The sequence below is a fragment of the Oreochromis niloticus genome, linkage group LG3 (assembly GCF_001858045.2).
Source record: "Oreochromis niloticus isolate F11D_XX linkage group LG3, O_niloticus_UMD_NMBU, whole genome shotgun sequence".
NCBI lineage: Eukaryota > Metazoa > Chordata > Actinopteri > Cichliformes > Cichlidae > Oreochromis > Oreochromis niloticus.
Genome location: NC_031967.2, coordinates 73,749,613 through 73,820,542, shown reverse-complemented (window position 1 = coordinate 73,820,542; position 70,930 = coordinate 73,749,613). Strand labels below are relative to the sequence as shown.

At 40.0% G+C, this 70,930-nt stretch overlaps 5 protein-coding genes and 2 long non-coding RNA genes across 12 annotated transcripts in view; 5 read left to right on the top strand and 2 right to left on the bottom strand.

Annotated features, from left to right (window-relative positions):
• Positions 1–2,992, top strand: part of LOC102080969 (P2Y purinoceptor 14-like) — a 4,821-nt gene extending 1,829 nt beyond the window's left edge. The window contains exons 2-4 of one of the 2 annotated variants that reach the window (XM_005464501.4): positions 978–1,086; positions 1,190–1,449; positions 1,603–2,991. In XM_005464501.4, coding sequence (XP_005464558.1) covers positions 1,000–1,086; positions 1,190–1,449; positions 1,603–2,263 — 1,008 coding nt within the window. In that variant the 5' untranslated portion in view covers positions 978–999 and the 3' untranslated portion in view covers positions 2,264–2,991. Of the gene's footprint in view, positions 1–974; positions 1,087–1,189; positions 1,450–1,602 lie in introns of those variants that run through there. The other variant, XM_019356681.2, reaches the window with a different exon arrangement.
• A 6,253-nt stretch (positions 2,993–9,245) lies between these two features.
• Positions 9,246–12,305, top strand: LOC109201136 (uncharacterized). Its single transcript, XR_002061142.2, has 3 exons — positions 9,246–10,207; positions 11,316–11,471; positions 11,902–12,305. It is a non-coding gene; the product is annotated as an uncharacterized LOC109201136 (long non-coding RNA).
• A 3,759-nt stretch (positions 12,306–16,064) lies between these two features.
• Positions 16,065–17,681, bottom strand: LOC109196852 (nuclear factor 7, ovary-like). The gene has a single exon (XM_019351334.2). The coding sequence runs from the start codon at positions 17,679–17,681 to the stop codon at positions 16,290–16,292; it is 1,392 nt and encodes a 463-aa protein (XP_019206879.2). The 3' UTR covers positions 16,065–16,289.
• Positions 17,682–22,348: 4,667 nt separating this feature from the next.
• Positions 22,349–23,565, bottom strand: LOC109201134 (uncharacterized). Its single transcript, XR_002061140.1, has 6 exons — positions 23,328–23,565; positions 23,001–23,062; positions 22,863–22,925; positions 22,719–22,778; positions 22,504–22,636; positions 22,349–22,421 (listed from the first exon to the last, which is right to left on the bottom strand). It is a non-coding gene; the product is annotated as an uncharacterized LOC109201134 (long non-coding RNA).
• A 13,324-nt stretch (positions 23,566–36,889) lies between these two features.
• Positions 36,890–38,200, top strand: LOC100697383 (P2Y purinoceptor 14-like). Its single transcript, XM_013266795.1, has 3 exons — positions 36,890–36,994; positions 37,089–37,348; positions 37,546–38,200. Exons 1-3 carry the CDS (start codon positions 36,890–36,892, stop codon positions 38,198–38,200), a joined length of 1,020 nt encoding a protein of 339 aa, XP_013122249.1.
• A 1,124-nt stretch (positions 38,201–39,324) lies between these two features.
• Positions 39,325–45,927, top strand: LOC102079777 (zinc finger protein 525). Of its 4 annotated transcripts, XR_002061126.2 has the most exons (4): positions 39,325–39,519; positions 43,321–44,191; positions 44,462–44,484; positions 44,578–45,927. XR_002061126.2 is itself a non-coding variant. In XM_005464490.4 (2 exons), the coding sequence occupies exons 1-2, from the start codon at positions 39,451–39,453 to the stop codon at positions 44,068–44,070; spliced, it is 819 nt and encodes a 272-aa protein (XP_005464547.1). In that variant the 5' UTR covers positions 39,325–39,450; the 3' UTR covers positions 44,071–44,554. The 4 variants fall into 4 exon arrangements, 1 of the variants encoding a protein (XP_005464547.1); XR_002061127.2 differs by lacking the exon at positions 44,462–44,484; XR_001223454.3 differs by having other exon boundaries at positions 43,321–44,484.
• Positions 45,928–47,058: 1,131 nt separating this feature from the next.
• On the top strand, positions 47,059–50,841 carry LOC102081136 (P2Y purinoceptor 14). 2 transcript variants are annotated; one of them, XM_019356676.2, is made up of 4 exons: positions 47,059–47,598; positions 48,366–48,480; positions 48,581–48,840; positions 49,035–50,841. In XM_019356676.2, the coding sequence occupies exons 2-4, from the start codon at positions 48,376–48,378 to the stop codon at positions 49,684–49,686; spliced, it is 1,017 nt and encodes a 338-aa protein (XP_019212221.1). In that variant the 5' UTR covers positions 47,059–47,598; positions 48,366–48,375; the 3' UTR covers positions 49,687–50,841. The 2 variants fall into 2 exon arrangements, with proteins under 2 accessions (XP_019212221.1, XP_019212222.1); XM_019356677.2 differs by lacking the exon at positions 48,366–48,480 and having other exon boundaries at positions 47,062–47,598.
• Positions 50,842–70,930: the final 20,089 nt, after the last annotated feature.

Here is a 70,930-nt window from a genome sequence, read left to right as displayed (position 1 = left end):
CACCACTGTTCTAATAGTTAATGATACCTTTCGCTGAAATGCTGGGAATGCCAAACATGATGCTGTACATTAGGGCCAAATATCTGCACTTCTGGCTGCTCTGTACAGAAGTGTGTTTAGAAGTAACTTTCCAAACCTAAGCCATGTTTCCATATTCTTTGTGAGGAGAAGAGGCTTTCTCCTGGCAGCACTTTCAAACAAACCATAGTTGTTCAGTCTTCTTTAGATTGTTTGTCACAAACATTTATCATGTTCACAGTGGCCTGTGGAGTCTGAGATATACCTCTTGGGATTTTTTCATAGTTTTTCTGAGCATTGCACCATCTGACCTTAGGGTGAACTTACTTAGCTTGACCATCATCACAAAAGTTCCGCATTTATAGCGATGGTCAAACTTGCTGATCAAATCTACTCATGTACCTTGATAAGCACTGCCTAATTGCTGCATACCTACTGATTTCCACTGAAATCATTGAGGGTGTACTTTTTTCCCTCACAAATGCACAGAGTCCGGTAAAATCTGTATTTCATATGACAGTGTTTCCACTTTTTACGCGCAGGATTGTTACACTTAATAAAAAATTATTAAGGAGAGAGTTGATTCAGCTTGAGTGATGTATATTATATTCTTTTCATCACCAGTAATTTCTGTACTTCCATTTAAAGGTCTCAATTTTGATTTCAAGTTTGTAAGACTGTGGAATTGAAAGCAAATTCCATATTTGGAGAAGCCTTAAAAGCCGTTTTTGTGAAATGAATTGAATTTACTCTCAGTAACCTCCACCAGAAAAGGACATATTCAAAAATATGTTTCATAAAGAAATATGTAGTAGATCTCAACGCAAAATTGGTTTCACTTTGAGTTAACACATCAAATGAAGACACCATGAAGATAATTTCAAACATTAAAATAGCAATTATACATAATTTGTTGCAAAGTGATGTATATGTGAGGTGGATTTTTGTTTCCGCTCCAGAAACATCACTGACCAAAATACCATGACTTCACCTTCTAATGAGACCTGTGAGGTTAAGGATATTTCAGCCAAACCTTTCTTTATACTGGTCCACAGTTTGGTCTTTCTGGTAAGTTTCAAATCATCAAATTGTGCTCTGTCAGAAATTGGTTTGAGGTTCCCAATGCATGTACCAAAGTCCTGTTCTCTCCATCCTTTCTGTGTTTCTTTAGGTAGGTTTACCTCTCAATGGCTTCATCATGAAGTTCTACTGTTGTCGAGGTCGAAAGCAGGCGTCCAGCAGCCTGAAAGTCTTCCTGAAGAACCTGACAGCTGCTGACTTCCTATTCTGCCTCTGTCTGCCACTCCGCATCACTTACTATGCCAGAAGCTCTGGAATAATCCCGAGTCTCTACTGCAGCTTTGGAGCTTCTGCCTTTTTCCTCAACATGTATGCCAGCATCATATTTATGGGGTACATCGCTGCCAACAGGTAAAAAAAAAACAAAACCTTTACAGTGTTGTTAAGTACAAATCCTGCACTCCTAATTAAAGCATGAATGCATTTTTTTTAACTTAATGATTTTGGCAGCACTGTGGCTGATCAGTGAATTTGTCTACTGCCTGCTTTTTCTTCTCTCTTCAGGTATCTGAAGATCGTCCATCCTTCAGGAATTCGTGTCCTGCAGACAGTACGAACTGCCCACATCATTTCCGCGGTCACCTGGGTTTTTCTCCTGGCTACAGCAATTTCTTACAGCAGTCTGTATTTGATGACTCAGGAATCTCTGACCTCTAACTCCAGCCGCTGTGATCCCCTCTTTAGTGAATCAGTCAAGTCGTTCTTTACAATCATCCAGGTTCTGTCTGCCATCATCTTCCTGGTGGTCTTCATATCCCTGGTCTTCTTCTACTACAGCACCTCCCGCAGGGTGCTGCAGGCACAGCAGAGTCAGCTGGCCTCCTCTGAGAAGCTCTTGAAGTCTCGTAGAAACATGTTGCTGCTGGTCAGCATCTTCTGTGTTTGCTTTGTCCCCTATCACCTGGCTCGACTTCCCTTTACTTTTCTGTGGAGAAACTGCACAGTAGGTCCAGTGTTGTACTACCTGAAGGAAGTGTCCACCATGGTGTCAGTTTTCAACATCTGCCTGGACCCTGTTGTTTACTTTTACCTCTGTAAGGCTTTTCGGGCCAAGGTGAGAAAGTTGTCCAGGAGAGCCAACATTCAACAAGCAAGTGAGGAGAGTGAGAGCAGCAAGGAGCAGTTTGGCATCGTTACATCAACGTCTCAAACCAATGAACTGTAAGGAAAACTTCCATATTTTATTTACAGCCTTGTTTTGTGTGTGTGTGTGTGTGTGTGTGTGTGTGTGTGTGTGTGTGTGTTTGTGTATGTGTGTGTGTGTGTGTGTGTGTGTTTTTCTTTCTCTTTTTATTGTCACATGAGTTCTGTGAAACCATGCTTATCCACCCCAAATCTTTACAAATAAAATAGTTTCTGCTGAGCTTATTTAAACATATCAAGAAGAAATTTTTACCTTTCTGCAGTATTTTTTTTTAATTATTTTATCCATAACAAAAATTAAAGCATAGATAAGTTTTGCTTAAAAAAAAATCTCAGATTTTTTTTCTACTTTGCTGTTTTCCAGAAATGTCTCATTTCATTTTGATGTGTATTGTAGGAAATACACTGAATAAAGCGAAAATGTTTTGAGGTTGGTGTGTGCACATCATCATGATTTATATTCGTGAGCACATTCAGTCACATCATGATTCAAATATACTTGATTAAAAACAGCATTGTTGTACTGACTTCTTTTTTAACTCATGAATCAGTTGTTCCACACCGTTTTAGTCAAAAGGATCTATATGCATCTATAGGGTCATATAGCTGTAATTCATAACAGAAGTTATCTCAAGGCATTTTAACTAGTAATGCTTTGGATTTGGCAATCTCACAGTCTAAGAAGGCTAACCTGCCAGTTTCCATATCCTCCCTGGTGAATTTGATGTGTCGGTCCACCGAGTTAATGTGATCCGTGAATTGTGGTACGTCCTGAGATTTGATTTTCACCCAGGTGTCATCCACATACCTGAAACAATGACTTGGTGGTGTTCCAGGGTAGGATAGCAAAGCCCTCTTTACCACTTCTTCCATGTACAAATTGGCCACGATGGGTGAAACTGGGGAACTCAATGCACACCCATGTTCCTGCCTGTAGACCCTTGTATGTGAAGTAGGTGGAATTAAGACACAGTTCCAAAAGCAAACACACTTCTGAGAGTGGTCCTGTTCTAACTGTTCTGGTCCTGTACTAAGTAATGTGAGTGCCTTCCTCTCCTCCATGGTGATGGTGGATGCTGGGGGCTTTGCATTCCTGAGACAGGCAGAAACTTCGTCCGTAGTTGCTCTGCTTCCACTTCTGCAATATTGTTGTTTCAAACTCCTGTTTCTGTGGCTGTGATCAGTTCCACTAGCGGGATTTGTCTCTGCGTTACAGCAAAACTCAATCCTTTTTTTCCTGTTCTGCAGCTCAAGAATGTTTTTGGACCCTAACATGCGAGACTTTGATAAGGTCAGAGATATTTAAGTTGTAAACTTTGTGTTTTCTTTAGTTTTCACGGTGTTTGAAGAAAATAAGAGAGAGAAATAAACTTCAGAAGACATCAGTATGTGTGGCCATTGTTTGTTGGACCCTGTAGTTACAATACTGGTTAACTTCAACATATTTACTTTATTTTATTTACATTCAACATGTCAGTATTGAGCATAACTAACTGTCAGTAAAATCACAAATAAGTTATGGTAACTGGTATATATTCATGTTTAACATGGGTTATATTTTGATCGGTGATTATCCGACTACACCACTACTTCTTTTGGGGTTTATTTTTGATTACGAATAAATTATTTGTAGGAAATAGAGAAAAGTTCTGTTTTAGCACTCTTATCGTTTTTACTCACATGAGGCGAGATATGTCCTTTAACCACTTAGCTGTAGATGTAGACAATAGTTCAAGTTTATGTAATAATTTAAGTGATTCACTAACAATGACATAAGTGTTCCAGTAGGAGGCAGTAATACACTAAACTGCACCTGTTGTGTTGAAAAGAAGGTGAAAGAGACTCAGAATCTTGTCAGAAGTATTGTGAGGGAGTTGAGAGAAGAGGGTTATATTTCCAAGTCTCAGGAAAAATATTTGTCTGCTCCGATTTTTCCTCATCCTCGCCGATTTTATCTTTCACCTAAGATTCATAAATCTCCAGAAACCTTGTCTGTTCCATTTTACATCTCTATTGTTAGTGATTGTGACTCTGAATAATTCAGGATTACAGCATATATAGAGTCTTTTCAAAATTCCTTGTCTCATCCCTTTAATGCACGCTAGTTATGTGAAAGATACATATGACTTTATTGACAAATTGAAAGATGCATGTGAATGATACATGTTGGGCTTATTGGCAGCAGTGTTGGTCAAGTTACTTGAAAAAAGTAATCCCGTTACTTTACTGATTACTTATTTTCAAAAGTAATTAATTACTTAGTTACTTTTTTAAAACACGATTTACAACCTGAATAGGTGATAAAGCGATAGATCTTTCAGCCCAATTCTACTTTTTCTGCATAATCCATCATACAAAAATGTAATCAAATGGAAACGTCTCTTTTTAAAACTTTAAACTTTAAATCTTTTAACTTTATGCATCAAGCAAAAACTTAATTATATGCAACATTCTCTGACTGGAAGAAATTTGTTTAACATTTAAACCTATTTTCTGCACATTCCAGCGTATAGAATAAAATATTTTTTTGTGTTTACACTCACTCTTTCAAATAGATGCAAGTAAAACACAGCAGAAAATAAATAAAATCAAAGACTCAGCGGTGCTGTTGCTCTATTTTCACCTGTAAAGCAGGACTGGGGTAGGCGGAGGTTTACCTTGGTGCAGGTGTGCCGCAGCGGTCAGTGGAAGAATCCACGAGTTTCTCTGTGAATTTCACATTACGTCGTAGCGCACTCGGTGCTTGCTTGGAAGTTTAGGGGTTTTTTTTATGGAGGACCACAAGAGCCACGCGCATCGAAATAAAAAATTCTGTGCTTAATTAATGAATTGTAGAATAAAATCTGCATTTGTAAATTCATTTTTGAATTCCAATTTAATAAACTTATTTTTAAAATGCTTTTTAAGTCTTCATTTCAAAAAACATTTTCGAATTCCACTTTAATAAACTGCATTTAAAAAACCTTTTTCGAATTGCACTTTAATAAACTTCATTTCAAAAAACCTTTTTCGAATTGCACTTTAATAAACTGCATTTCAAAATCCATTTCCCTTTCCTGTTCGCTCAGGGATTAACATGTGGATTAGCAGTTGGATTAACAACTTCATTTTAAAAATCCTGCAGCTATTCAGATTAGCCACACCTTGGGATGTAAGGAGCTCTCTGATTGGTTGGACAGACACAGGCTGTCTGCCAGCCTGGATTTTTCTAGCTCATAGCTTCGCCCTGCTAAGAAGCGTGTGTGCTTGTACAAAGGCCGTTCAGCGTCGGGATTTACACTCGGCTCGACACGGATATGTGAAGAATGAAGGGACCCTGCAGCGAAACGGAGAGCCAACCTCTGACTGAGTGCCCGTTTACTCAGTCTGACCACCTGTTGAAGGTAACGTGCTAACGTGGCTAACGCTAGCATCACGTAGCCCCGTTATTTTAAGGTCATCTTAGCCTATGAAAATTTTACGTCGTAGCTGTACGAGCTAGCTACGTGTTTTGTAAGCTGCTGTGCTCTTCACAAATAAAGCTGGAAGCAGCTCAGACTGTTAGAACCAGCACTGAGCCCTGTTACATTTATATGGTGTTAGAGCAATGGCTGCAACCTACAGCCTTTAAACTAGCGATTAAAATGCTGACAGTAAACTCGTCAGTCCAGATGTTACCACATTACTTTGTGATACTTACAGTTAAAATAACAGCTGTCAGTTCTCTCATTCCTTATATCAAGACTGGAGATCACACTACTGATTTCAGTTCATTTAATATGTGAGTGCACAGATTCATTCTCGACTGGACATAAATGATGATCAAAGGTTGTATATATGATGAATTCATCAAATCCCAGCCTCTAACACAGTGCGCTGAATCTTAGCTTTGAATGTCCAGTATATTCTAATCAGTGCAATGTAAGCATTCACTGAACCTACTGTAGCTACACCTGTGTGGCAAATGTGTGGTAAAGACACAGATAATGAAATTTAATTATTAATACAATATACATCATGAGAAACAAAAGCTGAAATTGATTCAGTTTAGTACTTTTCTCTGTATGCTCTGTGATTATAAATGCCTTAAATTCTGTGATATATACTGTAAATGATTTTCACAGAGGTCTTAAAGTACTTAAATCACTGCTGATAGTCTGGTTGTTTATATTTTCACGTTTTTGTGTCTGTAAGGCTGTTTGATGACGATTTGGACTCCTCTGGGAGATGAGGACACACCTACATCTGTTCCATACTGCAGCCATTGATGGTGTTACGGCTCTGAGGCAGCTTTGGGCCATCAGATGCACACACTGGAAAACCAGCACCTGGACTTCATGCAGGAAAGACGGCCTAACTAATTACCGTTTTTGCAATAGTAATCCCTTACCTTACTCGTTACTTGACAAAAGTAATCGCGTTACTGCCCATCTCTGATTGGCAGTGGATAAAATATTTAAATAAAATATGAATTTTAAACGTTCTGATGATAAAATTTTAAAATTATTAAAATGAACTTTGACTAGAAATGATTTTCAATTTGAGGATTCCTTTTTTCTCCAAATCTCAGGTTGTGCGCTACGCGGATATTTATACGGCCCACTGGGAAACAACAATTTTAGAAAATTGCAATAAATTACCACTAATTTATTTTACGGTATTTGGACAATGTTTTTGGTATTTGGACACATGGATTAAAATATTTCAAAATCTTTTTGCATACATTGAGCAATCACCACCCCTTAATAAAGTTAAAATTTCAACTAGATCAATTCATAGTTAATTTTTTAGACACAGTCGTTTTCTTTAGAAAACAATAATAATCAAAGTAAACAACTATGTAATAAGGTTTATTACGCACACACAAAGAGATGATGTTCATTTGGTATAACTGAGCTGCTCTCACACCTTTGATTTTAATAAACACACTGAATAACTGAACATTGTGGAGTCAATAGTAATGATACTCTTCACACATAATATGTCAAATGAAATGGGCCAAAGGTCAAAATAATGATGATGATGATACTTTCCACACAAAAAAACTGAAGTAGGCCAAAGGTCAAAGTGGATGTAGTCATAAAACAGTCAGCAGTGTGTTAGATATAACTGGAGGACTTTGGCTGAGATTCTGTGGCTAGGATTTCATTGGGGATCGGGGTTTCTATCAAATCACTTTGAGCATCTGTGTGGTGATAGCGTGTTCACAGCTGAAAATGACACAGTAGGGTCTAAATCTTCTGGCAGTGGTTGGACAGCATGAAGGAAAATGGTGGAGCAACTTTATTTGTAAAGAGTTGCTTTGTTGGTGCTGTGAACAGACATTTTATTTCCTGCTTTGAACTGTTTGTTTTGATGACACTTTAAAATAGATGGATTTGTTCTTCATTCAATTATTGGCAGGAGGAATATTTGGAAGTGGCAGAATCTTTTTGTTTTTAGCAAATATTTATGTCCTCGTTCACAAATGAAAGACATAAAGACGTCAATCTTTTTGTGTGTTTATCTGAGTGTTGAGAATGAGACTGTCAGCAGGGTGAAAAGAAGTGAAAATGAGACTGATTTTCTCCTCAGACATTGAATTAAAGCACACAGGAAGTGATTGTGAATGCAGGTTCATGTTGTATCATCATGTGAAGTTTACAGGATTCAGACTGGAAATGTGATTTCTCTTTAAGGCTCTGTCAGGAGATTTATTCTAAAACACTTCTTCAGTTGAGAATCAGAGAGGAGAAACACACACTGCAGTTAGTTACTTGCAAGCAAGGGCAGCCACAGAACTCGCACAGAAGTGCGGGCTCTGAGACTCGCCCCGTGCCACTGCCCTGTTCTTTATTTATACATCAGTGGGTGTTTGTTCTTTACATTGGAATGTGGATGTTTAGGTGTGTGTATGTGTGTGTATGTGAACCCATAAAATGACTTCCTAAACCTGCTGGCCTGGAAGTCCAGCAGTTCATCTAAACAAAATGCACTTAGAGTAAAACAGATATAGATACGTTTATCCTATCATAAAACAATAAAAGAAGGTACGACCTCTCCCATGCTCCTAGGATGTGGGTGTGAAAACCAGAACACTCTGGAACCACACAAGCTTCCTAGGATGAGACATTCTTTCAGGATACTATCAACTACATACTTCTAAACACAAATGATTACATGCAGCATTCTATTATAAGTAAACCTATATAATTAAAAGATAATACTGACATTATATTTGACATTCTATTAACAGGCTCTAAAGACTGCGCTTTGCCCCTTTAAATACCTTCCCCTCCTTTATTTGTCCTGACAGCAAGCGCTCTAAATCCACACACACACTTTCGGTTCTTCTGCTGTAAATGAAGGAAAAACGAGCTGACGAAACAAGCTCCATCATTACAAACTTCCTGCTGATGTTTCCATGTGAAGCAGTTGGAGTCGTTCCTCCGGCTGGACGACACGCTCCACTTTGATACAAAATAAAGCTCAGATATTTTTCTCTACACTAGTTTGTCTCATGACTTTGAATCCCCCTGAAGATACTGACAGTGAAGCACGTACATAATACTGCAGCCTTTCAACTCTTATTTAGTTCTATTAATACACTGAAATCTCATTTGTGTCATGAAGAAAGTCTTTAATCAAACAGAATTCAAATATCAGAAACATTTCATACACTGAAAAAAATGCAATAGGGTGGTTGTTGAATTTGCATAAAATTACTTCATATATCCAGCATGACTAATTTAAATTTCACGTCTAAACATATTTTTGTCTTTTAATTTTCACATATTCTTTAAGAATATTCATTCTTTTAGAACAAATCATGTTGAAAAGAAACAAGTTAGTCGTGTTTTATCCTCAAGCTCCGCCCCCTGGAAAGGAAAAATCGGCTGAACCATTACGGCAAGGCTGGGATGGTCCATTTGGTAAAGTAAATCCGTTGGGCATCTTTCTTCGCCTTTAGACAATAATTCTGATGGCAAAAGAACCAAACGGGACAAGTTAAAAAAAAAAAAAAAAAAAAAAAAAAAAAAAAAGGAAAAATCGGCTGCACTGTCCGCCATTTTTGTCTCTCGCTTTGGAAAATCTACTACCATCTGGAGTTTTACACTTGAAGGTAAATAAGATTTTAAAGCTAACACACCAGTGAGAAAGAGTGTAGACCCTTTATATATGTGGACTTTTACTGGGGTGTTGTTATTTTACAGGTATGTGGGCTGTTTATCGAAAACCATGAAAGGCCAATGTTAGGCTCCAGTTAGCTAATGGTAACCGAAATTATGCGATAAGCAAATTAGTAATTAACATATATAATGTGAGTTAATATTGTTTGTATATTCTTTCAGTCTAAATTAACAGACTATTACAAACTTGCATCGGTGTCTGTAGTAAGTGGAGGTACCTGCAGTGTCTTAACCATTAAACAAGCTAATGTAGGGCCGGGATATGACTAGTTTGTTGAAACATGTCTGCTGCCAATGTGACTGCGCACACATTGTAACATTACCAGCACATAGCCACAGCCGCTATAAACATGCTAAAAGATCAGTCTAGCTTCTGTAGTCAGCAGCTGGAAGACTCAACACAGACACAAGATTCAGTGTAATGGTTATCTAAATGTTGTGTGTCCTGTTTGTAAGCCCAGAAAAAGAAATTAAATAAAATGACGACCTTGAGCTTCAAGCTAATGTAAGCGTAATGCTATAGCATAAAGCTAATGCAATGATGAGGTTGTTAAATTAGTAAAAATACAGTAAATATATCCAACATGAATCATTTATATTTTTGGTCTAAACATAATTAAGTCTCACGCCTTTCACTTGTTTTAGAAGGATGTTCAGTCTTTTAAAACCAGTCATGTCAAAATAACAGAAAATAGTTATGTTTTCTGTTGAAACTCCACCCCCCAGGGTGTGTTCTGCGAGGGAAAATTCAGTGTGGCGGTCCGCCATTTTTTGTCTTCGCTTCGTTTACCTTTGGTGCTGAGCTTTACTTTGTCGAGGTAAACTGAAAACTACATGTTTGAGAGGAAACGAAGAGAACATCCATTAGATGGGGAAGTTTTTCTCATGAATTGCCATTGAGCAACATAATGGAAAAAACAAGTCATTCCTTAAGTTAACTAACAATAATGCTAGCTTAAGCTGCGGGACAATATTATGTGCATTAGCTTTTTTTCAGTGTGTGCCCAGTCACATTCGCTTGTTTTTTCTCAGTGAATACAGACTAACAAACTTGTGTCCATTTAGTTAACTGGTTGTACCTAAAATGTTTTAGTTAAACAGTTAAACAAGCTAGTTTGCCATGGGGTGGGCTCTGTGTGTGTGTGTGTGTGTGTGTGTGTGTGTGTGTGTGTGTGTGTGTGTGTGTGTGTGTGTGTGTGTTCCGGGGGGTAGGGTCTTCACTAAAGTCGGTTTATTTAGGGCATGACACCTATGCAGTACTCATTAGGAGAGGAAGTGCATGACGTGGGGCTTTATTTCATGTTCTGGGGCAGTGAATGTAATGTACTGATAACATGTTATAGACACACAAAAACCCAACAAATTATTTTAACTGATTTATAGAGAGACTGAGAGGAGGGCTTAAAGTGATAAGAAAAAAATGACAATATAAATATGTTAAATTTATTTTTTTCTGTGTCGATATATGGTGCTTATCCCTGCTGAAGGGCAGATTGGTGTTGCTTCAGAACAATTCTCTAGCGCTGTTACATAGAGGTGTTACAGTTAAGGTTTTAATAACATTATTTTATTTACTAGTGAAGATTTGCATATGTTATCTCACATTCTGTAAGGTAAATTTTCTGGAAAGGTCAAATTAACTAATTTAACTATGTATTAATGAAAGACCTTAATGTGTATATGACAATGATAGATGTAGTTTCTGGGTCATTTTCAGAGCTGCAAAATGGCCAGAAGGAGGCAACTGCTGTGGTTGCAAACAGGCTTTGGGTGGTATGGAAGTAAGGGCAACTATGGAACTGCTCAGCAACATGGGACCCATAGGTAATAAATAGTAATATGACAAAAATAACAACTTTGTGTGGATGTAACCTTGTGAGATCTGAGATTTTGACTGCATTTTTATGTGACAACTTCTCTTTTTAGATAAATGCAGAGTTTAAGTGCATTACCACCATGCCACTGCAGTCCAGATTACTCTCGCAGATAGATGTGCTATCTGAAAAACTAATAAAGGTCTTCAAAAGGTGAGGAGGACAAATAGGAAGAAGACTTCAGAACATTCTGGAGCCCACGGCCCAGGTAAGAAAAAAAATAATTTGTGTATACACTTTAGGGAAAATAATAATTTTAACAAAATGCTGCTTGTCACTCTATGCCAGGAGTATGTTGAAAATCACCTGGGATTTTCACAATTTACCATGGGTGCGTTTTTGTTTTGTTTTTTTCCTTTTACCTGCATTAGAACTATGTGTGGAGTTCATAGTTGAACACCTCTCTATGCTCTGACAGTATTCTGCTTCTTTGCATGGAGATTTCACTTCAGAAATGCATTACCTTTTTAAGCATTCTGAGGACTCAAATCACATGCTGTAATGAATCCATTTTTGTTCACCTAATGTGTTAATGTTAACATTTTTTGGAATAGTGACACAGATTAAAATAAGATTTGGTATAATGTTCTTTGACCAGTGTTCTGTTTAATTAAATTGTGGAATTCTGCATTTTCTAGGCCACAGATGAAGCCATTATCCAACGATCTAATAAGGAAACAACCATGGGAATTTACATCATAAAGACAAGAGATGCCAATGGCAGCCCTGAGGACATCGGGATAGTCCTTGAAGGCCAGAGAGTCTGGCAGGATTTGGATAACTATACCCTAGCAGCTGCAATGCTGTTTGGACTAATGTACACTTTGAACCTCACCTACCCACTGGAAAAGTATACCTTCGAGGTATTATAGAAACTGGTTATGGAGCTCAAAAGGAACAGCCTTTCAAAGAAGGCCCAGGTTTTCAGGACCAGACTGTACGATTGAACAGTTTTCCAGTTATGATGTGGGAACAACATGTTTACCTCTTCGAATATGTACCATCCTTTCTTTTAAGCCAGCACTGGTAAAGTTGCAGTACATAGTGAAACTTATTTTTCTGGCACTTTTCAACTGGGGCCTTTACAGGGAGTGCAGAATTATTAGGCAAGTTGTGTTTTTGAGGAATAATTTTATTATTGAACAACAACCATGTTCTCAATGAACCCAAAAAACTCATTAATATCAAAGCTGAATGTTTTTGGAAGTAGTTTTTAAGTTTGTTTTAAGTTTTAGCTATTTTAGGGGGATATCTGTGTGTGCAGGTGACTATTACTGTGCATAATTATTAGGCAACTTAACAAAAAACAAATATATACCCATTTCAATTATTTATTTTTACCAGTGAAACCAATATAACATCTCCACATTCACAAATATACATTTCTGACATTCAAAAACAAAACAAAAACAAATCAGCGACCAATATAGCCACCTTTCTTTGCAAGGACACTCAAAAGCCTGCCATCCATGGATTCTGTCAGTGTTTTGATCTGTTCACCATCAATATTGCGTGCAGCAGCAACCACAGCCTCCCAGACACTGTTCAGAGAGGTGTACTGTTTTCCCTCCTTGTAAATCTCACATTTGATGATGGACCACAGGTTCTCAATGGGGTTCAGATCAGGTGAACAAGGAGGCCATGTCATTAGTTTTTCTTCTTTTATACCCTTTCTTGCCAGCCACGCTGTGGAGTACTTGGACGCGTGTGATGGAGCATTGTCCTGCATGAAAATCATGTTTTTCTTGAAGGATGCAGACTTCTTCCTGTACCACTGCTTGAAGAAGGTGTCTTCCAGAAACTGGCAGTAGGACTGGGAGTTGAGCTTGACTCCATCCTCAACCCGAAAAGGCCCCACAAGCTCATCTTTGATGATACCAGCCCAAACCAGTACTCCACCTCCACCTTGCTGGCGTCTGAGTCGGACTGGAGCTCTCTGCCCTTTACCAATCCAGCCACGGGCCCATCCATCTGGCCCATCAAGACTCACTCTCATTTCATCAGTCCATAAAACCTTAGAAAAATCAGTCTTGAGATATTTCTTGGCCCAGTCTTGACGTTTCAGCTTGTGTGTCTTGTTCAGTGGTGGTCGTCTTTCAGCCTTTCTTACCTTGGCCATGTCTCTTGAGTATTGCACACCTTGTGCTTTTGGGCACTCCAGTGATGTTGCAGCTCTGAAATATGGCCAAACTGGTGGCAAGTGGCATCTTGGCAGCTGCACGCTTGACTTTTCTCAGTTCATGGGCAGTTATTTTGCGCCTTGGTTTTTCCACACGCTTCTTGCGACCCTGTTGACTATTTTGAATGAAACGCTTGATTGTTCGATGATCACGCTTCAGAAGCTTTGCAATTTTAAGACTGCTGCATCCCTCTGCAAGATATCTCACTATTTTTGACTTTTCTGAGCCTGTCAAGTCCTTCTTTTGACCCATTTTGCCAAAGGAAAGGAAGTTGCCTAATAATTATGCACACCTGATATAGGGTGTTGATGTCATTAGACCACACCCCTTCTCATTACAGAGATGCACATCACCTAATATGCTTAATTGGTAGTGGGCTTTCGAGCCTATACAGCTTGGAGTAAGACAACATGCATGAAGAGGATGATGTGGACAAAATACTCATTTGCCTAATAATTCTGCACTCCCTGTATTACTGCAGTGTTCAGTGCTCACTTTTCAAGCCATGGCTCTTTTGAAAAAAAATTCAAACTTTGAATGTCCATTTTTCTCAATGGAAATGGTGCCTTGCATCAATTTCACCAGTTTGCAATTTCTTTCCCAAGGTGCACCACTACAAACAGATTGCATGGTCTAGTATTAGTGATTGTGATGTTTAGTGATAGAAGCAAGCCAATACTAATCAGTTTAGGTCTCTTGGTTTTGTGCCTGTGGGTTATAATGTTATTTTAAGTCTCTTCTTTGTGTCATTTTAATAATTACACCCCTGTTGCCATATTACCTTAAGGTTCTTACATTTAAAAAACTATTTTTTACATAAGCGTGATGTCATAAGGCCCCACAATGTTGAATCCAGGTTACAGCAGATAACGTTGAGGAATGTTGTGGAATGTTTTTCAAGAGATGCATTGTACAAATATGACTCATGTATATTTTGGAAGCCTGAATTGAAAGTCCATTGTTACAACTGTGTAGTATTTTCAAAAATACAGGTCATTGTTCAAAAATGTTTTGCTTTTTTCTTTGATTGAAAAGTGTACAGTACATACAGTAAGATCAGCCTTAATTTAGTTTTATTTATTGAACACTCAATTATATATTAGATTATATTAGAAATTTGTTATAAAATAAAATAAGCTTACCATAAAATAATCTTGTCAATATAACACATAGTAGTCCAATACAATTAACACAAAAAGTTCATGTCTGATAAACAAGTGGTTTCTGTAAATATTTGACCGGAATGAAAAACATAACAACAACATAAAAAAGTCATGTTCATGTTACCAGAAAAATGTGTGCAGGTATAACATAAAAAAACTAAGGCTAACCAAACATAACTTAATTTCGTGCAACCGATTACAATAATTTTTTTATGTTTATCCCACTGATTATTTTTTTCAGTGTATATGGAGTTAAACATGAATCATTATTTCAACAAAATATTTATTGTTGTCATAAACAGACAAGAAGACAACAACAAACTGCTCCTCCCATTCAACACATGTCAGTCCATATCCCAGCAAACTAAATCATCTCCATTTACACACATCAAATAGAAACATGAATCACTTGTAATTAGAGCTGGGCGATATAAGATTTTTTCATATCACGATATGTTTTTTTCATTTCAGGCGATAACGATATATATCACGATATAAGCCAAACAACTATATTTGTAAGATTTAAATGTGCCATTGCTCACAAGTAAAATGTGAAATAATTAGCAGCTTGTTTTAATTAAAATATTCATTTCCCATAATAAGTTCAACAGGGTAGATGTACTTAAGGAACATGAGACTTCAGTTTCAGATAAATAAAGGCAAATATTGCAAACTACACAAAAGGCAGCCGCTAAAGCGTTTAAGTTTCAAAATAGAACAAACAAAACAGACTACTAAATTGTCAATTCCACTTAGAAACAAAATATTAATTCTAAAAATAAATCTTAGTTTGTTTTACAGAAGAACAGACAAAAAGACTAACTTTTGTCAATATCAAATAAACTGAGAAACTAAAAGGAAATTCTCAATCTCTCCTTGTTGTATAGCTTAGCTTTTCAAACAGTTTTAACAGTTACTTTAGTCTGACAAAAGCCGAATGACGAATTAGCGCTTTCAGTCAGAGATTGAGCATGCACCGGTTTATTGTATTTCCAGACTTGCTTTCGGCACAATTTAAAGTGTGCGCTACTCTGTTTTTGGTCAGACTTGAAATAGCCGAAATACCTTCACACTACGGAACTTCTGTGGCCCTTCCGTTCGACAAGCTCTCCGGCATTGGAACCATCATCTGTTTTTTCTTCGGTAACCTTCGCTCACGCTCTCGGTTGATTTTTCTCTAGTCGGCAAACTCCTTTCCTTCATTACCTGGGCTGCACGGCTGCAAAAACAAATACACATGTGCGCCTTGGTGCTTGTGCTGTACGTAACAAGTCATGTGACGTGACGCTGCGGCTGTGATTGGTTCGGCTCTGCGCTACTTAATTTGGATTGGCTGTTCTTTTTTTTTTTAAAGAGGACAAGAGAGATGAGGCCTATCGCAATAGTTTAATTTTTCTATCGAGAAAAAGTTATTTTGCAATACATATCATTATCGTTCTATCGCCCAGCTCTACTTGTAATGATTAGAAAGTTGATAGAATTTCAAATCTAGTTTGGGGAGTCATTCAGTGAGAAACAGTGAAATGATTTTCCATGTGAAAAGGTGGACAGCAGAAACAGAAAGAAACAGTGAGAACTAAAAGAGAAACAAAGAGCTTTGGAACAACGAGGCAGCAGGAGGACAGCTGCAGTTTAACAGCTTCAATTCACTGACAGGAAACAACATTAGAAACATCATCATCCTCAACACATCTGCTGCACTGACAATGACACCTTCAATGGCAACACCTTCACTTTAACAGCAGTGCTAATATATGGAAACATCCTGTGAGTGAAAGTGTGTGTGAAGGTGTGTATGTGTGTGTTAGTATCAGGATCAGAGAACGACAGCTTTCCTCTGTTCCAGTCCAGATTCACTCTGATCCTCTGGAGCTTCTTCCGTACTGAGAGAGCAGTGGATCCAGTTAATGGTGAACATGATGAGTATTTACCTTTATAAAACCCTATTCTCCATAATCCAGACTGTATGTTTCCTTTCTTCTGCACAGACTCTGCCAACACACCCACTAACCACACTATACTGTCTCCAACTTCGACATCCCAGCTGTGAGTCCCTGAGTTAAAGCCCTCAGAGCCCAGGACAGAGATGTAATTATCAAACCTCTCTGGATTATCAGGAAGCTGCTGCCTCTCTCCTGCTCCTCTCACACTGGTCAGATCTTCAGACAGGATGAGGTTTGGATGAGCAGTGTTTGGGTCCAGAATGAGAGGAGTGTAGGAGACCATGTCCTTCATGTTGTTCCAGATGTTGAAGGCCAGGTTGCCCAGGTGTTTGGTCTGGTCGATCAGAGCTCCTGAGGGCAGCTGTGGATCATCCAGCAGGGGGCAGCGCTGGACTCTTTCCACTGCAGCCTTGTAGTTGTGCAGGAATGAGACGTCTTCAGCTCTCAGCTCCTCCTCTGTGGCTCTGACTGTGTCTGAAAGAGCTGCTATCTCTCTGCTCAGAGCCTCCATCTTCTCCTTCATCATCCCACTCTTCTGCTCCTCTTCCTCCCTCAGTGCAGCCAGCCTGGCCTCCTCTTCCTCTGCTAGAAACTGGTGAAGCTTCTTAAACTGCTCCTTAATCTGCCTCTCTGTGTGTCGGGCCTGGACCTTAATGTGTTCTGCTGTTTGACCAAACTTCACTTGAACTTCTTCACAAACCTTTAACTTCTTCTTTAAGGGCTCCAGAGTTTCCTGAAGTTCCTTCTTGTGTTGTTGTGCAGCTTGATCGATGGGTCTGAATCTGTGATTGGTGTGTTTTTCTGAGCCTCTGCAGACGACACACACTGGCTGCTGATGGTCCAGACAGAAGAGTTTGAGTTTCTCAGAGTGCAGACTGCAGAGAGCCTCTGAAGCTCTCTGATCTCTCTCCTGTAAGAACGACTCACACAGGTTCTTTAAAGCTCGGTTTAAAGGTGGTTCTTCCCTTGAAGATCTTCTCTTACAAAGTGGACACTGGTGTGTTGGTCTCTCTCTCCACCAACTCTTCAGACAGTCTTTACAGAAGCTGTGGCTACATGACAGAAGAACAGGATCTCTGAAGACCTCCTGACAGACCGGACAGCAGAGATCCTCCTCTGATCTGGAAGCCATTGAGTCTGTGAGTGAAGCTGAAAACAGCAGACAGGAAGTACAGTCAGTCCTGGCTCCCCTCCCTCCTCTACTACCTTCACTGAAACTTCCTTTGAGTCGTGTTTTTGCTCAAACTCACATTCAGTGTGTGGAGCGTCAGCAGCTTGAAGCAGCAGTGTTGGAGTTTCCACTTTTCTCTCCTGTAGCTGGACTCACTCAGAGGAAGCTGCTGGTTTGGTCTGAACTCGGTCTGATCGTCTGTGCATCTCTCTTCACTGAGGAAGAAGAACAGCCCGTTTCCCGGTTTGTCTCAGGTAAGTGATGTGAGGGGCGGAATTTCATTCACCTTCACTTTACAAAGGCTGTTGCTTCACCCATAAACGAGGGTGTGTTTCATTCCAGAGTTAAGTCATTTAGGTGCCACCAACTGTAAAACAGGTCACAGCATGAAGCTCAGAAAATAAAGTGTGACTCAGCATTGCAGCTGTCTGTCAGCTTTTATTAAAGACTTTGTTTTGGTTAATTGTCAGGTTCCCAGCAGTGGGAGTGTAATGCAGTCACACAAACACAGGTGGTGTTAAGGTGGATTCAGTTTGTTACAGACCTATAAAAGTGAAATGAATATTAAATGTGTGTTTTTGGCTCCTCTCACTGAACAACCAGCAGTTACCAGCAGCTATTTTTCCTTCAGGTCAACACCAACATCAAATTCTGTCAGACACAAACAACAGCTCTAGATGCAATTTAACCTTTGACTTTAAGTCCTCCTCTTTATTCTCTGAAGCACAGTTTAATCAGTTTGAGTTTGTAAGAAATGTTGTTTAAAACCTTCAGCTGGAGTTTTTTCAGGCAGATGTTCGATGGTCAGGTGGGAGGTGTTTGATAAATTTATGTGGAATGACCTGTACTTAGAAAAATGTCAAGTGATGTGAGCGGCTCGTAGAGACAGAAACATGACTGCAAATGGATGCAGTAGATCGAATAGCTGATATTTCCAGTCCTGGATCAGGAGACCTTGTTTGAAATAAGATCTGATTTATTGAAATGTTAAGAAAACATTACAGTTACAAATACACAGATATTTACAATCAATCTGATTCTGTCAACTCAGATGATGATAATGCCACAAACCCAGGCATGTCTCCTCATTTGCACCCCAAGCTAACAGGTAAGTTATTACCAGAGGTGAGTCGAGTATCCAAAAATTCACACATTATTATTTAAAAAAACAAGTTTCATCAACTTACATCTTTATGAAGTGCAAACATTGCAGATTGCTTTCTCTCCTTGCTCTTTATGAATGCACACAACAGGGAGTTCCAATGTGTCTGGTTGGGTCGAAGAAACTGCAACTTCCACTCACGTTCCACTGTTTCATAAGCCATGATTGACCCGCTGGTTTTATTCCACAGAGCATGACATTTTGCAAAAGCAGACCAAGACAGCCTCTTGTATTGATCATTGGTAGTTTCTGCAGCAGTGGCATCAACTATCGATATAAGCAGAAGCTTCTCAAATGTTGCTTGCATTACCCGCCTAGAGCCAGTGAAAGAATCTGTAAGTTTTGCATTCTTCATAGGTGGCTCGGTAGAAGAGGACAGCTTTCGTTTTCTGTGGCTTTCCATTAATTCTGTACAGGGAGTCCAGAATTATTAGGCAAATGAGTATTTTGTCCACATCATCCTCTTCATGCATGTTGTCTTACTCCAAGCTGTATAGGCTCGAAAGCCTACTACCAATTAAGCATATTCGGTGATGTGCATCTCTGTAATGAGAAGGGGTGTGGTCTAATGACATCAACACCCTATATCAGGTGTGCATAATTATTAGGCAACTTCCTTTCCTTTGGCAAAATGGGTCAAAAGAAGGACTTGACAGGCTCAGAAAAGTCAAAAATAGTGAGATATCTTGCAGAGGGATGCAGCAGTCTTAAAATTGCAAAGCTTCTGAAGCGTGATCATCGAACAATCAAGCGTTTCATTCAAAATAGTCAACAGGGTCGCAAGAAGCGTGTGGAAAAACCAAGGCGCAAAATAACTGCCCATGAACTGAGAAAAGTCAAGCGTGCAGCTGCCAAGATGCCACTTGCCACCAGTTTGGCCATATTTCAGAGCTGCAACATCACTGGAGTGCCCAAAAGCACAAGGTGTGCAATACTCAAGAGACATGGCCAAGGTAAGAAAGGGTGAAAGACGACCACCACTGAACAAGACACACAAGCTGAAACGTCAAGACTGGGCCAAGAAATATCTCAGGACTGATTTTTCTAAGGTTTTATGGACTGATGAAATGAGAGTGAGTCTTGATGGGCCAGATGGATGGGCCCGTGGCTGGATTGGTAAAGGGCAGAGAGCTCCAGTCCCACTCAGATGCCAGCAAGGTGGGGGTGGAGTGCTGGTTTGGGCTGGTATCATCAAAGATGAGCTTGTGGGGCCTTTTCGGGTTGAGGATGGAGTCAAGCTCAACTCCCAGTCCTACTGCCAGTTTCTGGAAGACACCTTCTTCAAGCAGTGGTACAGGAAGAAGTCTGCATCCTTCAAGAAAAACATGATTTTCATGCAGGACAATGCTCCATCACACGCGTCCAAGTACTCCACAGCGTGGCTGGCAAGAAAGGGTATAAAAGAAGAAAAACTAATGACATGGCCTCCTTGTTCACCTGATCTGAACCCCATTGAGAACCTGTGGTCCATCATCAAATGTGAGATTTACAAGGAGGGAAAACAGTACACCTCTCTGAACAGTGTCTGGGAGGCTGTGGTTGCTGCTGCACGCAATGTTGATGGTGAACAGATCAAAACACTGACAGAATCCATGGATGGCAGGCTTTTGAGTGTCCTTGCAAAGAAAGGTGGCTATATTGGTCGCTGATTTGTTTTTGTTTTGTTTTTGAATGTCAGAAATGTATATTTGTGAATGTGGAGATGTTATATTGGTTTCACTGGTAAAAATAAATAATTGAAATGGGTATATATTTGTTTTTTGTTAAGTTGCCTAATAATTATGCACAGTAATAGTCACCTGCACACACAGATATCCCCCTAAAATAGCTAAAACTAAAAACAAACTACAAACTACTTCTAAAAACATTCAGCTTTGATATTAATGAGTTTTTTGGGTTCATTGAGAACATGGTTGTTGTTCAATAATAAAATTATTCCTCAAAAATACAATTTGCCTAATAATTCTGCACTCCCTGTATACATCTTCATTTTGTTGGTATGTGATGGACTGAGTTGAAAACAGGAGGAGTCACAGGAATTATTTGAAAAACAGGGTTGCCATTTAACCCAAAAATTATATTTACAAAAGTAATAAATACTGAGCTAATAAAAGAGGTCAATGAAACAAAACTAAACTCAGGCAACGACTGCAAACTTAACAAACCAAGCAACTGCCCAAACAAACATAACTGACCTAAACATGAAATGACACACAGAGGTATATATAATGGCTGATCAGGGCCCTGTTTCAGAAAGCCGGTTTAGTGCAAACTCTGAGTAAGTATACCCTGAGTTAACGAAAACTCTGGTTTTTCGGTTTCACAAAGCGAGTTTAGATTAATTCTGAGTGAGTTACTATGACGACACACTCCATGAAGCTAACCTGCCCCCTAGCAGGTTTACTTCAACTAACCCTGACTTTCTCCGCCTCTTTGTCAGAAACCTGACTGTAGGAAGTGTCAGACATGGCGTGCCCCTTCCTTGAAGAGCCAGTAGATGTTGAAGCCCAAATTCTCCGCAGAGCTCTCCGCCGGGAGAGAGTGATTAGAGCGCGTTTGGACATTTTATCATTTCCTGATGATTTTCTGTGTGAACGTTACTGTTTTTCAGCACAATCGATAATTTATTTGAATAACATCCTCGGGCCTTATATTGCTCATGTGACACATCGCGGACATTCTCTCAGTTCTGTACATATTATTTGTATTGCACTTTGTTTTTTTTTGCAAACGGGAGCTTTCTGTATAATATTGGTGACGCTGAGCACGTTTCCAAGGCTACCGTCTGTCGGGCAGTCAGGAATGTTACAGTTGCACTGAAACGTCTCCTGTACTCGTTTGTGGTGTTCCCCGGTCATAGACCCACAAGATATATCAAAGAGGGATTCGACAAAATTGCAGGTATCAGGATGAACAAAACTTAATTCATGATGTGGTGATACTTGAACTACTACTTAAATTTTACATTTATTTTCAGGGTTCCCAGGCGTGATTGGCTGTATAGATGGCACTCACATTCCAATCATTGCTCCTTCAGTAAATGAAGGAGACTATGTGAACAGGAAGTCTTTCCACAGCATTAATGTACAGGTACATAGTTCCCTGTAGCATTTCAAACTAACACATTATTTCATTATGGTAATGGATGCTAATTTGTGTTCTCTGCACTGTGAAGATCATATGTGATGCTGCCAACATTATCACAAATGTGGAAACCAAGTGGCCAGGCTCTGTTCATGACCCACGAATTTTTCGTGAATGTACACTGAGCACAAAATTTGGACATGGTGAGTTGAAAATACTTTAAAATATATAAAGACCAATTGCTACAGGGACATTTGAACTGAAGTGTATCCTTCTGTCTTAGGAGAGTTCACTGGCTACTTGCTTGGTGATAGGGGGTATCCATGTTTACCCTATTTGCTTACCCCTTACCCTGACCCTGAACCAGGCCCACAGCATTGACCATCACCTCAACATGTTGAAAGAAGAATAAACAGATTTTTTGTTCAACTGGCTTTATTGGTCGCCTGTATTTCCTGTACACAAAGTATTAATAAATATATTATTATGTTGTTCAAACACTGAAATAATTCGTCCATCTCTGACCACTTCACCCACCCTTAACTGATGTTCCAGCAGTAAAATCTCAATCTTGGTCTTTTGGATCTGCTGCTTGAAGTGTTCCATTTCCAAGTCACATTTTTTTTATTTTCTTGATCAAATAGGTCTTGTACAGCTGCTTTACAGGGAGCTATGGAAACACAGGAAATAGCATTGACATTCATAGTACATGCCTACTTAGGTTGGTTGTAAATCAGTGCTGAACATCTTACTGAGGAAAGGTTTGTTGGAGAAGTGGCTGGACCCTCTTCCTCTGCATTTCCATCATCACTCTGTTAGAGACATAGAAAGTCCATGGTTTTATTATAGTACCACATTTTATTCAATTGTTATATTTTCCATTGTAAGATGTAAACCTCATAAAGTGTCTCTGTTGCTTCCTCCTCTGTAACAGCTGTCAATGTTTCTTCATTATTTTCCTGTAGTAAAGACATTAACAACATTGCTGTTCTACTGTAAACTCATATAATCTGTGGAGTATTAAGAGTACTCACAACTGCATGTTGGTCTGGCTCAACAGGAGGCTGCACCAGATGCAGTACACCATCACCATCAACTGATAGAATATGAGGTTTATACAGGTCACTTATAACTTACAAGGGACCAAATGGCAATTAAGAAACATATACCAATCACCTTACACTTCATTGTCATTATGCTCTCAAAGACAACCAAGACTGAGGGAAGGCAAAATCAGTAGGAAAATAACTTCACTACAAAATAATTCATTATGGTAAAGAGTTTATCAAATGAATGAGTAACACTGCAAAGGTGACTGTGAAGAAAGGATGTATGCACATCATGTATTATTTTGAATTTACCTCTTATGTAGGCACTTGTGTCTTGCGGGGTTATTGACTCAGAGGATGTCCCGCAGAGATGCCTTCAGCCACAGGGCGCCCACTGTTTTGGCTGAGGGCCAACTGCTCAGCCTCTGTGAGTGGTGGTGTTGGAGGACCCCCACCTGTTTTTCGGGCCTCCGCTTTTTTTCTGTTGGCTATAACGGGTCACATTTGAGCATACAGAGTAAGCAAATATGTACTTGTAGTGTGCTCAGATAATTTCAATAAGTGCTTACAGAAAGAAAATTAATGTACATAATACAATTACACCTTACCTGTTTGGACTATATTTTTATATTTCATTTTTACTTGCTGCCAGGAACGTTTGGGGCCTGTTGGGTTGCACCTGCGCTCACATCACATCACAAAATAAAATGTATAAACTAAAAAATAAAATGAAATATAATAAAATAACGTGTTAAATGGGTGGAAATCCCTAGATCAATGTTTAAATTAACACTCACGCATTGACTCTGTCGGCTATGTTTTGCCATGCATGCTCCCTTTCTTTTGCAGCTGAGGCTGTGTTACTTTTTTTCCGCAAAATTTGCATGTTATCGGCATATGCTGCCATCAGAATTTCGGCCTCAAGCCTGTAAAATACATTGACGGCGCCTTCTTTCCCTCCGTCTCCATGGTGACTCGCTTAATCTGTGCTCCACTAATCAGGGCTTTATGTATCCTCGTGCGCGCGCTTAACTTGGGGTTAAAGTGTCATGGTCCTGAGTCTGAGGACTCTGTGTTTTGTGTTTCTTTATATTATTCTATGTTCTTGTTTATTCTGTTTTGTCTTTTGTTTAGGTTTGCTATGTGTTAGTGTTTTTGTTTGATGCCTGCCTGTGTTCCCTCTGTCTGTCCATGGTGTTACTGTGTCTGCTCATGAGTCTGCCTGTCAAGTTCAGTGTCCTGTCTGGTTCTGTGTGTCTGTTAGTTTCCTGTTTTATTCTGAAGGTTCATGTCTCATGTTAGTGTGTTTAGTTTCACCGCTCCCCTGTCTCGTTAGTCTAATTTCTCCCAGCTGTGTCTCCCTCCTGTTGCCCATTCCCTGATTACTCCCCTGTGTATTTAAGCCCTGTGTGTTCTCCTGCCTGTTGCTGGTTCGTCTGTGTTACTCCGTGTCAGTCTGTGTTGCTCTGTGTTTCACGGTGTCCTGTTTGTCGTCTGCGTCTCTCTGCCTCTCATCCCTTTTTGCGTCATCCCAGGTTTGTTGTTTAGTTTTCCCAGTTTAGGTTTCTTTAGCTTATTGTTCCCCCTCGTTGCCTGTTTTGCCACTTCCCCTCTTTGTAAATAAAACTTCACTAGCATTTCATCCACTGCTTGCATCTTGGGTCCTCCTTCCTCCAACACCACACGGCTCGCCTCGGCAGCCGTGACATAAAGCAACTCCGCGTTGATTGAACAAATTGTTATCAGCCTTTCTGAAACCGAATATTCCGAGTTGGACAATTCGGGGTTACTCAACCCTGAGTATCATTTTTAACTCTGAGTTTTCTATACCGGCTTTCTGAAACAGGGCCCAGACCACTATGACACAAGAGGGGTAACTAAACAAAACAAAATTGTAAACAACAAACAATGCAGTACAATCTGGTTTGATAATAAACTCAACACCAAAGAAGAAAATCAAAACTAATAAACCCCAAACTCAATATTTAATTAAATACAAATACTTTGTTTTTAATTAAAGAAAACACACATTCTCCCCTTCAGCAGGAAGTGGTGGTGCGGTCCAATTATCCCTCTTTGCGTTTAATGGTTTCAAACCCTAGCCACCACTTTTTGTCTGGCAACTCCCTGGATCATGGCAGGTAAGAAGTAAAAGAAACAAAGGTTAGCCAAAATCAAAGTAATGAACTGATATGAATACATAAGTAAAGAACAAATGTATCCAAACCAATCAATAAACTTATTGGAAACTAAAGTGTGTTATTGTGTTCAAAAAAGGAATGAAAATACAAGAGTTACCAACTTTAAAGTGTGGCCATGGGTTTGGCAATCTCATGGTACTATCCTGGTACATTGTCATGGTAACTAGTGATGTGTTGGTCGCGAACGAAATGGCTCTAAGGCTACGTTCACACTGCAGGTCTTAATGCTCGATTCCGATTTTTTCATCAGATCCGATTTTTTTTGTCTGGTTGTTCACACTACAAATAAAATGTGACAGCAAATGCGCTCCAGTGTGAACGTTCACGGCTCTAAAAGCGGCCTGCATGCGCAAAATGTTGCATGTTTGCACTGAGCTGAAGGGGGAGGGGCGGTGGTTACATTCACAGTACAGGAACACAGCAAACCTGAACCTGAACCAATGACTTGGTGGTGTTCCAGGGTAGGATAACAAAGCCCTCTTTTCCACTTCTTCCATGTACAATGTACATGTACTGGGTTCCCCAGTTTCACTCATTGTGGTTACCAACAATGGGTGAAACTGGGGGACCCATTTCCCACTCATGTTTCTGCCTGTAGTACTTACCCTGAAATATGAGGAATGAAGACACAGTTTCAAGAACAAACACACCTGGTCAGTGCTGAGAGTGGTCCTGTTGCTGAGGTTGGGGTCATCCTGTAATCTCTTACAAACTACAACCAATGCTTCAGTGACTGGCACACAAGTGAAGAGAGATGTAACATCATACGAGACCATTGTTTCATCTGCCTCCATAATGACATCTCTCACCTTCTCAAAATATTGTCACTTAGTAGCAGCAATTCCCATGTTAAGTCGTTCTGGTTTAGGAAAACCGTGCACCTACCTACCTGAAGAAGTCAATTGGATGAGTGACAAAATATTTCTCAGACTGAAAACAGTAGGCCTATCTCCCCCCACCACTCCCCTGCCAGTGGCAGACGCCCTCAGACATCGGTGCATTGGTGGTTCTTTGTGTCCGGGGATGGGCGTCCAGGTACACACCGGCTCACTCCTTGGTGGCTGCTTGTCAGGGCCTGGAGCCTGGGGCTCGCTCAGGCCACTTCGGGGGTGGGGTGCCCTCGGCCTCTCGATCTGGGGCTCGGTCACTCTGGCACAGCTGGCTGCCGGCGGAGCTCACGGACACATCACTGCAACCCCCCCCCCCCCCCCCCCCGGCTTCTGCTCCGCGGCTGCTGAGTGACCCCTCATCTGGGACTCTCCTCAGCTCTTTCTGGGATAGTGGCGCGGCTGCCCCGCTGTTGGTCTTCCTTGGTCTCTTGTGTTCTGAGGGCCTCTGGATGTCTGGAGTTTTGATCTCCTCCATACCTGCGTCATGCCCTGGAGGACGGGGCAGTGGCCCCCCCACACCCTCTAGCAGATCATTACATGAAGGAACCTTTTAAAAACACACTCATGCTCACAGGTGTACACACGGGTGATCACACACACAAACTACACCCTTTTTGGCTCCTACCTCAAAGTACACTGTGCGCCGTCGATCCTACGTGCTGCACAATAATGTTTAATATTTAGTATTTACTGTTATATTCCCATAGATCATCATGATGTTATTTATTATATTGCTCTTTTTTTTCTTCTGCTTGTTTTCTTTTTTCTTTCTCAACAGGTGATCCAGGTGATTGATATATGTATTTTTTGTCTGCTTATTTTGTTGGTTTTTGTTTTTTGCCCTTTATCCCCGTCTGTCTTCTCCGCTGTTTTTCTTTCCCTCTTTCTTTTCCTCAGTCAGGTCTGTCCCGTATTTAACAAGTGAAAATAAAATAAAATAAACAATAAAAGGTGAATCAAATAGACCATTACGGCAAGGCTGGGATGGTCCATTTGGTAAAGTAAATCCGTTGGGCATCTTTCTTTGCCTTTAGACAATAATTCTGATGGCAAAAGAGCCAAACGGGACAGGCAAAACAAACAAACAAACAAACAAACAAAAGGAAAACAGTACGTCCAGATGAACAGAATCAACTTTTTAAGATTTCCTTACCTAGATGATTCAACATAGACACTCACACTTGTACATTATATATTCATTTTGACAGAAATGACAGTTGTTGGCTGTTTAGTTGGTGCATTAAATTCTGAAAACAACCCTTTGAGTTGCAACAGGAAAAAAATAGGAAATAACATGCCTTGTTGCTTATGTTACAACACTCAGTGGGTGTGGGTGTGACTCTGAAGAGACTCTAGAGATTAGATATAAAAAAATTACTGCTGTCATCATTAAAATTTTTACTGTTACCTGACAGTAACTTACCAATGAGCATTAGGGCCACATCAAGAAAAAAAAATATTGTTTATCATTTTGAAAATAAAGTCAAAATTCTGTTTTCAGAACAAAGTCTAAATGGGCGGATAACAGTTTCATGGCAAACTGCCATGGCTGCTATAGCCTCTACAAATTACCTTCTGTGCTTGAGTTAATGAAACAATTTGGTCAGCTGCCTTGTGATACAACATACACCCTCTTTAATGCACGAGGATGTAACCATTGATAACCTTGCATCTGTCCACCGCCAGACATTTCCTTTCGTACAAATCCAGCCAACTCTTCCGCACTTGTGAGCAGAAATGCAGCTTTCTACGCCATCTTTTCATCACGCCGTGTTTATGTGCTAAACAGAAGTCATTTCCTTGTTACTAAAACAGACTCTGAAGTATGATTTCACTAACTCAGAGGCTAAAGCAACTGTAGCAGTTTGTCTTGAAACAACTTTAATCTCCACATTTACTTTTTTCTTGAAATACAATTTTGGCTTTTTGTCCAAAATATATTTTTGACTTTAAGGTTGAAATTTCAACATTATTGTCAAAACAATCAATATTTTCTCTCCTTAATGTGGCCCTAACACTCTGTTTCAGTAACCAGTGATGGAGACTGTATTTGAACTTGAAATTTGTATTATTAAGGAATTTTGCCTAATAGCGCAAAAGTGAATATGGTTAATATGCAGTCATCCTTCCAATAAAAAGGAAACATTATTTCAAAAGACAAGAAACCAAGTGAGGAAGAAACTTTTTTTTTCCTAAGGTGCACTCTGCTCAATACAACTGTTTTCTGACTGATTACAGTTACCATTATAAAGACACACCTTTATTTAAAAAAACAAACAGTCACACCAGCCGTTAAAAGTTTTACACAACTACAGTCCATCCAAATCACTGCAACTCAACGCCCAGGAAAGAAAAAGGGCATGGTGTTTTGAGATGGCAGTCTTTATTCAGTGGCCTACAAGCTGCAAGACATCTCAGCTGTGCTTATGAGGCAGAGCAGAAACACAGAAGGAGGAGAAAGAGCTCTCTCACACGGGGAGATCCTAGAGGTCAGCAACCATAACAGTAGCAAAGTGGTCACTGTGTGTTTCCTTATCTACAGTGAAGCGTTTTTTCCTGATAACGGAAAACTGCAGAAACATTTAAGTCCTGCTGATTTTTCATCTGCAAATATCGTATACTTCTATTGATTAGATGCTTAAGTTAAAAGATGCATTTTAGCAGCTTTTGATATGAGGAACAGAACTATTCAATATTTCTATTTAGGACCTCAGACTTCTGCCAGTATTCAAGTTGCATATCTAATTATATAATTATGAATTGACCTCGCCCAGGGTGTCTCGGTGCACTAATAATCAATTGTTCGCTTTTTTTTTTCCTTTTTCTTTTCTGTGTTTACCTGTGATCACTTTGAAGGAAACACTTTCAGCTGTAGTTTCTTTGGTCAGACTTTCTGTTGCTTTCTTGTCTTAGAGCTGCAGGCTTCTCTTGTGACATCATCATCACTTTCTCTTTCTCTTCACCTGGATGTAAAAATCTTTCCCTATTTAGAGAAATGAGGGCATACCAGTATTGTTTGATTGGCTTCAACCTTCTCAAATAGCCCTGAGTTGTTTTTTGTTTTTTTAAATTTTACCTTACCTAAGTTTGTTATCAGTTCCTGTTTCCCTGGTTTTCAGAAAATTCCTTCCAGTTTCACACTAACTATACCTTCATCTGGAAATAGTAAACATTACAATGCAACAAGATCAAGTTGAGCTATAATTCCTTACTGAGTTATGCATTAGAAGCAAAGAATAAAATCAGTAAATCAAACAGTCACTTGCAATATAAAAATTCAGTAAACTACAATCCCAAAGTAACTTGTGATTTGATTCAACACTTTACCTTAAAGGGCCCCACTCACACACACTCACACACACTCACACACCAACCCCAAATCACCAAGTTCCATTGTTGTTGACATGGATCACTGCTTGTGGTTGTGGGAATCAACGACCCTGTAAAAAACAAAACAAAATGGGGCCTCTCCTCTGCAAAGGCACATGGTCAAGTTCAAGATAGACCCACTGCCCCATCATACTGTCTGGTGCGCAGTAGGAAGAACTGCAAGCCTACTCCAAAGGAGCTGCAAATCTGGATCTCCAGCCTCGCCGGTCTGAAAACTTAAGTCCCGTGCAGTCCTTGCTGTAACTTGCAGAGTCTGCCGTTGGAGCTAACTCTGATAGCATAGTCAGCTAGCTGCTAAGTGGTTTTCTGGGCACAGATACAAAGGCTAGTTGGAGCTGCACTAACCCACCTCTTTCTTGCTGAGTTCCCTTGTTGTGTGTGTGATTTCCACCAGTCAGTTTTTTCAGTTATTTCCTACACTGCCTAGTCATTCTTTGCTTTTTAAGGAGTAGTGATGGCCAAATGAAGCCTTCTGAAGCTAGTATTGAAAAAGGTTTCATTACTCGAACCCTTTCAACACAGTGCTCTTTGGTGACATCTTGTGGCCCAAAGTATGAAGAGCAGCTTGAATCTACAACTTGAAATAAACTGCTTTATTGTGATTCCCCACTCTACAGAGCTGAGTTGACATTTCTGTGTGATATTTGGCTAACACTCTGGTGTTTTGAAGATTAATTTCTTTGGGGGGATGAAAAACAACAATGTTATGTCTGTTTGATGAATAAATAATTTTGATAAATAAAATTAAAAATGTGCCATTGTGTTTTCTTCCTTTGTTGACTTCTTGACATTTGAAAACATAATAGAAAAAACATTTTACACAGCATCCCTCATTCCCCCATTCATACACAGATCCAATATTCTATCAACAATGATGACACTACATGTAGTCTTTAAATCTGCAGTTTATCAAATACCAGTGAGCAGTCCTTACCTTTAAATATAACATCTCTTCTTCCTCTCCGCTCCTGTCTGTCTTACATCTTTGTCTAAGTCTGAGAGATAAAGCAGCTGTACATTTAACTAGCAAAACACTGTGAGACAAACTGCACACAAACATTTACAAAATGTTATTCCCTCGATGCTGTGTGTGCAGAAGTACCAAAGATTCCTCATCGTGTCAGAATAATTTTCAGTAACCTCCACCAGAATAGGTTGTATGTCAAAATTACTTAAATTAATTAAAAGACAGGTGTAGTGGACCTTATAACAATATTGAAATTTGCTTAATATGTTGAGAATAACAAAGAAAATGTAATGAAGTGATTTTAACATTTAAAAGTTTAAACTTTGTGTTAAGTCATGTAAGTCAGAGAGAGAGAGAGTTATGCTTTGAGTGGACTTCATATGTCAACAACTTCAAGGAATGTGAAGTGTGTGTGTGTGTGGGGGGGGGGGGGATTGGATCTAAGAGGTTCACAGTTAAAAGTTCCAGCAGAGATGCTAAAGGAGCAAGAACAGAATTCCAGCCTGTGAATTGTTTTGTATTTTTTAGCTTATCATTGGCTAAGTTTTACTGTGTTTAATGGCTAATTCAAAAGGATTTGGATCCATAACATACTTCCACTAGATGCCCAGCTGCTTTCAGAGAGCCAAACTTCCTGCACCAGAGTTTCTGTGGGCCTAAAGGTCGACAGCTTAATCTAAATTACATGTGACCAAAGAGTTGTACTACATTTATTTGTATTCCAGAGCACTAAGCTGTCACATCATGACTCAAACATAGTTTCTGGTAGATGTTGCACTGGTGTATTGTTGTATTGTTTTTAACTCGTGAACTAGCAGCAACTGACTGATTGGAAAATGACACGTCTATGTCAATCTACAGTTATGTCGTTAAACTAAGAGCGTAAATGTTAGGTTAGCAGGATGTAACCTTGCATATATGTTAGGTTATATCCTGCTAACCTAACAAAAATTCAGAAACATGCTTAACTTACGTTCTACACTAGAAAGCAGCTGAGCAATTCTAAGGTTAATTTTAAGTATTAGACTCTAGAATCAGCCATTAGAATTATTATCTACATTTATTTAAATGGTATAAAAACTTGTATTTTAAACTTCACTAAATGTTCTAAATGCAGTTCCAGGGTTGCAAATAACCAAACTGTTTTATAATCTGTATAAAGCTCTGGTCCCACCAACATACATGCACTGGGAGGTGCAACTCGCTCGCCTTGAACAATATGGCCACTGCAGTGACCAATGTGACCTCTACATGTACGCACTTATCACCTTTTAAGGGCTTTTTAGAACTCATAGATACTGAGTGTGGTTAGTTTATTCACTAAATCCTTATAAAGTCTTCAGCAACTCATGCATTAAATGAGTCACCACTGGATGGTCAGTGTCTGTATACAAGAAGAAAACAGAGCACCTCAACTGCTCTTAATCAGCCACACAGATTTTTGAATCAAACTCAGAGTTGATTTTAATGACATGGGTTTTTTTGTTTTTCTGTGTGCCAGCTCGTCCTTTAAAAACAGTTTTATGTCTTGCATGTTTTTGTTTCTATGTTGTATGTTGCATACGTTGCACCACGTCAGCTACTTCCTCCTGCTGTTTCCACTGAACTGATGTGTGAAGCTACAGTGAGATTTCTCAACACAGCTGGTTAAAACGTGCGCATACTGTGACAAATCAAAGCTGCTGAAACCTGCTGACAGCTTCTAGGAAATCTTTTCATAATGCTACTCCAGAAGACATCAGTCATGGACAAATGACTGTCCCAGCAGAAATAAATGACACATTATCAAACAGTATAATTTACAAGACATTTTCATTAACAATCAACCCTCTAAAATAAAAAAAAAATGAAAATAATGCACTTACTGCACATCTGTCTGCTTCCCAAGTGTTTGGTGAGTAATCCAAGATTTAGATCACTTCCACTTTGCCACTCTGTCAAGCTCATTGCAACATCACCAGTATTGGTGACTTCTTTGCCTCCTGTTTTTACTTCTACTCCTGTACCAGGGCTCATGCTTAGGTGGCAACACTTATCGTACTGAAGATGACTTTAGATTTTGAGGATTGCAGCTGAAGAGGTGTTCGGTAGGTGTAGTGTTAAGAAGAGGAATGTGGAAGGACATTTTTGGATTTTGCCTAAAGAAGAGGAGGGACATAGGGTGATTGTCTGAAAGAGACAGGAGACTGTAAAGTGGTGTCAGGGGAGCTTTTAGCTTGTCAGTAAGAGCAATAAGAGCCCTGCTCAGAACTATTCATTTAAATACCACTCCAATGTAATTTCTGACCATTACCACCTGCTCCCGCATTATGTCTATCCAATTCCGCCAAACTCATTGATATTCATAGTTTTCATGTAATGTCAGAGCTACTGAGACGTGCCCACCTGGAGGGCAAAACAATATCGTGGTCCTTTTCAGTCCATCTGTTGCCTGTTAAACAAAACAAGAAAACCCAAAATGACAAGATACTAACATATGCCAGTAAATAGCATTATCCATAATGCTAAAACATCTGCATATTTTTTTCTCAAGTATATGATGACATCAAATTTAATGTTAACAAGAATTAATGTTCAGCATCATCAATTGACCGATCTGTAAGCTGAGGAAATATTTGAGTTATTCACAAAGTCTTGGGATTCATGACACTGGTTTCACATGCAATTTGAATTGGCTGCAAGTGCTGTCTCATGTTAGCTGTAGTGATGAAGTGGTGAAGGACATTAGTAAAAAATCAATCAGTGGTAAAAAAGTGAGTCAGAGCTCAAATCAGTGTAGCAACAGCTGATGAGAGAATGACTCGTCTGTAGTAGAAATATGTTGTGAAAGTTTAACAGTGAAGACAAAGAGGAAACATGTCAGTGTGCAGTGCTATATATTTCCTGATCTACAGTCATACCATCACACTGAGAACGGCCGAAGCAGCTTTACCTCCTTACAGAAAGCTGCAGAACCAGAGGTGAGTCCTGATAGTTTCTTATTCTCACATCTTTAATACTTTTACTGTTAGGAAAAAAAGAGATGTTTTTAACCCATCCTCACTTAAGGAACAAAAATAATCAGCTGGCTTCTGCCAGTGTTCAGGAAACTAATGTGAATATATGATTACAAGTCTTATTTTGACTAAGGCTGAGGATGTCCTGGTGCCGAGTGCACTGATGAACTACCTTATACTTAAATATGTTGATAATGTTTGAAGACAGTCATTATGATCCATGGCACTAATTTTATTGGTTTCATCCGTCAAGAGAACAAAAAACCTAAATGGTCCATATGTACTGGCTCAAGCTCAAGTGATAAGGAAACCAGAAAAAAAAACTAAACTAGAGAAAATCAGTCAGGAGGGAATTATAGAGAGAACGGGTCTGTGACCACCTGCTAAACTATTCCTATTCCTGTTGTGGCCTCTGGTTAATTCTTCCTACTTGGAGGGAATGATATCCCTGACATTTAACTGACTTTGCGTTGCACTGTGATACACAGTAGTGATAATCCACGTACATACAGCACTGTGTTTTTAAATCATCATTTAAAAACTGTGTTTTGTATTTACTCAGGATATCTTTGTCTAATATTACAATGGGGTTGAGGATCTGAAATCTTTAAGTTTGACAAATATGTAAAAGCAGAAAGACATTGGGAAGAAGGCACATAATGATTTAGAGCACATTTGAGTTGATGGATCAAAGACATCCCGAGGGAAATTGGGTTAAGGCTGCCAGCCGTGCCCTGAAGTAGATAAAAAGTGATTTTGTCAAGAGTGAACTTAATTTTATGTTCACCAACAGCTCGGGAAGTTCTCGATCCAAACTGACCTTATGGTTTATAAATGTCAAATCAGGAAGCTCCTGTCATGACCTCCTCTCTGCGAGCATGCACACACACACACACAATATGAACAGTAATATAAAATTCATTCCAAATTTTCGCCTTAGCTTCAGTTAAGATGTGTCTTTAAATCTACGATACCTTTCTTGTTCAAATAGTTTATTCACATAGCAAAGAAGTAGCTAGTGAACTCGGTAAGTATGAGCAACAATACACATCCAGGCATCAGCTGGTCTTTCCTCCTGCTGGCTGGACCCTCAGCTTCCGTGCTGGGATCTGCCCCACATACTCACACTGGCCGAAGGAGCAGAGCAAAACTTGTTAGCCCTACACTCTAAGAAATAAAATGTTGCATTTACTCCACCCAGTTATGTCAACCGGTTCCACACAACTGGGTTAGTGAAATGTAAAATGTATGACACATTTAATTTGAGCAACAAATTTGAAGTACATCTGATAAATCGACTAACCCTAAAAAAGCTCTACTGAAACTATAGGATTAAATCACTTTAACAGAATTGCAACTTACTATATTTAAAGTAAATTAAATAAATCAAACACAATTTTGTTCAGTTAACCTAACTTTAATAACACTTTGTGTAAAACGTGCTGAAGCAAACTTTGAGCTGTTCAAAATTCTAGATCAATGCCTTTTTCCTAAACAAAAATATCTTCACATATATGCATTTTAAGTGCAGGAAGACATAATACAGAATGTCAGAAACTGTCAAAAACTGACAGGAATATTATTAGAGATTAAATAAACTTTAACTTTAAATATTTTGCTCGTCATAAAAATATATCCTGTCAAAATTATGCAAGTTAGAAATATGAACATGCTGCCAAAAACCCCAGAAAAAATAAATGAAAGCAAACACAAGGTTGGAGCCGCATGTAGACGGAGCTGGGGCATTGCTTCAGGAGTGGAACTAATAAACTGTGCGGGCCATTCAGTGTCGTACTTTGCCTTGAGTGTATCATTACACTGCAGCTCCATCTGAATCTGCACAGGTGCAGTTCAGCAAAGTCCGCTGACTTGGTTCAACATTACTGCAACAGGGAAAGTGAGGCAGGTTGCACTGGTGCATTTGAGACAGCTTCACTTGAAATGCCTTCACCGCATCATACATGTCCATGAACTGACAGGTTTCCTTGCTGAGCTCAAAAACTCTATTGAGAATTTTTATCCCAACTCAGCCAACGGACCTCTGTATGATGAGGAATGTCGGCAAACTCTGAATCTATTTCCCACATAAAAGACTGAAATTGACGGTGATTTAAACTTTTAGCTCAGACAAAATTTACGGTTTGCATTACGGTGATCATTACATGCTCCATTTTTAGGACTTTACCACACAGCCTTTCCCGGTGTATGATGCAGTGATATGCTGTTAACTCACCGGTACAGTTCTCCTCCTGCATCTTTACTCGCATCCTGCTGACTAGTCGGCTTTTTTCATCTTTTTTCAAGCTTCCTCAGAAGAGAATCACCAATTACCAGAGTTTGACCCCCAGTGGATGTGTCGCCGAGTGGGGGAAAATGGTTAGACACATGAACAGGTTGGTTCATGTGTCTAAACTTCTTAAAGGTGCCAAAAATGCATTTGTGAGTTGCGCCCATGAACAGCTTACCAAATGTTCTCTGCCAAACAGCTTATTCTGCTGTTGACTCTAGTTTTGAGCTTCCAGTACCCCTGGTGCTGAAAATCAGCTGACTGTTTAGCAGCACCTGTGAGCACCGAAGTTGTTTTCTGCTCTAAGCATGCCATGTTAGAGCTGATGTTCCACAAAACCAAGTTGTAGCATTATTTGGAGTGAGCCCTAGTACCATCTCCAAATTGAAGGCCAAGTTTCATGTAATGAGGGATGTCAGTGACAGGCTGCAAAGTGGACGTCAACAACAAAAGGAGATGGCTTCCTCACCCTGTCAGCTCTGATGACTGTGGGCAGTCTTCTACAAACTTGCAGTCAAGGTTTGCTGGACGATATGACCGATGGATCGCTACCCAGGCAATCCAGAATACACTCCTTACAGCCAATTTCCCAGCTCATAGGGGGCCCGGGAAGCCCGCCATGACTGCCCTTCACCGCCAGGTCTGGTGTCAGTACCATGTGCACTGGAACGTGAACACATAGAGGAACGTTATGTTCAGCGATGAGTCCAGGTTCTGCCTACAGTTCACCGCTTCAGCTTGTGCTTAATGGATTGTTATAGATTCATGAGGGGGTTGACTCATCTTCACTCATGTATGCTTCCTTCCACAACTACAGACTGTACACAAAAGATGGTGTCAGCGATTTCTGTATTTGCATTTAAGTGTCTCAATTTTACTTTCAACACTACAAGAACATGTAGGTGCATCACATAGAAACTACATTTAATTAACTGTCTAAACCTTCACCAGAAGAGGTCATATTTCAAAACCGCTGTCTCAAAGAGAGATGTAGCATAATATTTAAAGTTTGTCTGACACTGATTTAACACAGATAACTAAAATGCTATGAATAAATATTGTTTCAAAGAGAAACCTAGCATTTATATACAGTTTAAAAGAGTGTTTTATTGAGTGTTTTTTTTTTTTTTCATGTCCAGAAACATGGTTTACTCAAAAAATGAGACATCGGCTTTGAACCAGACCTGTGATGTTGACAACACATCAGTCAACACTTTTTTTGTGCTGGTCTACAGTCTGGTGTTTCTGGTAAGTTTCAAATTTTCAGATTGTGTTTTGTTAGAAATTGGTTCAAGGTTCTCTGTGCATCTACCAAAGTCCTGTCCTCTCTGTGTCGCTTCAGGTGGGTTTACCCCTCAATGGCTTCATCATGAAGTTTTACTGTTGCCAAGCTCAGCAGCAGGCATCAAGCAGCTTGATGGTCTACCTGAAGAACCTGACAGCTGCTGACTTTCTGTTCTGCCTCTCTCTGCCACTGCACATCACCCACTATATCAGCAGCTCTCCCATGGTTCAGCTGCTCCACTGCACAGTTGGGGCTCCTGCTTTTTTCCTTAACATGTACACCAGCATCATATTTATGGCATACATCGCTGCCAACAGGTAAGAAACCTTTACTGATTTCAGACTGTTGTTCATGACAGCGTAAAAACGAGATTAAATGGTTAAGTACACACCCTGTGCTCCTAACAAAAGCATAAATGTACCTTTTTCTGGCTCAATATTGACCTTTGCAGATTTGGCACATTTGTGACTGATTAGTGAAGTTGTATTCTGCCTCCTTCCTCTTCTGTCTTCAGGTATCAGAAAATCGTACATCCTTCAGGAACTCACATCCCGCAAACAGTACGAACTGCGAGAATCATCTCTGTCATCACCTGGGTTATTCTCCTGGCTCCAACAATCGCTTTTATCAGCTTTTTTATCAGCTCCAAGCAACCTTTGATCTCTAATCCTAGCCATTGTGTAGATTTCTTTAGTTCATCAGTCAGCCTGCTGTACACCATCCTCCACACCTTCTCTGTCATCATTGTCCTATTAGTCTTCATATCCCTGGTCTTCTTCTACTACAGCATCTCCCGCAGGGTGTTGCAGGCACAGCAGAGTCAGCTGGCCTCTGGCTCTGAGAAGCTCTTGAAGTCTCGCAGGAACATGTTTCTGCTTGTCAGCATCTTCTGTGTTTGCTTTGTCCCCTATCACCTGGTTCGACTTCCCTTTACTTTTCTGTGGACCAGCTGCTCTGTGGGTCCAGCGTTGTACTACCTGGAGGAGGTGACCGCCATGGTGTCAGTTTTCAACGTCTGTCTGGACCCTCTTGTTTACTTTTTCCTCAGTAAGACTTTTCGAGCTCAGGTGAGAAAGGCGTCCAGGAGGACCAACATCCAACAAGCAAATGAGGAGAGCGAGAGCAGCAGGGAGCAGCTGGACATCACTACATCAACACCAGTGATGTAAGGTAGTGATCTGTAAGGCAACGTACAGCATTTGAGAGTCCGATTAGTGAAACCAGTGTCATGGATCCCCGTCCTCATGAACAGGTTCTTCTGTGCTCAGATATCAACATGAGGCTGAACTCAGCACAAACACACAGTATCAGTGTTTATGTTGCTAGCATTTAGCTTTAGCATGAACAAAGTGAACCAGTGTGTGGTCAGATTCATACAAACAAAGCACATCGTTAAATATCTATCTCTGGAAACAGTTTTAACATTTACACATATCCAGATGAGCTTTTTATCTTTCAGCAGTAATCTGTACATGAAAATCCAAGCTTGGAAAATGAAACAACTGCTTATGCTTACAAAGAAAATATCTAAGATTTCCAGTTTGTTTTGCTTCTTTACTGTTTTTCCACAGATGCTTTCACAGGTTTGTTCTGCACTGGAGCTAAAATCCAATTTAATGTTTTAATGTTTTGTTTGGTTGTTTCAAACAATAATATGTCATTCCACATTGATCAAGCTGCACCCTTTTGTGACTCCCGCACTGATGCTTTTTTCTGGAGTATTTACATATCCATTCCACATAAAAAGTGTTTTATTCTTTAGATAATTTAAATATATTTTAATCATGCATCTTGCACTAGTGAGCCAAGGGGGGTAGAATTATACCTTTATGATTAGCTGCACTAATAATCTGTATGAGAACAAAGAGCTCCACATGAGTCTGAAGAATCTGATCTTGTCTGATAATTTTCTGCACTGGTTTTCCTTCTGATTAAATTTGATTAAAGTTTTTATTTTTGCCTTTTAAATGTAACCTGATTTTATGATCTCATTATCTCTGAGAGCAGATGTGCTCTTAGTGATTCTTTGTCTTTTCTGGACATGTACACATTGTCTGTGATAAGAATTTGCAGATTTTGAGTTTTGCTTGGATTGTTTTTATTATTTAAATAAAAAGAACTTCTCACTTTAAAAGTTTTATATGAAGTTATTTCTTTAAACTGTAATTCTGAACCTCGAGTCTGTGAAACCTTAAACATCTTTTGAGTACAGCGCTCCTGTCATAAAAATGCCTTTGTGTCGGTGAGCAAACACCGCGAGATCTGCGGGGAATTAACGGGAATTGGGGGGCGGCTCTTAATTCTCCGGCACGCGCTTTTTGGTGAGTTCGCGAGAACGCGCAGGAGATATCAGCTGTCCGGTGTGCTTTCCTGCCACAGACCGAGTACGCCGCTGCTGGATTCACACTGTAGGACCGGAATGATGCAGGAGAGCCAAGAGCCAGAGCAGCAGACTGCTGGAGCCTCCGCCACCTCCTCAGGAGCCCAGGTCAGTGAGCAGGACGCGCGGGTTTATATCTGACCTTGTGGTCAGAATACACGTGGGTGGAAGAATACACGTGTTTCTGCCGTGTACAGTTGACTCTGAACAGCTAACTTGCAACAGGCATCGCAGACACACCCCCTGGCTGCCGTGGGAGTTATTAGATATGTTCTGTGCTTTCTTTTCGGTAACCTGTGTCGAGGTGATGCAGCCTTAAACACGAGGGAAAGTAATGACAGTGATAATGATGTTAATGATCCAGATAAGCCCCGCGGGGTCATCGTGCAGGGCTCCGCAGGTGTGCAGCCCATGATAACAGAGAGTATGGGCTCAAATTGTAGTCATAAATATTTATTTATTGATTTTATTTTTTCTTTTAAATTAAACACAACATGCTCATACAGATTCAATTGGGGACAATTACTACATTTGGCATTTGTGAACTTATAAGCATGAAAAAAAGAAAAAGGAGAGAGAAGAAGAAAAATTATAACAATGTTAACTAAATAAAAAGTAAAATAAAATAAGAAAATTCAGGCGGAGTGTGAGGCATGAATTATGATTAGTTAGTTTTTAGGAATTCTAGAAATGGCTGCCAAATCGTACAAAAACTCGCCAGTTTCCCCTTTTCTATCAAATCTTATCTGACACCATCTTATTAAGCCACCTTTTAAACACGGGGCCGAAGAAGACCGCCACTGTAAAAGAATATGTTTCTTTGCAGCCAGCATACCCATTGTAATTATCTGTTGTGAAAAGGAAAAAGATTCGATTGATGCAAATGATCCAAGTATAGCCAATGTACCATCAAGTGGTACTTTTTTTCCTAAATTGGTTTGAAAACCACGTAAAAATCTGACTCCAAAAAGCTTTCAAGACAGGGCAATGCCAAAATAGATGTGCAAAGGAACCTTCACCGATATTGCATCTATCACATAAGGGGGATACAGAATTATAGATCTGGTTAAGTTTAGAAAAATGTAATCTGTGAATGACAAAATATTTCTGACCACAAGACTCTGGGAACACAGCGTTGTTTTTGTGTGTAGTCATTTCCATCATTGAAGGAGGCGCTCTAAGAATCATCAGGTGACACCAATGACTGGACGACACTGACTGGTTAATCTGTTGATGTGATATTTTCAGATTGCCACCTAATGGAAAACACTGAAAACCATGGCAAGCCGTGCCGACCCGAACCGAGTGGGTACTAATGGAAAAGGGCTAATACTCACCGGGGGAGTGTCTAGTAATGATTAAATGCAGAGATGTGTAAACACAGTGAGTGAAGAAGAAAGCAGATGCCTCCACCTTTGGCCTTTGTGTGGTGCTCTGAAGCACTGGAAACCACTCGGCTGCAGCCCAGCTTTCTGTAAAAATTCTTTTTGTAAACATCAGCCACGGCTTTATTCTGTACACTTTAAGCTCTTTATGAACCGTGAAAGGGAATCCACGGAGGCCCCGGCTCACGGGGAGCTTAGATTATTTTCCATTTCCGGACTCGCTCTCTGCCAGTAGCTGTGAGGACAAGGTAACAGTGTTTGTGTACAGAACCAAAGCAGGCTTGATTTCAACAGCTTTCCTACTTTGTGATAGAACATGTGACAAGTGGATATATGAGAGAAAAAAAAGTTAATGTATTGATGTTCATTAGTAAAATAATAATTGACAACAGGACCAGGACGCTCATCTCGTTTCAGCTCAGTGTTCACTATTGTTTACAGCCAGGAAATCGAAAATCAGTAAAAGCTTTATATCATGCACAAATTCTTATGAATCATATTCAAATGTCACAGCAATATACTAGACCTTAAAGGACACAAGTACCAAGGTTAGCTAAGCATTTGACCTTGGCCTTCACTGTTAGTGAGCATGGTCAAAGTCAACCTTGAAATATAATTTCAATCAACCATATTGAGTAATACATCATATGAAAGGGCAAGGAGAGAGCTGTTCTACACACCTTTTAGTTTTTCATTACAACACCCTATGATGTCACAGTGACCCATAAAGTTAGACACTGCAGCTTTTTGAAGCCAAAGATTTCAAAGAATTCTGCCCCAGTCATATGTGTAAATATAAAAATATATACCATTTTAGCATGTAATGCTTCAAGGTCAAAAGTCAGCGTCACACTGATTAGGATAAAGGACCACCTGCCAACTTCATATATTTAATATTATAATATTCATAATAGGCACTGTGTTGCCCTTAAGACATTTCTCTGAATAAATAAGTTCATAAGTTTAAAATAATTATGAAAGGATTTTTCATTAAAAAATTAATGTGTTGTTAAAATGAATAATTCATGCTTTACATATGTTTTAGATAAAAGGAAAATATCGCTAAAATGTATTTCCTGTTCTGGCGGCGCACTTCCGGTTTTGGTCAAGCACTCTGTTTTTGCTGAGAAACAGGCTCCACATTAGTGATGGTAAATTTGATTCTTTTTACTGAATCAAGTTTTAATGAGTCACTCACCAAAGTGAATTGGGTTTTTTGAGTCATTTGAGTCACTGAGTCAGTTGTCCAGAGAGTGCAAAAAATGTACATTTTCACTCAAACTTAATTTGTTTTTTCTCTTTTCATGTATATGAAAAGAGAAACAAAGATGCTAAGATGAGTGATTCCAAAAGAAGACAATTTTATACAGCAAAAAAGAGCAAAAAAAATTCTAAAGGGAACATTTATTTTATTTATTTTTATTTTATTTTATTAGTATTTTCCTTAAATGTGTCAAATATATATTTTCTAATCTAAATGTCCACTGAGCTGTGAGCCAGTGGGCGGTAGTGCGCCTTAACATTGGTTGCCAACTAAGAAGAAGAAGAAGCTGTGAGCCAGGAGGGAGGGGGTGAGTGAGTGAGTGATTCATTTATGCTATGATTCAGCACAGGAGGGAGGGGGTGAGTAGCTCAAATGTGCTGTTAGCATGTTAGCAGAGCGATGCTACTGTGAACTGAGGAGCTATTGTCTTGATGTGAGCTTCTTCTCAGGGTTTTTTCTTCCAGTTCAGAGTAGAAATGTTTTTGTTAAGATACTGGCTGTTGTGTTTTTCTCCACAATTTTAATTATAACTAGATATATTTCTACTAATGGAATTAGTTTGCTAACAGCAACAGGGATGAGTCAGTGAGTCAGTTGGGCTTGTGAATCATGATTCATGAGTCAGTAAAGTGATTTTCGAGTATTGAACGATTCGTTCATGATTCGCGCATCACTACTCCACATACTAAAGGCAATATGGAGATGTAATCAGATGCCATCTTCTCTGAATTATCAGGCTGGAATGCCGTAAGTTACCTTATATGACAGTTTATACAGATAGCTTTGGATATTAATATATATTTTGCTAACATGAATATTTTAGTGAGAGTAATGCTCTTTATTGATGTAAACATGATTCTACCTGTTGAGATGGAGTTTATTTTCTGTCATTTCAGTTTTCACCACATGTTCATGGAGACAATTAAACAAGCTGCAACTAAACTCCAGGGTCTTCATTTGTGGTTTAACTCGGTGTCACCAACATCCTTGTTAAAAACACTACAGGCACTTTTTTTTTGTTTGGGGTATTTAAAACATTATTTTTCGATACAGAAGTAGGACTTCACACTGACACACAAAGATTAAGATACTACACAAAGAATTTCCATGTTAACACTGCTGACCTCAGCATTTTTAATAAAAACACCATAAAACATCACAGTTTTAGTATAGATCTCTCTGAGTGCTTTTGTTTTATTTTTTTGTTCCTTCATTGACTCTAACATCACTGCTCTCTCTTTCTGTCTGCTGTTTATTCAGAAACAGAAGAAGAAGACCGGATGTGGTGTGCACCAGTGCCAGGACTGCAACAAGACCTTTAAGTCAAAACACAATTTAAAGCTTCACCAGAGAATTCACACCGGAGAGAGACCGCACAGCTGTGATGAGTGTGGAGCAGCTTTCAACACTTTAACCACTCTACAAATCCACCAGCGCATCCACACAGGAGAGAAACCCTACAGCTGTGAAGAGTGCGGCTCAGCCTTCGCACTTTCAGATACCCTGAAAAGGCATCTCCGTGTTCACACTGGAGAGAAACACTATGTTTGTGACGAATGTGGCAAACAGTTTACAGAGTCTGGCTCCCTCAGGGGCCATCAACGGTTGCACACTGGAGAGAAACCATATAGCTGTGACCTGTGTGACAAAACCTTTGCATACCTGGGGGCCCTAAAGAGCCATCGCCGTAGCCACACTGGAGAGAAGCCATACTGGTGCGACAAGTGCAACAAAACCTTCACTCAGCGGTCCAGTCTAAACCACCACAGGCGTCTGCACACTGGAGAGAGACCGTTCTGGTGCGAAACGTGCGGGGAAACGTTTGTTTGGCAAAACAGCCTGAAGGAGCATCAACTCTCTCACACCGGGTACCCATGCAGTCGCTGCGGGGACGTGTTCCCTGATCGAAGCCTTCTGTACAATCACAACCTTGGTCACAGGTGGAGAGACAAACAGGTCAAGAGAGCAATGCAAATGAAAGCTGAGGCTGGGAATCAACAGCCTGTGTAGAAGTTTAAGCTTTTGCCCCTGTAGCAGGGGTAATAAGAACTGGCTTGTGGGCACGACCTTCACTCACAGTCTGATGACAAAACTGACCTCAGTCCAGCCCAAGCAGGCTAATGGATAAAGGGTATGGAGTTGTTTATTTATTTGACAAATGTCAGCTTGATAAAGAAATGACTGAAACACTCTTGTGGGGCCTGTTCAGTGGACTGATGTTGATCTTAACTGATTTCATTTTTACTGCTTTTCTTAGTTTAAGCTTATTGTCCTAATCGTTTTTGCTGCTTTTAACCGTTTTTGATTTTATTTTGTTGTTTAGGGATTTACTTTTAGGTCTTTTATTGCTGATTATTTTCTTGTTTTCTTGATGTTTCCTGTTCTGATTTGTTTAATTCAGGTCTATACAGTGAGTCTTTAAAGGTGAGCTTTCACGCTTTGTATTTGCACCTGGATTTAGATATGCTCTCTAAATAAAGGTTTTCTTTTTGAACCCTTCCTGTTTCTTTTATGCAGTGTTCCGCAGTCATACTGGCTCATGCAGGTGGCAGAAACAAAACTATCAGGTACTCCTGAGAGAACAGGGCGGAGTCTGGAGAGGTGAAGGTGACCTCTATCAGAGTTGGCACTCAAGCTACAATGAACCAAATAACAGCTGATGAGGTGGTAACCACTGGGAACGCGTCCTCAGGGCTCGTGTCGCTCTTGTTTTCTGGGGTAAATGCTTGTTCAGCATAACTGAAGAAGGTGCACTAAAAGATGAGGGTGATGTTCAATGGTGGTGGTGACACATACAGGTTAATATTTCACTGCTTTCTGTTTTAACTCTTCCTTCTGTTAAAGTCTTAGCTGTTTTCTTGAGCTGCACAGCTCCAACCAACATGAAATCAAGATCATCAAAATGTAATGACCTGGACAGGAAATCTGCAGTGAGCCAGACGTGTTTTAGTAAAGTTTAATTAAAGAATCGTTATTGCCTCAGGATGTTACAGTCAGTCACTGACAGTGCTGATTTAAGAGAAAATATCAATCCAGACTTATTTATTTTTAGCTCCAGAAATATGCAGGTGTTCCAAGCATTTCTATCTCTGTAATTGATAAGGGATTAATGTTAAAATGAATGTTCATGTGAAAAAATCCCCCACAAATCTAATTGAAGTAGAATCACATAAACTGATTGTAACATGAAGTGAATTATATCCATGTGTGATTCAATGTTTATATATGATGTGAATTCTTTATGCTGAGAAAAACAAAGTGTAATGAAGTGATTTTAGCATTTAAAAGTTTAGACTTTGTGTTAAATCATGTAAGTCAGAGAGAGAGAGAGAGTTGAGCTTTGGGTGGACTTTGGATGATTAAATGTCCACAACCTGAATGAATGTGGGGGTGGGGTCAGTATAAAAGTTAGGAGAAGATGGGGTCTTCCCTTTTATCTTCTGCAAGATGACCAATTCAGAAGACTGGATCTAAGAGGTTCACAGTTAAAAGTTCCAGCAGAGACACTAACAGCAGTCCAACCTGTGAATTGATTTTGGAATTTTTGGCTTATCATCTCCTAAGTTTTACAGCGTTTGATGGCTAATTCAGAAGGATTTTGATCTACAGCATACTTCCACTGGATGCCCAGCTGCTTTCTTGTTGGGTGATTATCATCAACACAGAACAATAAGAATAAGAGCATCTTCAGATCTGACACTGCTCATCCCTCCTCCAGCCTCTCCTCACTAAAGATAACAAGATCAGCATTAACTCAGAGTAGTAAAATTAGATACGTATAGTTTAAGAGATTTTTATTATTGTTTTGTGATTTTTATTATTTGATTTTGATGTTGCTTTGGAAAATTAAAATTTCCTGCAATTAAATTCTAAATTGTGGACTTTGGCCTTTTAACCTTTTTTTTTCAAATTGTAAAGAAAAAAGTCTGAGTGTTATCCTTTAAATTTGATTACATTTTTTTTTTCCTTGGAGCTTGCTGTCCAGGCTACTAAAATCATCCCAGAAATAACAGAATCAATAGGAGCGCACTTCCGTCATCAGGTGAGACTGATATGATTCGACCTGCAGGCCTATTCAGTTTTCTACATGTCAGAGTTAGCAGGTTACCTGGACCATACTGAGATAGTAGTGGGTGAGTCCCCTCACCCACATCGGCCCCAGCTGAACCCTACATGATCTACTGGGTAAGACTCACAAGATCAGAGATTGGACTTTTTAATCAGAGAGCCAAAATCAACTTCCTGCATCTGGGTTTCTTTGGGGCTAAAGATTGGCAGCTTAATCTAAATTACATCCAATCAAAGAGTTGTTTGATATGTTGACCAAGTATAGCACTGAAGACAAACTGGAAACAAGTCAAAGTGCAGGCTGGCTGTGTGGTCACTGTGTGTTTCCTAATCTACAGTTATGTCATTACATTGAGAGCGTACAATGATAGAAGCAGCTTATCCTGCTAACCTAACAAAACTTCAGAAACGCTTTTAAATCCTGCTGATTCCTCATCCTAAGATATTTTGTACTTTTACTGATTCCATGCTTGACTTAAAAGATGACATTTAGCACTGAAATTTTCCCTCCACACAGCTGCATCAGAACCACAGCTGTCTTCTGCCTGTATCCAAGATGCAGATCTAATGATACTATCACAAAGTTGTAATTGACAAAGGGTTAGCGTGTTCTGGTGCCAAATGCTCAAATGTGAAGCTGAGACACTCATTGGACAAGTGGTGGAAAGAAGATGCCTTTTATTTGTTAGTCTTACAAACAGAACAAAAACAGAAGGAAAACACATAACAGAGGCTGTCAGCTCTGTAAGTTCACAGCAAAGGACTGTGACACAAGTTAGAAAGAGAAAGAGACAAAAAGTAATAAACTGGTTTAAATAAGTCCATGTTTACATTTACACACTGGAAAGCAGCTGAACAATTCCAAGGTTTATTTTAAATATTAGACTCTAGAATCGAAGCTTTGCTGAAGCTCAGAGTTGATGACTGGTGCCTGTGTTTTTTCTGCATGTCAGCTTGTCCTTTAAAAACAGTTTTATGTCTCGCAGGTTTTTGTATGTTTCTATGTTGCATAAATTTGCACCACACCAGCTACTTCCTTTGGCATTTTTCCACTGAACTGATGAGTGAAGCTGCGATTTCTCAACACAGGTCTGGTTAAAACGTACACATACTGTTACAAATTCAGAGCTGCTGAAACCTAGTGAAACTTGTTTCACATGCAGTCTGAATTAGCTGCAGTTACTGTCTCATGTTAGCTGTAGTGATGAAGAGGTGAAGGACATTAGTAAAAAATCAATCAGTGGTAATAAAGTGAGTCAGCGCTAAAATAAAAAGTGTATCAGCAACTAATCAGAGAATGACGTCTGTCTTGAAAATATGTTGTGACAGATTAACAGCGAAGAGAAAGAGGAAATATAGTAGTGGGCAGGCAGTGTGATCACACTGTGTATTTCCTGATCTACATCGTACCGTCACACTCAGAACAGCTGAAGCAACTTTTCCTCCTCTCAGAAAGCTGCAGAACCAGAGGTGAGTCCTGATATTTCTCAGTCTCTCATCTTTAATACTTCTGATAGAAAATAACCAGTCCTGACTAAAGGAAAAAAAGTCAGCAGGCTTCTGCTAGTGTTCAGGAAGGTAATCTGAATATATGAATACAAATCTTCTTTTGACTAAGGCTCAGGATTTCCTGGTGCCAAGTGCACTGGCAAACTACCTCACACTTAAATATGCTGAAAATGTTTGAGAACACTAATTTTGCTGGTTTCATCTCTCAAGAGAAGAAAACACCTGTATAGTCTACATCTACTGTTTCAAGCTAAAAATGATAAGGAAACCAAAAACAAACAAACCAGAGATCAGTCAGGAGGGAAATATAGAGAGAAACGGTCTGTGACCACCCACTAAACTGTTACACTGCAAATCAGCTCTACTTGAAATAAGCCAAATATTCTTACATCTGACAAAATTGTCTTGTTTTGAGATAAAAATCTGCTAATTGGATAAGCAAAAGTTGCTTGGCTAACAACAATACAATTTTGGCTATGAGTCCAGATTGTGCCTACAGTTCACCACTTCAGCTTGTGCTTAATGGATTGTTATAAGATTCATGAGATGGTTGACTCATCTTCACTCATGAATGCTTCCTTCTAAAACTACAGACTGTACATAACATGTACATATTAAAAATTGGTCCAACATTGATTTAACACAACAAACCAAGAGACCGTGGAGGTGAATCATTTCAAAGAGGATTTTTACACAGTTTAACTGAGAAAAGTGGATATATTTTTCAGCACAAGAACCATGGTTGTCCAAAAAAATTTGACTTCATCTTTGAACCAGACCTATGATGTTGATGAGACATCCATTAACCCATACTTTATGGCAGTCTACAGTCTGGTGTTCCTCGTAAGTTTAAAATTATAAAATTGTGCTCTGTTAGAAATTGGTTTATGTGCCGGGGTATGTACCAATCCTTTTCTTTTCCTTCCACTCTGTCTATTTTCAGGTGGGTTTACTCCTCAATGGCTTTACATTGAAGGTCTATCTTTGTCGAGATTGGCCTGAGGTATCCAACAGCTTGATGGTCTACTTGAAGAACCTGACAGCTGCTGACTTCCTGCTCTGTCTCTGTCTGCCACTCCGCATTACCTACTATGCCAGCAGCTCTCCCATCATTCGTAGGCTGTACTGCAGCTTTGGAGCTTCTGCCTTATTCATTAACATGTATGCCAGTATACTATTCATGGGGTACATCGCTGCCAACAGGTAAGGAACCTTTACTTATTTAAGGCTGTAGTTAACGATAATGTGAAAACTAGATTGAGTGGTTAACCACTACAATGTGCTCCTGACAAAAGCATGAATGTATGTTTTTGACTTAACTGACTTCTTCAGATTAGGCACCTTTGTGACTGATTAGTGAAGTTGTATTCTGCCTTCTCTTTCTCGTCTCTCTCCAGGTATCTAAGGATCATCCATCCTTCAGGAACTCACATGCTGCAGACAGTGCAAACTGCACGAATCATCTCTGTCATCACCTGGGTTTTTCTCCTGGCTCCAACAGTCGTCTATGTTATCATTTTTTTCAGCTCCCAGAAACCTCTGACCTTTAATCCTAGCCGCTGCGTTCACCTGTTTACTCCATCAGTCAGCCTGTTGTTCAGAATTCTCCACACCTTCTCTGCAATCATCTTCCTCTTGGTCTTCATATCGCTGGTCTTCTTCTACTACAGCATCTTCCGCAGGGTGTTGGAGGCGCAGCAGAAGCAGCTGACCTCCTCTGGCTCTGAGAAGCTGCTGAAGTATCGCAGGAACGTGTTGGTGCTGGTCAGCATCTTCTGTGTTTGCTTTGTCCCGTTTCACCTGGTTCATCTTCCCTTTACGTTTCTGTGGAGCGATGACTCAGTAGGTCCAGTATTGTTCTACCTGAAGGAGGTGACCACCATGGTGTCAGTTTTCAACATCTGCCTGGACCCTGTTGTTTACTTTTTCCTCAGCAATACTTTTGGGGAGAAGGTGAGAGCCAAACATCCGACTGCAAACGAGGAGAATAAGAACAGCAAGGACAAGCTGGAAATCATTACATTAGGACAAGTGACTCGAACCAGTTAGTTGTGAGAAAATTTACATTTTATGCACAGATTTCAATTCGTTTTGAGTGAGATGAAAGCAGTGTCATGGACCGATATCCTCAGAAACCACAAGTCAGATATCAAAACAGAGCTAAAGACAACACAGAAACATTCCCACATAGATGGTATTGAAGATGCCATGAGTGTTTATGTTTCTACTTTTCAGGAATAAGCCAAATGATGATTTAGCATGAATGAAATTAACCAGTCTATGGTCAAATTCATTCGTCATGGTTCTGGCTCTTTGACTCATATGAGTTACTGATTTAGTTTTATACAACTTAGTATTGACTTTTTATGTCACTGAGTATATTTGCGATTTCTGGTTTATGTTCTTAGGTTACCTTTGTGCCTTTGTCTTCATCTATGTGTCCTTCTCTCCCTCGCTATATGTGTGTGTCTTCCTTGCTCTCCAGCTCCTAGTTAGTCCTATTTTTCTGTCTCCCTCTTTTGTTCCCATGCTTCCCCTTTTTTGTTTCCTTCCTTGTCCCCCTTCTATGTCTTTTTAGGGCTGGTTACCGTCACTGATTTCTAGAATCGATTCAATTCCGATTCACAAGGTCCCGAATCGATTCTATCCACAATTCAATTCGATTCGATTCAGGGAATTTTTTCCTGAGAGAGAAATATTATAATTCTGATCACGTATCAGTACATTTCCTTATTATTATATCTATAAAAACAAACCTTTGACACTTGCGACACTTGTGTCAAAGTAACTGAGGATAAAACACAGAAAAAGATGAAGGCGATTTTCCTGGCCTGGGATTTTATAGCAGATGACCTTAAAAATATTCTGCAGTAGATCAAAAACAAAAGAAAACCATTAATGAACATATGAACATTAACTGATGCTGCTGAAGTGGAGCAGAGCAAAGTTACAGAGGTTTGATTAGAGACACAACCAAGCATTTTGCAATTTTGCATAATTTTAAAAAGCTTTAATTTGTTCAGTAGCCTATTCAACAGCAGAAATGAGGCTTTGTTTTCAAAAGTAAGTGAACGGAAAAAAAACAGTGGCCGACAGCGCTGTAAACAGCGGTAGACTTGTGCGTAATAAGCTAGCGAATAATGCAGAAAAGAGAGTTTTTTGACGGGAAACTGTTCTTGAACTGCACTGAGTGAGAGAGAGAGACAGCGAGCTCTGCATGAAGTGTGATTTTAAGAGCAAAATTAAGAGGGAATTCATGACGATGTTCATGTGAAGCGTAGTTTGGATCTTCCTTTGCTGCTGGTTCAGTCAATATTGTTTCGAGAGAGATAAAACCTGCAGCTCCGAATCTAGTACAAAAATGGCATAAACACAAAGCGCGGACCTGCCGACGAAAGAAAGACGAAATCTCACTGATTCTGAGGCTACGTCCACACGTACATGGGTATTTTTGAAAACGGAGATTTTCAGTTTTCGTTTTTACAAAAAATCTCGTCCACACATAAAAGCCAAAAACGAAGGAAAACGCTGCTAGGAACATGCCAAAGCAGCAGATGGCGCTATATTCCTATCCGTGTAGAAATGTTGGCCAATCAGAAGTCTATAAGCTTGGGTGGGAAAGAGTAAACAAAGATGGCGCATAGAAGCAGAACTGAGTCCTGGAGGGACAGCAACTGTGTGTATATGTATGCATTTAAACACTGCAGAAAGTACAATTAACAGTAATGGTATTTTGTGTAAGTCCGCCATTGTAGAAATTCATTTCACCAAAACAATAACGTGGCGCACAGTGTGACGTAAAAAAAAACGTGCACACCTTTGACGCCGCGTTTTCTTCGTTTTTCTTGTCCACATGTAAATGCAAAAACGGAGTTTTCGAAAATATCCACCCTGGCAGGCATTTTTAAAAATCTCTGTTTTCAGTGACCGAAAACACTGTTTACATGTGGATGAAAGGTGCAAATACATAGAAAAATCTGCGTTTTCAAAAATACACGGGTGTGGACGTAGCCTGCTTGTCAAGTCATCTTTTTGTCTCGCCTTGTTACAGATTTTTCCATGTTCCTAGTGCTTTCTTTCTTACCGAGTTTATTTAGCATCATCTTCGTTTTATTTATCCTTGTTTGTGTCATTACGCAGCTAATAAAAGGCTCACCTTTTGTTAAGATTAAATTTTGCCTTCCTATGTCTGCATTTGCATCTGTTCACTCTGCTACATCATAGAAACACAGATTGTGAAATCATACAAAAAATTCACTGTGTTAAATGTGTAAAATCTGAATTTAAGTGTTTCTGACAGTTTTAACATTTAGACATGTCAAGAGGAACTTGGAATATTATTCATGAAAAGAATTAAAGAAAAGACAGTCAACCCAACAATATACACTCAAGTATACACGGGGACAAAATATCATCTTCCTGGATCAAAGGTGCAAACTGTAAAAATAAAATGAAAAAATTCTATTATACACATACAACTGTGTTGTCTGTGCTTGTGTATTCATCTTTGGTTAAATGATTGGATTCTGGTTCTTTTGACTGTTTTAGTGCAAAAGTAGTCTGAATTTTTATTTGGTTATATAGTTGCAATTCATAACAGGTGTTATCTCAGGGAACTTTAAAAAGTAAAGTCAAGACTTTTCCATTTGGTCAGAACATGGTGGAGGTTGAAAAGAAGCAACTTGATCAAAATGAGGCTACTGAGAAAATGACTGCGTGTCTCTAGTTGTCTCGGAACTGATACAGTATTGCGTTTTTCACTTTGTGGTTTCCAGCCGCAGCTCATCTTTCTACATAAACACTAAGGGGGAAGTACTTAAATAGGAATCAGATGGTGATGAAGACTTAAAGAGGACTGCTGTATCTTTTTTCTAAGCTTTCATTTTAGACTCAGATGTGTAGTTTAAATATTCATTTTCGCAATAGAAATGAAAGCCATTTGTTGTTTAGTTAGCTCAAAAAAATCAGTGGACAGCACTGAGAGTTACAACTGGAAAGAAACAGGAAGTGATGCAACAAGCCTTAATGTGTATGTTACAGTACACAGTGGAAGTGTGTACTGTACAATATAAAGCGCCTTGAGACGACTTTTGTTGTGATTTGGCGCTATATAAATAAAATTGAATTGAATTGAATTGAATTGAATTGATTAGAGACTGTGTAGAGACTTAGACAAAACAGATCATATATAAAAACTTCTGTAGTGATCATTAACATTTTACCACGAACAGTAGCTGGTGATGGAGGCTGTATTTATTTTAACAGTGTGTCAGGGTTGATACTTCTCACTGATCTGATCATTTCTGCTTTCTACCTCCACCATCCCTGTGTGTGTGTGTGTGTGTGTGAGACAGAGAGAGAGAGAGAGAGAGAGAAAACAAACCAAGTGAGGTTTGGTTTGTTCTGAGTTTTTAGCTCCACAATGGATCTATTCCTTCGTACAGATTTTACAAAAATAACTTCTGAGGTGATCATTAAGATTTTTACCATTGTCTGACAGTAACTGATAATAAAGTCTGTATTTGTTTTAATTGTGTAAGGACTATTAGCCAATTTTACTTAATGTGGCAAAAATTTAAGTATTTATAAATAGCATTTTTTTTTCAATTAAAAACAAACTAAGTGAAGAAGAAACTGGCCTGTAGCCACACTGACAGAGTCATAGCTCCGTGGGCTCTATTCCTAATCATTAGTAATGTATAAAAGGCTCTGGGATTTTATGTCTATGTTCTACAATATTGTGTGGGGTAATGACGTAGGCAGAAGTTGGGGGTAACGCTGCTACTGAGAAGGGGAGATTGTTTTCCGTGTTAGTTCTGTTTACCTCATAAGCTGTGTTCCTGGTTGCCATCCTTCACGGTGATGCTCCGAGTGTTAAGTTCATGACTGGAAGTAAGTTTCCTTAAAGATGTTTATTTTCCGATCCTGATGTTTGCCGCGGCTTTAGTTACTTTCTACCGCGTTGTAGCACCGCATTCTAGTGGTGGGCGGATCGATCCAAATATCGATAGTATCGATCCCAAGTCGGGATCGGTATCGGATTGATACTAGCGTGGTTAGATCGATTCTTTACTTTGAGTTCTGCTTGTTTGCTATGCTGTGCTTTCGGCAAAAACGAAACAGCTAGGTCGCTGGACTCGCCGCTTCTGTGACAGCAGAGAGCAGGCACACTTTGCTTCCCCCCCCCCCCCTTCTTATGTTTCGGTGTTGCGCTGACACATCACGTGACTTAGACACTTTGGGGGTTGTTAAGTTGTTTACATATTAATAATATATATTGTTTTTGTTGTTGAGAATTTTAATTGTCATTTTTGTATTATAGTTTATCAACAGTATTTGTTTTAATTTGTTTACTGGTTTGCGTGCACTTAAGATTTAAAAAAAAAAAAAAAAAAAAGATCGCCACCACGGCAGACCCGATGGCATTTTCATGCTTCGCAGCATCATTTATTCTTACAATAATCCCACGGTTGCTGTAATAGTACATTCAACGGCTGCAGCTCTCCCGCTGGCAGCTGTACACATCACCACCACCAAACCTGCAGCGGCATCGCAGAACACGCCCTGCCACATACCCCCTTGCCTCACCCAGCAGGCGAGGGAATCAGCCCGGACCGTCGGCGCCCCATGCCCCGGCCCAGCGACGGGGAAGTGTCCACTCTGGCGGTCGCCCGCGCCTCCAGTGGAAGCCCGGGAGCTGGCCTGATGGCCACCCATATGGCAAGCAGAGGCGGCGGAGCAGGAGTGGAAGTGAGCCGGGGCTCAAAGGCAGCTGGGCAGACGGCCAAAGCGGACAGCATACCGCCCTCAGGCGTAGCAGGACCCCCGCGCACCTCGACCTCCATCTCCAGCTTGGCAGGTCCCGCTGGCGCGCCAGCCTCCGGCTCACCCCGAGCCGCGCGCTGTCCACCCTTACAGTGATCACACGGTTGCTGTAACAGTAGCCTACATTCAACGGCTGCAGCCCTCCTGCTGCTAGCTGTAGCTACACAACACCAAAAACAACAACAGCACAATCAGCGCACAGGTTTTAAGCCGGTGAGGCATGATTGTAGATGCAATGAAGGTGAGTCCATCTCACCTGCAGCAGCATCGCAGACCACGGCCGCCACAATAATAAAGCATTTTTTATTTAATTATAAATTAATTATTTCTCCTAATTATGTCCCGGATTTTAAGTAATTAATAATACAAAAGGAAAAATCACAAAAAACACTTAAGGTCATGAAAATTAATTGCGATTTAGCAATTCAATGAGGCATCCACCTTATTTATTGAAAAGTATCGGTATCGGTATTGGTATCGGCGATACTGGCCTGTATTTACTTGGTATCAGATCAATACCAAAATATGCAGTATCGCACACCACTACCGCATTCTTTTTCATCTCGTGACTAGAGGCATTGTCACTACCCGATCCGTACCGGAAACCCGATCGGTACCCCGCATGTGCAAATGTTACGTCACTTCCTCTCTTTGCCAACATTGCGACAATCAATATATTTGAATGATACGGTTAGCGCCCAGTTAGCTCCTAGCATTTCTCAACAGCTGTGCCTCCTTTTCGACTACTGGGACATTTAAACAGTGGATAATCCATTTACAAACAAATTCATGCTTTTCTCCTTATCGAGCGTCCCCCGATTGAACAACAGCGCCGTAAAATAAGAAGAATGGTGCCAAATTACAGAGTTAATAATACAGACTTTGTAATATGTCACGTGAAGATTCATCAGCCAGATGAAGTGTTTACTGACAATTGACAGTGATAGCGGACACCATCATCACTATTCCAATCAATCCTCTCCACACAGACAAGCATAAACACACTCAACTATCACTAAATCAAATTTAACACACGTTTGTAATGACGCTAATTCAGTTTACAATAGGGTTCGTTCGCTCGGTCAGCAGGGGGCGGTATGCTCGAACACTGGGGAGTAAACTGCCATTAAACGAACAGAAGAAGAAGAAAACCCCTGCACATGCGCGGTACGGATCGGGTAGACCCGATTTGTACGGTCCTACTTTGCACATGCGCAGTAAGTATCGGGGAGTCCTAATCCGTCACTATCTTTTTATTTTTTTGTTTTTGTCTACATCATATTAAATGTTTCATTATCGGAAACATTTTAAGAGACACTTATTATTCTTAACATCTTAACAGATAGATCGTGTCCATATTCATGGGCTGCATCCTCCTGAGGCCGCATTTGTAGACCGATTACGTCACAGCGACGCGCCGAAGGCTGTCCAAATTCGTAGACTCCTCCGAATGCAGCCGACAAATGCGTCCTCCTTTTCCCCGAATTTGAAGGATGGGTCGGATGTGTCCTTCGTGGCCCACCATATCCCAGAATTCATAGCGCAGCCCAGCCAAACTCCAGTTTCCGGCAATGGCGGCCGCTACTAAGTTTTGAAATTACTTTTATTAATCTTTCTGGGTCACAAAATAAACTTTTAACATATTTTCAGAATGTAGCTGTGTAAACTTCAAATATCTGCTCGGTTTATCAAGGTATTGCATATTTGCAAAAGTGCTTCGACGTTTTCAGAGACGTCTGTTACCCACCAGCTCGATAGCAAGCCGGGAGCACGAGGGTCACTGAAGCCGCCGAGAACGGCACAACTCCCGGCACATCATTTTCAGATCACCGCGGACTTTCGCTACTCAAGTTAAACGTAATATATAAGTCACTTAGACAACCTAAAAAGGATATTGCTTGGCTTTTTTCAGTGTTTTATTTGTTCGTGAGTAAATCAGTTTGGCTGAGATTAAAGTTATTAGATTAGATTAGATAAAATAAAACTTTATTAATCCCCCGGGTGGTTTTCACACAGCTGAATAAACGTCAAACAGAAAACTGATTAAACAGAAGTGTGAGATGGTCGAGAATTTATGCCAGAGTCCTGTTATATTTTACATAGCAAGGAGCAGACGGCTGAGTTCATTAAACTCCACCGAGACAGCGGTGACGTTAATCAGAAGGCTAGACCGTCCAATTTCACACCCGTTTACTTCCGGCCTACCCGACCTTCTGAGGACCCGGCCCACGTAGACCGCGAAGGCCGGGTCCTCAGGAGGATGCAGCCCATGAATTTGGACATGACCATACTCTGACCGTAACTATCGTAAAATGCTTCGACCAGAAGTAGACACCTTTCGCGCATGCGGGGTACCGATCGGGTTTTCGGTACGGATCGGGTAGTGACAGGCATGTGCCGCTGGCCGCCGCCATTATGTAGTAATTTTATTCGGTCACACGATGGCGCCAAAGTCCCTTTGTTCACAGTTAGTGGCTGTTTCGGCTATGTATGACATTCTCACTGTGTTTAACTGTCCTTTCTGTGTTTGGAGCAAGAGATGTAAGATTGGCATAGTTCGAATCATATATGTTATGTGTATATTCAGATGGATGTGTTGGTTTATTTCATTTAATACTTTATGTTTATCTTAGTGAAGCTGTTGCTGTATATATTTATATACTCATGGCAACTTGTTTGTTACTACAGACTGCTGGCAACACTGAGCATCCAGGTGGCAATAAAACAGCTGGCGGTGATAATCCAGCAAAGTGGAAGCCTCTTGTCCTCCTTCCTGTATCCTGACCGATACACCATCTTGTTCACTGGTGAACCTGATTTTTTTAATTTAAAAAATCACTATCTTACACAGTAGAACACTACAAACCCAATGCGGTATGTAAACGTAGGAGAGGCATTCTTCCACTTACATACATGAATAAAAAACTTACATAGCACTATTACAAAATTGACAACATCTGAGATTTCAGAATCCAGATTGTCCATAAAGTAAAGAACATCCTTAGATGTGAAGGAAGGTATATTGGAAATTCTGAGTGGAACCCAACAGTGTATTTCAAACCAAAAAGCATTAACATATTGACAAGTGAAAAATAGATGCTCTAGTGTTTCTGGATCGGAAGAACAGAAAGCACAAGAGTCGGCCTCCAAATTAAACCTTTTATACAGGAATTCTCCAACTGGATAAATGCCAGATATGATTCTGAAGTGTGTTTCTTTCATTTTAGGCGCAAGTGGGTATTTTAAGTAAAAAGAGAATGACTTTTCTTTCAACATGCTATCAAGGTCATGTCTGACATTGACATTATAGTTACAGAATACTATTTGCTTTAAAGTATTAGAGATTAACTTATTATTAAATTGTTTGTCCTTTTATTGAGGTATTACCTATCGTCAGTGAAGGTAAGCAGGTTCTTATTAGTGAATACTTTAAAGTATTTACGGAAAGATTTAACAACGGTGTGGGTATCGCTTTACAAACCTTATTATAATTATTAAATGAAACGTCTATTTTATACTTAATAATAAATTCTTCATAAGATAGCAAGTTTCCTTTTTTATCAAGCAGATCAACAACAAAACATACACCGCTATCATACCAGTCTGATTTAAATGAGGACTTCTTATTGATGACTATAACCCTATTATTCCACAACACAGAATTGTGAGGTTAAAAATTGTGGGTGAAAATTAGTTTCCCGAAATTCTGTTAGGATGCCTGGGTCGTTGACCCAGAGGTTTTGAGTTCATTATATTATTTATTATTTCTAGTCTTTGGGTTTTTGTTAGAGTCATGTCTTATGGTTTGTCTCTGTGTAATCCTTAGTTGCTGTCTCCCCTGTCCGCTATATCCCCGTATCCAGTCAGTGTCTGTGTCTGCCCTGGTCCCACGTCTCTGTTCCCTCTGTTGCAGTGCTTGCCTGTGAGTCTGTGTCTTTAAGTTCAGTCTGTGTTATGTTTCCTGTTTTACTTTGGAGGTGCGTGTCTTATGTTAATCTGTCTGGCTTTGCTTCCTTGTCTCGTTAGTTCTGATTTCTCCCAGCCGTGCCCTCCTTCTGTGTCTCATTCCCCTCGTTACTTCCCAGTGTACTTAAACCCTGTGTTTCTTTGAGTCAGTGTCGCATCGTCTCTAATGCTGTGTGGATCTCCCTGTGTCTCACTGAGTTTAGTTTATGAGTTTCAAGTTTAGTTTAGGTTGCTTTTTGTATGACTTTCCCCTGCCAGCAAATAAAGCTGAGTTCTTTGTGTTTAAACCTCATGCCTGAGTGCCTGCATTTTGGGTCCACCACTCCTCCTTGCCAGCCTGCCACACAGCCAACCTTAACAAATTCAAAGCTTGCTTATAGAATCTAGACAACTTAAGAGGAATCTTAGATATTTCATAATCACATCTGAACAAAAAATCTAACCCCCCGACCTTATTAAACAGTTTGTTTGGGATATGGTACCACATAGATTGAGGATAGGAAATGCAATCTTTTATCCATCTGAGCATGAACGCAGCAATAATGGATTCAAAGTCTAAAGCTTTCAAGCCTCCATTTTCATAGTCTTTAACTAATTGTGATTTGCATATATAATGTGTTTTATTCTTCCAGATAAAGCTGAATATAATAGAATTGGACAGTTTAATCATTTTAGGAGATGTAAATATTGAATAACGGGTGTATGAGTCTTGAAAGACCTTCTGCTTTAGACAGTAAGATATGACCTAATATGGATAAATCACGTGTTAGCCAATGATTAAATTTTTTTTTTTAACTACATTTAATCTAGGAGTTATGTTATTATTCTCTCAATCATTAGTATTTTTACTGATTATTAAACCAAGGTATTTTACCTCCTCTTTTACTGGAATATTGTTAATAGTACTTTAATTACAGCTGTGTACAGCAAAGATTTCACATTTTTGAAGGTTTAGTGTTAAGCCGGATGCTTTTGAGAATGAAAGGATTTTTTTTTTTAATTGCAATAGAGACCATATTTACATTCCTTAGAAATAAGGCAGCGTCATCAGCAAATTGACTAATTTTAAATTCTTTATCAAGAATGTTTATGCCTTCCAGATCTGAAGAGAGTTTGATATAAATGCCAAGCATTTCTGCTGCAACAATAAACAATAACGGGCTAATAGGTCATCCCTGCTGAATGCCACGATTAATTTTAAAACTATTAGAAAACCCTTGATTGAGTGCAATACTAGTTGTTATATCTCTGTACAACATTTTCACTCCACTAACAAATCTGGGACCAAAACCCACAGCCTCCAAAGAATCAAAAGCTTTAAAGAAATCAAGAAATAAAATAAGGCTATCATGAGGAATTGAATGATTTTAATCCAACATACCTAATACTAAACGGGTATGATGATGGATATGACGTCCTTTATAAAGCCTGACTGTGTAATCTATTATTTGAGTTATTCCTGTTTTTAATCTGTTGGCATAGACATGAGCTAACAATTTGTAATCACAGCAAAGAAGTGTGATAGGTCTCCAGTTATCTAAAAGGATAGAGTCCTTGTTTGGTTTAGGAAGTAAAGAAATTATTCCTCGTTTCATAGTTGGAGATAACATTTGATCATTTATACATTCATTAAATACCTCTAGTAATAAATCTTTAATGTCACTCCAGAAATATCTGTAAAATTCCATCGTGATTCTGTCGGGACCTGGTGATTTACCACTCGCCATTTGGGAAACAACAGTATCCAGTTCAGCTAAAGTAATTTCAGACTCATTGAGATTTTTAAAGTGTGTGTCAATTTAAGGATTTTTTTCATGGATAGAGCTAAAAAAAAGAATTAGTCTCCGAACTGGAATAATTTGTAGTGTAGAGGGCTGAATAGAACTCTCTAATATAGTTGTTTATAGTCTGTTGGTCTTCAGTCAGGGTATTATTAATTTGTAACTTCATTCTAGGTTTTTTTTTGTTTGTCTAGTTTTCTCCAGATTAAAGAAATAAGTAGAATTCTTTTCCCCCTCCTCAATCCATTTAGCCCTTGAACTAATGAAGGCACCTTTTGCTTTGTCTATATAAAGTTCATCTAGTTTGTACTGCAACTGGTTTAGTTCTATAGAATTTTCCTCCGTCAGATGTGACAAATTGCACAATGAACTTATTTTTGCAGTAATTTCAGCCTGTTTCTGTCTCCTTTTAAAAGCCATTAATTTTCCTTCTTCACTGGCAATTTTTCTGACATTAAACTTCAACCATTCCCATTTACTAGTAGAAGAAAGATCCTCCATTGCTTTTACCTCTCCTATTAAGGATTTAATTTTTATACAAAAAGATGGGCTTCTTAAGAGGTTACTGTTAAACTTCCAGTGAGAATTCTTCGGTTCTGATGATCTATTATCCGGGGAGATTGAAAGTGTTATGGCACAAGTAACAGGGGAGTGAAGAATCTTACAGTTGGATGATAGGGGGAAAAGACTACCAGTTATTAAGCAATAACCTAGTCTTGAGCATTGAGAGCGCTGACATTGACTGAAACCAGCCCACCGAAGGAACAATGGGCTGTGAGGTCAGTTCCTTAATCAACCTCTAGCGAAGCGGATGGCACAACACAGAAGAGCTACCTCATCAGGCCAGGACTCTGCAGTTTATTTACACCTACAGGCCAGAGGACACTCTTTCAACGATGAGGATGTACACATCCTGGACAGGGAAGAACGCTGGTTTGAGCGCGGAGTCAAGGAGGCCGTTTACGTGAAAAGGGAAAGACCATCTCTGAATCGAGGAGGGGGCCTAAGGGTACATCTTTCGCCATCTTACAATGCTGTGATTGCAGCCATTCCCCAACTCTCTGTGAATGGTACTCATGGCCATTGATCAGTGTTCTTTGATCAGTGGGTTTTGGTCAGTGATTGTTGATCAATGGTCATGGGAATTTGCATAATTATGATTAAGGAACTGACCTCACAGCCCATTGTTCCTTCGGTGGGCTGGTTTCAGTCATTATGCAAATGTACTGTTTATAAGGGTTGGGGAAACCTGCAGTCAGCTGAGACTGAAGAAGTCACTTGGATGAGTGACGAAACGTTTCTCCCACAAAACGCTACGTCCAGATGAACAGATTCAACTTTTGGAGATTTACTTTCCTGGATGATTGAGAATGCATCAAGACATTGATTGTTTAAACAAAATCAGCCAGGTGCATAAATTTGGGCACTGTTGTAATTTTATCGATTCCAAAACCTTTAGAACTAATTATTGGAACTCAAATTGGCTTGGTAAGCTCAGTGACCCCTGACCTACCTACATACACAGGTGAATCCAATAATGAGAAAGAGTATTTAAGGGGGTGACGATATAGATTGCGATATATTCTTTTCATCTTTATAACGTATTTTACACACTATAAGGCGCACGTAAAATCCTTTAATTTTCTCAAAAATCGACAGTGTGCTTTATGTATGAATTCTGGTTGTGCTTACTGACCTCGAACCAATTTTATGTGGTACACGGTGTACAGAATTCTGTCAAAAATTTTTTAGTACGACTTTGGTAAGCTACGAAGCTGCACCGCTTGATGGATTGTCGGAGCATTACGGCTGACATAGTCAGGAGCCTCGTGGAGCAATCTGGGTCCAAAACTCCGTCTGCTTCAGGTCCCAAAGTTAAACGAAAATAAAGCTAAAGCCTGTGGACAGTATGTTCAAAATAGTACAGGCACAACATAGCTATTAATCATAAAATATCTCAAGTTATTTGAAAATTCTGAGGACAAAGAACACACAAGCACACAGTGCCTCAGTGATTCACAGAAGTATATCACAGATCACAGAACTACATCAGGGTGTCTCATGCAGCACTTTCAGTGGGGTTGCATAGTTTATTTGACTCCTGATACCTGGCATCTTTTAGCTTTCACCAGCTCATCAATATCAGGCTTCACATCCTGAGCGGCAGCTGACTTCAGGATGTGATTCAAGTGCCTGTGCGTGAGCCTTGAGCGCAGTTTTGTTGTCTATTTATGCTCATTACAGAGAAAACTTGCTCACAAAGATACATGGTTCCAGTTTTGCAGCGAGGGCTGTCAAGTTGGGGTAACCTGGCAAGAGATTCTGATAGAATGTGTTCAAGCCAGCTGCGGTAAGTTTGCCCTTCAAATCCGAGTCACACTGCAAGTCTATTATTTCAAATTGGATCCTGACGGGCAGATCAGAGGGATTCACGGTGAACGGCGAGCAAAAAACTTGGAAGTCTTTCTCCAGTTCACCAAAAATCTGAAATCGTTGCTCAAACTCTATAACAGTCCCGTTATTTTATCTTTGAACCGCTTCATATCTGCCACACTTTGGATCGTGCACACATTTTTCAGACGGGGGAAGTGAGCTGCATCACCACCAGCGAGCTGCGTCTCCCACAATAACAGCTTCAACTTGAAAGAACGTATGCTGTCATAATACTGCGTGACAACTTTGTTGCGTCCTTGCAGCTGTTTGTTCAGGTTATTCAGGTGCTCTGTAACATCCACCATAAATGCAAGGTCCTGCATCCCTTCTGCGGAATGAAATTCTAACACTGGTTTGCCCTTTTCTTCCATAAACTGTTCAATTTCTTCTCGTAAATCAAAGAAACGCCTCAGCACAGCACCTCGGCTCAACCATCTTACCTCAGTGTGGTATGGCAGGCCATAGATGTGGTCTTTCTCTCTGAGGAGACTGTCAAACTGACGGTGATTGAGGCTTCTGGATCAGATGAAATTAACAGTTTGGATGACCACCTTCATGACATTATCCATTTTCAGTGACTTACAACACAAAGCCTCCTGGTGCAAAATACAGTGAAAAGTCCAAAAATCACGTCCTGCATTTGCAGATTGCACTTTATCTCTGAACTTTTTTACAACATCTGCTTTCTTCCCAATGATTGAGGGCGCACCATCTGTAGCCAGGCTGACAGCGCGGGACCAGTCCACTCCGACCCTGTCCAGCGCGCTGACGAGTGCGGTGAAAATATCAGCTGCGGTCGTTGTATCTGTCATCGGTACCAACTCCACAAACTCCTCGGTGACGGTCAATGTGTCATCAACTCCGTGGATGAAAATTGCCAGTTGTGCAACATCTGTAATGTCCGTGCCTTCAACTGAAAACGCAATAAATGACTTTACTTTTTGCTTCAACTGGCTGTCCAAATCCGCTGAAAGATCAGAAATCCTGTCGGCAACTGTGTTTCTTGTCAGGCTGATATTTGCAAAGGCCTGGCGCTTTTCAGGGCACACAATCTCCGATGCCTTCATCATACTTCTTTTTACAAATTCACCCTGACTAAATGGTTTTGATGCTAATGCAATTTCGTTAGCAATAAGGTAGCTAGCTTTCACTGCAGCGTCACTGATGTCTCGGCTGTGAGTAAACACACTGCTGTTTCTTCAGACTCGCCAACAGTTCATTCACCTTCTCTTTTCTCCGCTGTCCTTGAAAGTTGTCATATTTGTCGGAATGAAGACTCACATAGTGGCGATGGAAGTTATATTCTTTCAGCACTGCAACATGCTGGGAACACACCAAACATACAACTTTCCATTTCACTTCCGTGAATAATTAGGAGGATGACCATTTTTCTTGGAACACTATGCACTCTGCATCCACTTTTGTCTTTTTTGACAGAGACATATTGGGGCAATGAGGGTGCCAAAGCACATCAGGTTTAAATTTCGCGGGCAAAACAAAGTACCTCACAATTGCTATTGCGCCATCCAATGGACACAATTGGAACAGCAGTTTCTTTATTGAAAAATTGCTGCTCATTTTTATACTTTACAAAATCATCTCAAGGGCCGGATTAAACTCGATTGCGGGCCTGATCCGGCCCGTGGGCCGTACATTTGGCACCCCTGTTTTAAATACTCTAGGAACAACAAGTAGGCCTGCAGTGCGAGAGCGAAGTGCTCTAATAGGGTGATATGGTACTACAAGGTCATTAAGATAAGATGGGGCCTGATTATTTAAGACCTTGTATGTGAGGAGCAGGATTTTGAATTCAATTCTGGATTTAACAGGAAGCCAATGAAGGGAAGCCAAAACAGGAGAAATATGCTCTCTCTTTCTAGTCCCTGTCAGTACTCTTGCTGCAGCATTTTGGATTAACTGAAGGCTTTTCAGGGAGTTTTTTAGGACATCCTGATAATAATGAATTACAGTAGTCCAGCCTGGAAGTAATGAATGCATGAACTAGTTTTTCAGCATCACTAAGAGACAGGATATTTCTAACTTTAGAGATGTTGCGCAAATAGAACAAAGCAATCTTAAATATTTGTTTAATATGTGCGTTGAAGGACATGTCCTGGTCAAAAATGACTCCAAGGTTCCTCACAGCATTACTGGAGGCCAAGGTAATGCCATCCAGAGTAAGAATCTGGTTAGATATCATATTTCTAAGCAGCATAATGAGAGGCTGCTTTCTCTCACACATTATGTTCACTTATTATCAGCACATGTTGTTGTTCTGTGGAAGCTAACATCTTGTGGTTTCTGACACTTTGCATGTTTAGCATGAGGCTAAAATTCCCCCTCAGTGGGCCACTGGTGACCTGGTGGATGTTCAGAGGTTCATTAAATCCAACATGACTAAAAACTCAAATGTCAAAGGAAATAAACAAAATATTTAAAGTCAATCATTCTGATCATAATTGTGCTTTGACCTTTAACCTCTCTGCTCTGTGTTGTTTCCTCTTTCAGACAAGAAAATCATCACAGCTGAGTCTGGACAGAATGTCATCTTGCCATGTCGAGCTCCAAACAGCAACATGCTTGTGAAGTGGAGCAGATCTGACCTGTTTTCAGAAAATGTATTTTTGTACCAGGATGGTCAGTTTGTTCCAGCCAACCAGCATCCATCTTTTACGAACTGGGTGAATCTGCAGGACAGACAGATGAAGGATGGAGACGTGTCTTTGATTCTGAAGGATGTGAAGATTAATGACACTGGAACATACGAGTGTCATGTCCTCATGGAAGAAACAGACTCATGGCAGCTCACTACTGTCTACATGAGAGTTGTTCCTCCAGGTGGGTGAGTAGAGTTGTGTATCTCCCTCCAAGTAGAAAAAACAGACATAAGGCATTCTTTATTTCTACTGGCATTCATTAGACACAGGTGCCACCAACGACACTGAAAGAATTGAACAAAACAACATGAAGTAATAAAATTTCACAGTAAAGTGTTCTTATTAGACAGTGGTTCTCAAGTTTTGTTTTTTCTTTTTTTTTGTTTGCTAGGCCCCCCTTTGTTTTACAAGAAACCCACCACCACCACACACACACTCCACCTCCCCAGCACAACACATCCGCCAATCAAACATACCCCATATTTTGTTTTCAAACTCCATGGTTTCCATTATTTCACGCCTCAGACCTTCAATAAACAAATAAAAGTCAACTGCAATAAATTACAGGTTGCAATAAAATAAACCAACTATAATGAGTTAACATCTCCAAAATGTCAGGAGTTGTGTTAGTCATTATAAGAAGTCTGTGAACCAGTGTTGGGTAAGTTACTTTAAAAAAGTAATTAATTACTAATTACTTAGTCAATATTGTATTTAAAATACTTATCTAATTACTGTGTCAGAAAAGTAACTTAATTACTAAATAAGTAATTTAACTAAATGCTTCTTAAAATTGATGTAAACCTTGAGTGGGCAAACAATAGAAATTAAACTCTTTAAATAGTAAATACATTTTTTGAAAGACGGAGACTCTACAGTACGCAGCGGTAGCATCTCTTCCACAATATAGGCTGCAATCATTTTTTAAGCTCACCTTCAGACGCTTTCTGTGCTGCTGAAGTAAAATCAGGTTTTGCTGCTTAGCAGGAGTTGCTGCGCTGTTATCCATGGATGATGAACAAGGATCACTCAGAAGTGTTCGTCTATGCTCTTGTGTCAGGCGCTTCAGTAGATTACTCGTGCTATTAACAGCAGCTGATAGTTTTTCTCCGCAGGACATAGCTTACATATTACTGTAATATTCTTGTCTGCTTGTTTCAGAGAAGTGAAGAGACGGGAATATGTCCATTTCATAAAACAGCCACTCGCTTCAGCCGAGTCCGACATCTTCCGCTTTAGAATATGACTATGCAGCAAACTGGCGTGAAATGATGTGCAGCTGCACTACAGCGATGTTAAAGCGGCAGAGTTTACTTCTACGTTTAGAAGATAAATTATTGAGATTAAATAATGATATTCAGCGAGTTTAATTTTTTTACAATGTAACGCAAGTACATTGTAAGTAACTGTAATTAAAATACCTAAAAATGAACAGTAATTAGTTACTCTACTTTTTCAGTGGAAAAGTAATTTCATTAAAGTAACGCGTTACTTAGTAACGCATTACACCCAACACTGCTGTGAACTAATAATCAAGAATGTGGGATACTGTTTGTCTGTAATTTGGACAGCCTGGCGCGTGCTCCCGACGCACGGGAAACAAATTCAGTCGGGGATACCTACCTTGGCACCAGGGCTCACTGATTTCTATAATCGATTGGATTCTGATTCGATTCAATTATACCTCAGACAGTCAGAAATATTATAGTTCTGATCATTTATCAGTACTGACACTTCTGAGACTTCATCAGAGGTATAAGTCAATACAATCCACCCCTCACAACTCTGACTAACCGGCCCCAACATGTCCCGCTGCCGGAGCACCACTGCTTATCTATAATCACAATGAACACCAGTGTACCACAGGGCTGTGTGATGAGCCCTTTCCTCTACTCCCTCTTCACCCATGACTGCAGACCTGCCGATGGTTCCAATTCAATCATTAAATTTGCAGATAACACCACGGTGATTGGCCTCATCAGTGAAAACGATGAGACTGCCTACAGCGGGGAGGTGGATTGTCTGGCTGAGTGGTGTGACATCAACAACCTGCTGCTCAACACCAAGAGGACCAAGGAGCTCATCGTGGACTACAGGAGGAATACGGCTGTGGCGTGTGACGGCTGTGGAGTGTGTGAGCAGCTTCAAGTTCCTGGGTGTCCACATCTCCGAGGATCTCATCTGGACGACCAACTGCTCCAAGCTGGTCAAGAAGGCTCACCAGCGCCTCTTCTTCTTGAGAACTCTGAGGAAGAACCACCTGTCCTCAGACATCTTGGTGAACTTCTATCACTGCACCATCAAGAGCATCCTGACGAACTGCAGAATAGTTTGGTATGGGAGCTGCTCTGCCTCAGACCAGAAGGCATTGCAGAGGGTTGTGAAAACCACCCAACACATCGCCGGACTACCACTTCCTGTCATAAACGACATCTACAGGTAGTAATGTCTGAAAAGGGCTGGGAAAGTCATCAAAGACCCCAGTCACCCAGCACATGGACTCTTCACCCGCGTGCCCTCTGGGAGGCGCTACAGGAGCGTCCGAACTAAGACCACCAGGTACCAAAACAGCTTCTTCCCTGTGGCTGTCAAACTCCTGAACTCTGCCTCCTGAGACCTCACCCACACTTTGGGAATCACTGTTATGGGGAATAAACAATAAAGCATATTGTTCAATAACATAAACACAACTTGACCTTTACAAAATGTCGACACGTTCTATATTACATGTGACTAAAATAATCTCAACAGTTCTGTCACAAATAAACATCTTATTTTCTACCAACACATAAAATACAAACTACATCGGCCGCATTAACTTGGAACGGGTTAATGAAAACACATCTTGCATTTCACACTCTTTACCCACAGCTGGAGAACTTCACGGCATGCATCTCCAAATCTCTACCACTGACTGAGAAAGGAAAACATGCTGCGATCTACTGAACGTGTGACTACTGAGCGTGTAACTGAAAATATTCTCAACCCTAAACAACAGATGAACATTGGTTCCATCTTGGACCGTTCTAGGATGCCAATGTTCACATTTTGGACAGAGAAGACAGATGGTTTGAAAGAGGAGTAAAAGAAGCCATTTATGTCCACTGTGAGCGACCATCTTTGAACAGAGGCGATGGCTTGTGACACCAACTGTCTGCCATCTATAATCCAGTGTTGAGATCCCTTCCCAGACGCCTTAATGCACATTCACACCCTGGGCCATGTGACCTCAGGAAATCACGTGATAGCGTGCGGCTAGGTTTCACAATGAGCTTACCCGAAACCCTGATTGTGACCCACACCTGTTTTCAGACCTTGGGTCATGTGATTAGGTAGAGGATCATCAGGGGGTCTTTTTGTCCCTCTTAGGGTGGGTTACTCCCACTGGGTTTAAATCTGGGACTCTCCACCATTTGACCTTAGAACTGAAGAAGCTTCTCGGACGAAAGGTGGAACATCTTCAAGCAACTTAAAGAAGTCCAGATGCTTTTCTTTCCAAGCTTCTTAGACCATGCTGGAAACACTTAGTAGAACCTTTAAATGGGTGTTTAAACCAACAATGTATACATCGCAACCTGACTTATTAAACATACAGCGAATAAGTTAAGGTTAAAAATAGTACATAAAGTTAAGAATACTCAAACTCATGAAATAAGCAGTTGTTGTTCTGTGGAAGCTAACATCTTGTAGTTTCTGACACTTTCCATGTTTAGCATGAGGCTAAAATTCCCCCTCAGTGGGTCACTGGAGACCTGGTGGATGTTCAGAGGTTCATTAAATCCAACATGACTAAAAATTCAAATGTCAAAGGAAATAAACAAAATATTTAAAGTCAATCACTCTGATCATAATTGTACTTTGACCTTTAACCTCTCTGCTCTGTGTTGTTTCCTCTTTCAGACCAGAAAATTTATCACAGCTGAGTCTGGACAGGTCGTCACTCTGACATGTTGAGCTCCAAACAACAAGATCATGGTTGTAGAGTGGAGCAGAGCTGAAATGAAGTCAGAATATGTCCTTTATTATCAGGATGGTCACTTTTATCCAGACAGCCAGCATCCATCTTTTAAGAATCGGGTGGATCTGCTGGACAGACAGATGAAGGATGGAGACGTGTCTTTGATTCTGAAGGATGTGACAGCTAATGATGCTGGAACATACGAGTGTCGTGTCCTCATGGATGGAGCACACTCATTGGAGTTAAGCATCATCTACCTGATTGTTCCTCCAGGTGAGTGAGTAGAGTTGAGTGTGTGTGTGATCAGAGGTGAAGCTGCTTCCTGCTTGTTGATGTTTGTTTGTAAAGATGTTGTTGATGAGACTTTGTAGAAAGCAGCTGGTCTGAGTGATGTGATCAGAGTGCAGTAGATAATGTCTGACAGCAGTTTGAAGAGGAAATGGATTCTGTTCTGTTCTTCACTCATCACCTACCTGACAGCTGACACCTTACATCTGTTTCTCACCTGCAGGTCAGACAGGAGGACAAGAGAAGGATGAAGACAAGACGGAAGATGGAAGAAAGGAAGATGACGGAGTGGGTGGATCTGTTGGAATTATTGTTGGTCTGTCAGTTTCTGCTGTGCTTCTTGTTGCTCTTGTTATTGTTTTTCTGATCTGCAGAAAATATTAACGACAGAACCGGGATTTTATCTAGCATCCTATTGAACTGCAGCAGGTTGAAATGTCTCAGAGCTTTTTACAGCTTTGAGTCTGCTGCTGCTGTTCAGAGTTCTGGGTATTGTCAGTGTTTTAAAGTCATGCAGAAACAGATGTAATGAACACAGACAGCAGGCCTACAGTACTGTATGTCTATTTCATTTTTACTCAAGGTTTTTGTCTTGAGATTTGAGTGTCTTACTGATCAACAGATCAAACGGCCCCTTTAGACTTCAGTATCACATCCCTGCTGAACGTCGAGCAGTGAACTTTGCATAATTTGCATCTTTTAATAAATCTAGTTTGTTCAGAACTTCCAGCTACAACATGAAAAATATGAAATAATTAAATATAAAAAGTACAGATTCATTTAGCTGCAGCTCGAGTGTCTGTTTGAGCACCTGTGATGTAAATTTCATCATCAGTGAGAGCGAGGTTTCATTGTTTTAAAGTGCACAAGTGAATGTGAGTTTCCATCGTCCTCAGGCTGAAATCTCTGATGTAACAATGATTTTAGATCATTGTGATATTTACAGGAACTCAGGGCCTCATTTCTGTGTGTAAAACACTGAAAACTAAAGAGACAAATTCAAAGAGCACAGTGTAGAACAGCTGACTGCACACTGTAACATGTGAACATCTGCAGCTGCTGCTTGGATTGAATGTAGTGAGTCTTCAGCTGTAGTACATCCGTCAGCAGAGATCATTCAAACTGGAGCACAAGTTTAACGCAGCTGCTCCACCCAAAGACACCTTCCTAAAATCCAACATGGCTGCTGGTTGTAAACAGGAAGTGTTGGCTTCACCTTTAAAGAATAAAAGGAAGTGGAGCGAGGTCACCCATCTTTGATTCCTGGTTCACACTGAAACGCGAGGAGTCGGAGGGCTTTTCTTCTTCTCTGATGTGTTTGTGCCTCCTCGTCTTGAGGAGGAGATAAAGTGGAGGAAGCACAGATGTGTCCTTAGCAGCAGAGT

Coding starts and splice junctions, on each gene's coding strand:
- LOC102081136 (XM_019356676.2), top strand. CDS start 48,376: ATGGTTGTCCAAAAAAATTTGACTTCATCTTTGAACCAGACCTATGAT. Junction 48,481..48,580: donor TCTACAGTCTGGTGTTCCTC/GTAAGTTTAAAA, acceptor GTCTATTTTCAG/GTGGGTTTACTCCTCAATGG. Junction 48,841..49,034: donor GGGTACATCGCTGCCAACAG/GTAAGGAACCTT, acceptor GTCTCTCTCCAG/GTATCTAAGGATCATCCATC.
- LOC100697383 (XM_013266795.1), top strand. CDS start 36,890: ATGGTTTACTCAAAAAATGAGACATCGGCTTTGAACCAGACCTGTGAT. Junction 36,995..37,088: donor TCTACAGTCTGGTGTTTCTG/GTAAGTTTCAAA, acceptor GTGTCGCTTCAG/GTGGGTTTACCCCTCAATGG. Junction 37,349..37,545: donor GCATACATCGCTGCCAACAG/GTAAGAAACCTT, acceptor TTCTGTCTTCAG/GTATCAGAAAATCGTACATC.
- LOC109196852 (XM_019351334.2), bottom strand. CDS start 17,681: ATGGCTTCCAGATCAGAGGAGGATCTCTGCTGTCCGGTCTGTCAGGAG.
- LOC102079777 (XM_005464490.4), top strand. CDS start 39,451: ATGATGCAGGAGAGCCAAGAGCCAGAGCAGCAGACTGCTGGAGCCTCC. Junction 39,520..43,320: donor CCACCTCCTCAGGAGCCCAG/GTCAGTGAGCAG, acceptor CTGTTTATTCAG/AAACAGAAGAAGAAGACCGG.